This window comes from Erinaceus europaeus, chromosome X (genome assembly GCF_950295315.1).
Source record: "Erinaceus europaeus chromosome X, mEriEur2.1, whole genome shotgun sequence".
NCBI classification, from domain to species: domain Eukaryota; kingdom Metazoa; phylum Chordata; class Mammalia; order Eulipotyphla; family Erinaceidae; genus Erinaceus; species Erinaceus europaeus.
Genome location: NC_080185.1, coordinates 114,744,387 through 114,816,475, shown reverse-complemented (window position 1 = coordinate 114,816,475; position 72,089 = coordinate 114,744,387).

The following is a 72,089-nucleotide window of genomic DNA, read 5'->3' as shown; positions in this document are numbered from 1 at the left end:
TCTATCTTCCCCCTCCCCTCTCAAATTCTCTCTGTCCTATCCAAAAAGAAGGAAAGAAAAGAAAAAAAAAAGAAAAGAAAAAATGGCTACAGAGCCATTTCGTAGTGTCAGCACAGAGCCCCAGTGATAACTCCAGATGCAAAAAAGAAAGTCTATCTGGAACCAGAAAATACCTAGGATTGCCAAAGCAGTCTTGAGCAAAAAGAAGACTGGGATCATCATATTTCTTGACCTCAAATTATATTACAGAGCTACCATAATCAAGACCACCTAGTATTAGAACCAAAGTAGACACGCAGAGAATTGGAATAGATTTGAAAACCCAGCAATAAGCTTCCACACTTACGGACAACTGATTTTTGACAAGGTTGCCCAAAATACTACATGGAGAAAGGAGAGTCTCTTCAACATGTGGCAATGAGAAAACTGGGTTGAAATGTGCAGATGACTACAACTGGACCACCACATATTACTGTGCACAAAAGCTGACTCCAAGTAGATTAAAGACCAGTCAAGTACATAGAAGAAAACACTGGCAGAATACTTTACAACTTACGCTTTGAAAATGTCTTCAAAGACTCAAGTCCAACAGCAAGGACATCAAAAACAAAATCAATGGGACTACACCAAATAGACACAGAGAACTGGAATAGATTTGCAAACCACTGAAAACCCTCTGCAGAGCAGAAAGAAACATAAAGCAAAAGGACACCCTACAGAATTGGAGCTCTTTAGATGGCATAGAACAGATAAAGGACGAATAATCAAATTATATAAAGAACTCTCTAAACTAGAAAAAGGAACAGCATTTTAAAATTGGGGTGAGGGATCTAGGCAGCGGAGCATCTGGTTGCATATACACATCACCTTAATAAAAGTGTCATGCAAGAACCAGTATCTTAACTGATTAAATAAAAGCCATTTGCACACAGGAATAGTATGTAGTTCCTTGATAGCTTAAGTCTTTACCAGTCAGGCAACACCGTCAATGTTTATTAAAAAAGACATACACAGAAATCTTTGTCCTATACTTGGTTGCTATTTTGTATGTCTGGTTATATATTTATATAATATCTCGGTACACAGAGAAGTGAATAATCACCTCTAGGCTCTTGGAAACATGCTGGATCGATCCTTGGCTTAAAGGATAAGACTGCTAGGACACTTGATTTTCATCTAAGAATTTTTCAGGATGTTTTCTTTTTGTCCACTGTGGGGAGTAAGGTAATGGTTTACAGCACAGTTGTTGACACATAGCTACAACTTCTCATCTCTTCATGATAGGTGTAAACTAAAACCCAAAGTACACAGATCCATGCAGCAGGTTTGGCTACGTATTTTGCAGGAGATTACTTGGCATGTTTACAAGGCAGGGTTTGGGGCCGGGCAGTGGCACACCCAGTTGAGTATATACATTGCCATGCATAAGGACCTGGGCCTGAGTCCCTACTCCCCGCCTGCAGTGGGGAAGCTTCATGAGCAGTGAAGCAGGTCTGCAGGTGTCTTTCTCTTTTCATCTCTACCCCCCCCACCACTTAATTTCTTTCTGTCCTATCAAATACTGTATATATGAAGAAGATGGCCACCTGGAGCAGTGGATTAGTAATGTGGGCGAGAATGCTGGTGGCAACACACACACACACACACACACACACACACAGCAGGAGTGAAAAAACTAAACTCAGCTTCTGACAACTAGATTAATGTCCTTGTGTTGATTCCACTACTCAGCTCTTCCAACTGGCCCACTTTAAAAGAAGCACTCTGTAAAGAACAATGCTTAACATCTGGATTGGGTATGTACATGTTTCCTTAGGCTTTAAGCTTCAAACTCCTGTGGAAACACCCGACATGTAGCAGTTGTGCATTTAATAAAGTTACTAATTTAATGAGTAAAAGTTGAACTTTTACCAAAGATATTCAGATCACTTCAGTCTAAATAAATAAGACGTATTTTCTTAAGCATCTCCACTACTTGAGGTAATCTCTGTTGCAGAGTTAGATTTAGACTTTTAAAATCAGAAATTATGATTTGCCAACTCCTACTGTCTAAATTGAGAGGTTTAAGATGGGGAAGTGTGACCTAGTGCATGGCACAGTGGTAAAAGCCTCTGGCTTCTGTGCATGAGGTCCTCCATTCAGCCTCTGCCATCACATATTCCAGAATGGTGTTCTGGTTCTCGTTCTCTCTCTCTCTCTCTCTCTCTCTCTCTCTCTCTCTCCCTCTCTCTCTCTCTCTCTCTCTCTCTCTCTCTCTCTCTCACACACACACACACCATTTAAAAAGGGGTGTTTTGAAATAAAAGAAGTCTGTAATAATTTGTTCTATTTTCATCACCATTAGCTTAGAGTCAAAATAAATTCATTAAAAGAAAATAGTTCTGAACATAGAAAGAAGATGGCAAAGGGGACACTCTCCAGCACTGGCAAAACTTCCATTTACAGAGGTACTTGGGTAGTCCAGGAGGTGGCACAGTGGATAAAGCATTGGACTCTCAAGCATGAGGTCCTGAATTCAGTTCCTGGCAGCACATATACCAGAGTGATGTCTGGTTCTTTCTCATTATAAATAAATAAAATCTTGAAGGAAAAAAAAGAGGTATTGGGTTAGCTCTGTGTAGTCCAAGAGGGCAGAACTAGAGCCAGTTGACAAAAGAAAAGAGGAAGTTGGTTCAACTTGCTGAAAACAATTTAGAGCTTCATCAGAATGCTAGAAATGGGCCCACCCTATGACCTGGCAATTCCTCTGTTGGGAATTTACTCAAGGAAACAAAGAACCCCATCTGAAGACACTTATGCTCACAGAAGCACAGTTTGTAATAGCCCAAACTTGGAAGCAACCCAGATCCCAACTACAGATGAGTGGCTGAAAAAGTAGAGGTATATATGCGCAATAGAATACTACTCAGCTGTTAAAAATGATGAAGTCAGCTTCTTTGCAATATCTTGGACAAAACTTGGAAGTCTTATGTTGCATTAGCTAAGCCAGAAGGAGAAGCAGCAATACTAGATTATCTCATTCATCACAGGCGGAGTATAGGATAAAGGGCAGGAGGGGAAAACATAAGATGAGACTTGAACTGGGTGTGGTGCATTGTACCAAAGCAAAGGACTCTGGGCAAGAAGGGAAAGTAGTGATATGAATGGACATTGGGGTCCTGGTGTATGCTGGGGGAGGGGGACCTCGGATGGGGGAGCAAGTGTCCTCCAGACACCGAGGTGTCTATCATGAGGAGCTGAGGGCTCATACTAGTGTGTCAGCAACTGTACTGTAAAACATTACCCCCCATTAAGTATAAAAGAAAAGGATAGGGGCCGGGTGGTGGCGCACCTGTTTGAGTGCACATGTTACAATGCACAAGGACCCAAGTTCGAGCTCCCAACTACAGATGAATGACTGAGAAAGTAGAGGTATATATGCACAATAGAATACTACTCAGCTGTTAAAAATGAAGTCAGCATCTATTCAATATCTTGGACAAAACTTGCAGGGGGAATGCTTTGCAAGAGGTGAAGCACTGTTGCAGGTGTCTCTCTGTATCTCCACTATCACCCCTTTCCGTCTTGATTTCTGGCTGTCTCTATCCAGTAAATAAAATAGATAATATTTTTAATTAATTAATTTATTCCCTTTTGTTGCCCTTGTTTTATTGTTGTAGTTATTATTGATGCTGCTGTTGTTGAATAGGACAGAGAGAAATGGAGAGAGGAGGGGAGGACAGAGAGGGGGAGAGAAAGATAGACACTTGCATACCTGCTTCACCGTTTGTGAAGTGACTCCCCTGCAGGTGGGGAGCCGGGGGCTTGAACCAGGATCCTTATGCTGGTCCTTGCGCGTTGCGCCATGTGTGCTTAACCCGCTGCGCTACCGCCCGATTCCCAGTATTTATTATTTTTTTAAAGAAAAGGATATTTTGTCTGAGTGAGCATTTTCCCATGGTGGGATAGCTTCTTTTGAAGGGGATACTCAAACAGAAGATGGACACTCACTGGATAAACTACACAAAGACCCAGACACCAAGAAGTTAGGCTGAAACCAATTCCAACTGTTAAGATTCTTCTGAATACTGACATGATGGGAAAGTATATTCATACATCTATCTGTGAAATGCTATCCAGATCTTTACCTCAAACATCAAACCAGCCAACAAAAGGGGTCCATAAAACATCAGGGGGCCCGGCCCCACTTTACCGAAAGGAATCAGTCAGAACACACTGGTGTCTTGCCATTTTTTTTTTTTTCCGTATTTGGGCACACTGTTTCTAATTGAAAGTAAGATAGATGGGATACTGAAATCTAAACAGCGCCAGTAATGGCTTCTAATTATTTTGTTGTAAAAACACAGGCATTCTTTCTTTTTTAATGGTTGTGCTTTCCTGCTGTTTGCAATTGCAACAGCTTCTTTCAGAAACTGTGGAAATATTTTTCTAGGTAATCATTTGACCAGCCCCAAATGGGCAATTTATCCAAATATGCTAAATCATGTTCCTAAAGCCCAGGGATACTATCCAGTCTCAGGGAAAGCAAAGGTGGTACACACTGCAGTTTAACTCTCTGTAGGATTATGAGTATAATCTGACTAATGAGAGACTTGATTTCTCAAGTAGGTTTGCAAGACACAAGAGTGACCAAAGAAGTATCAAGTCCAGTCAATTCAAATGTAACCACAGGCCTGAGAGGTATCTCATTAGGTAGAGTGCCTGCCTTGCCACGTTTGTGGCTCAGGTTTGAGCCCTGGTTCTATATAGAAGGTGCCATAGCACCAGAGGAAGCTCTTGTGCCACTGTTTTTCTATCTCTGAATGAAAAATTGAGTTGGAGTAGTGAAATCTTATGTATAGACAAGGCTCTGGTTTGTGAAAAACAGATAGGAGACATCATGTTAAGTGAGATTAAGTCAGAAACAGAAGGATGAATATGGGATGATCTCACTCATAGACAGAAGTTAAAAAACAAGATTAGAAGGGAAAACACTAAGCAGAACTTGGACTGGAGTTGGTGTATTGCACCAAAGTAGAAGACTCTGGGGTGGGGTTGGGGGGAGGGTTCAGGTCCTGGAACAGGATGGCAAAGGAGGACCTAGTGGGGGCTTTATTGTTATGTGGAACTGTTATGTATCTACAAACTATTGTATTTTAATGTCTACTGTAAATTCTTAATCCCCAGTAAAGAAATAAAACAAAAAAAAATAAAAAGAAAGAAAAACAGACCCACAAAGTGAAACATTGTAGGGAAGCTTTGAAACTTTGTTTTTGAAAAAAAAGAACTGCTTTCAAATGATAGCCATGAGTGGTCAGTAGATGTGTCGAAATATCCAATCACAGGTTCCACTCCGAATGTATGGATTCAGTAACTTCTGGATAAAGCCCATAAATCTGAATTTTTAGCAAGTAATGCAGGGGAGGGTGCCAACATAGCTGCCCAGGATAGTGCTCTACTTTGTCATGCCTGTGCCTTGGGTTCAGGCATTGCACTGAAGGAAAAGTACGGGGCTGTGGTCTCTTTCACTCTCTGCCTCTGTATCTAGAAAATGAAAAGCAAAACACAACACAGGGGTCTAAAGCAAGTGACGCATAGATAGTATTCTTAGAAATGGGGCCGAGCAGTGGTGTACCTGGTTGAGTGCACACATTACCATGCTCAAGGACCAGCGTTCAAGCCCTCAGTCCCCACCTGCAGTGGGGGAACCTTCCCAAGTGGCGAAGCAGTGCTGCAAGGTGTCTTTCTCTCTCCCTCTGTCTCTTAACTCCTACGTCAAATTCTGTCTGTACTAGCAAAAAAAAAAAAAAAAAAAAAAAAAACTTAAAAGAAACATGAGAAATATTTGTTTATTGCACCTTAGTTCTCCCTAGATCATGAGCTAGCTGTATTAGATATATGGATGCAATCTACAATTGTGCTCTTGAGAACATTTAAACATAATTCTATAATCCTGCTGCAGTGAATCATTATATCTACTTTTACAGGAGAAAACTGAGGTGAGAATAATTAATCTCTTTTTTCTATAGCTGCAAAAAGAGCATGGACTTACCTTTGACTATCAAGTCAATCTACCTTTCATACTGTTATGCGGCTGGTAAAGTCCTGCCTGACCAAGAGGACATTCTGTGGTGACAGAAATAGTCTCTTCTGTCCACTAGAGCAACCAGCAGTCAGTTACATGTACTTCTCACTTGGGTGAGCTGTAGCCATCATCATAGACACACTAAAGTTCTTATTTTGGTTACTGACCACTGTGGAGGGCATCACACTACTAGTTAGAACTTCTGGGAGCTGCAGTTTACAAAAGGGACCTCTTAGACCTGCTTTTAAGACAATGGGAAGACTGACATTCTGAGGATCTCAGGATGAACACAGTGCATCTGGGGAAAGTTCCCTTTCTTGCTCGCCTGAGACAGGCCAGCTGCCCAGTACTTTGTTGGGCTAAGCTGCCATATTTGCAACAACCTTATGTAACCAAACAGATGTCTTTAGCTTCTCTCTGACAAAATTTAGACTGTTTTCCTGCGTTCTCTCTATTTTTTATTTTTGTACAGATGCTGGCATTTTTGGCATTGAATTACCTTTAATATATACTTACACTGAAAACCCACATCCCCACAGCTGCAAAAATTAAAATCAAATCCATTCCATAACACTTTTGGCAGCATCTGTCTTAGCAGTAGATGGTGTGAGTTCCATTTTCCAGTAATACTGGTTTTGATCACTTTCTTAAATCTTCAAATGAAATATTCATCGGTAATGAAATGCCTTAGGCAGATTTAAGAGAGAAGTGGGAAAAACAGATGCGGAGCCATCATCCAAGAATACAGTAAAAATGGGGAAAGGGGGGTGGGAATGGTAGTATGAGTTTTTAACTAACCTATAAAAATATTACTGCTTTTTATATACTTTTATCTTGAGAGATATTTTTATTCTCTCCATTTTCATTCCACCTGAAACCATAACATTGAGTGTTCAAGTCTGACTGTTGATAAGCCTGAATGTATATTGGTATCACCTGGGAACATTTTGAAACTACTGACAAGCAGATCTCACAACAGGAAACTCTAATTTGTTTTGGGAAACATCTCAGCACAGCAAGTTTTAATCAATCATTTAGAAACTTCAGGATTTTATTTATTTATTTTTTATTTCTGCCAGAGTACTGCTTAACTCTGGTTTATGGCGGTGCAGGGGATTGAACCTGGGATTTTGGAGCTTCAGGTATGAGTCTCTTTGTATAACCATTATGCTATCTACCCCCACCCAGAAACTTCAGGAACTCTAGGAGAGGTATGAGAAGCATATAAATTGAGTCCTTTTATTTCACTGATGAGGTCCAGAGAAGGGCAACTATGATTCATGAAGTTATCTGTGTTTAAGGCCAGATAGAGCCAAGCAAGGGTCTTAGTCCTCATCTAATGTCCTTTCTTTTTTCAATTTTTTAATTATTTATATTCCCTTTTGTTGCCCTTGTTGTTTTATTGTTGTTGTAGTTATTGTTGTTACTGATGTCGTCATTGTTGGATAGGACAGAGAGAAATGGAGAAAGGAGGGGAAGACAGAGGGGGAGAGAAAGATAGACACCTGCAGACTGCTTCACCACCTGTGAAGCGACGCCCCTACAGGTGGGGAGCTGGGGCTCGAACCGGGATCCTTATGTGGTCCTTGCGCTTTGTGCCACGTGTGCTTAACCCGCCGCGCTACCGCCCGACCCCCTCTAATGCTCTTTCTAAAACAGCAGTCTCTCACTGCCTTCACAGGTCTGTTTCCAAACAATGAGTCCAACCTACCTTTTGAACGTGACATGTTTCTCCTGGGGCCTTCTCTTCCTCAAGACCTTTTGACTTTCTCTGTGCTTTTTCAGTTATTCTCAGGTATATGATGCAGTCGTTCTGATGAGCCAGTTTGGAGGGATCAGTAATAGTTACTGTTGGGCAGCCCATCTCTACTTTGAATATCCCAAGTCACGGCATATTTATTTGATAACAGTGATTGATTCTCCATCCCAGTTGCCTGTTAGACTCCTCTAGGATATTTTTTTAAAACTGCTTATGCCTGGATTCCATCTAGCTTAAGTGAAAACCTCTGTAGACTGACCCTTGTAACTATATATACATATACATATACATATACATATACATATACATATACATATACATATACATATACATATACATATACATATACATATACATATACATATATATATATATATATATTAATTCTTCACCCTGGAGAGTCTCTTGTGTGGCTATCTTTGAGAATCTGGATCAGAGGGAGATGTCAAGGAAGGCCTCAGATTACGAAGAGACACAAACAGGTTATGCTGATTATAGGCCTGGAATTTCCCTTCAGCTGATTAGAATTTGCTTTGCTAGCTTTTTCATGCCTTACAAATTAGTTCCCATGGTTACCACAAATGCAAGGTCATGATTGAAAGACAAAAAACCAACATTCCCTTCACAGCACAATGTGAGCTATTCTGAATTTATGGACTAAGAGACTTATTTTCTGTAGCTTTGAGAGACCTGGTTTCTGTTCAGTTTTGTTCTAGCAGTAATTGTTTAGATTCAGGAGCCGAATCTAGGAGCCTACATTTAATCTCTCTTTTGAAAAATATTCTCTTAATGAAAAAATATGTTGATGAATTTTACATAAAATGAGCTGGGTCAGTATGGAGCACAGGAATCCAGAAGTAGATCTTCAACAGAGGTGGGGAAGTGGAGGGGGGAGAGGAAGAGAGGGAAATAAGTACAGTGAGGAGAAACCAGAAGATACTTTGAACTCTTGCTAAATAAATTTCATTATGCTGAACTTACAAGAGGAGCAAGATAGTTCACCTGCGAAGGTGCCTGCTTTGCCATGCTTGGGGGGGGGGGAGAACTTCAGTGCTGTGGTGTCTTGCCCTCACTCTGCCTCTGTTTCGATGTCTAAATAAGTCAGACCTGAGCCCTGGTGAGGACACACAAAAGTGTCCATTCGAGCTTAAAACAACCTCCTGAGATAGGCTTTACTATACTGGTTATTGTTTACCTGGAAAGATTAATTCGAAGAAAAATTAACATGCTTTGGGCTGAGCAGGGGCACACCTGATTAAGTACACTTAGTACTATATGCAGGGACCTGCTCAAGGCCCCAGGTTCCAGCTCCCTGTTTCCCACCTGCAGCAGGGATGCTTCACAAGCGATGAAGAAGGTCTGAAGGTGTCTGCCTTTCTCTCTCCCTCTCTGTCCCCCTCTGCCGCTCTTACTTTCTGTCTTATCCTATAAAAAAAAAAAAAAGGAAAAAGAAAATGGCTGCCAGGAGTGGTGGATTTGTAGTGCTGGCAGTGAGCTCCAGTGATAACAACCCTGGAGAGGAAAGAAAGAAAGAAAGAAAGAAAGAAAGAAAGAAAGAAAGAAAGAAAGAAAGAAAGAAAGAAAGAAAGGGAAGGAAGAAAGAAAGAAAGAAAAGGAAGGAAGAAAGAAAAAAGGGGGCCAGGTGGTGATGCATCTGATTGAGTGCACATGTTACAATGTGCAAGAACCTGGGTTCAAGCCCCTGGTCCCCACCTGAAGGAAGAAAGCTTTGAAAGTGGTGAAGCAGTGTTGCAGGTGTCTCTCTCCCCCTCTATCACCCCATTCCCTCTCGATTTCTGGCTGTCTCTATCCAATTAATAAAGATAATACAAAATTTTTTAGAATAATAAACATGTTCAAGGTGATCTGATTAATAAAGGGCAAGGCAGACACTCACATCCTGATCTGGTTGCCACCTATCCTTGTGCTTTTTAGTCCTTCCGGTGCCCTCCTTTCTGCTGCATTGTCAGCTCCTAAACTGGGGTAGGAATCATTATTTCAGGGCTTTTTCATGTGTGTTGTAAAATATGTGTAACACTCAGAAAACACAAAAGATAGGTGGTTTATGTCACTAATTGTCCCACTTCCTCACTGTCTCCTTTCTATGTGCATGCCCTTTGACATATGACCTAGCAGCAACTTTCTCTAAAGAACCAAAGATCTTTCCTTACTTCTTGTTCGGATTTGACCACAGGACTTGCTCCAATCCATAGAACCAGGAGGATTGGCAAGTCAGCTGCAATCTGAGACCTTAAAAGGCCTTTTGCACTTCTGCCAATCACACCCTCACTAGCCGCGTGGCCCAAAGAGGAGGATGAGGAACATCTCCCCCGGTCAAGCCATCAACCAGCAGTCTGAAGCAGAGCTCTCTCAGGCTGTTTCATCTTTAGACCAAACTCCAGCTGACCTGTTGACCTTCAGACACCTGAAATCCCAGAGTGGGTTCAGCAGGCCACCCAGTACAGATGTGTGATCTGTAAGTGGGCCCAGCTGGGGTCATTAGAGTTGCAGAGCAAAAGTCAATTAAATATTAATTGCACGCTGAGATGTTGTGACTGTTATGCCCAGCAGCTCATATTACTAGGTAAAGGAAATCAACGGCACTGTGTAGATGTGGACATGCAGAAGAAGCTGAGGAGCAGTCTACATGTATTGGGAGCCCACTAGCCCTAGAGCATGACTACGAGGAGGGAAAAGTAGTCACTCATTTCTCCCAGTCATGCAATTCTGAGTGGCTATCAGTGGTAGGGACATTTCTCCTCTCCATGGTGACTGATATATATTGCAGCACTTGTCAGAACAGACGCTGAACCAGAGAAGCCAGAGGCCCTTCTGGTCAGAAGGTAGAGCTGGGGCTTCAAGGATGTAATTCTGAAAGATTCAATGACCTGAAAGAATGGATGGTAGCCCATGGGCTTTCACTTACTTCTAAAGGTATCACAAATTGCTGAGATTCTATTTCCACTGAATACTCCTACACTTCAGGGAGTGGAGACCTAGAATAGCTGTGCTTTTTAGAGTTGGGTTAGGTAGGAAACAAATGTAAAGTGGAAAGAAAGAGCAGTGGAAAACAAGTTTTCCTACACTAATCCACATGCCTACCACACAGAGATGAGTTACTGGTGGGGAAGTGATATGCATATTTTGGCAAATGTAACCAGCCGACATACCCTAGTATTCCACATATAAGTTACCAGTTGAAAAAGACTTCCCTAAGAGGAGTTTTATACTTTTCTTTTTGGTCTCTGGGTTATTTATATCACTCGTTTGCACTTTCCAAAGGAAAAAAAGAATTCCACTATCAGCATGATCTATACATGAGCAAAACTTTGAAAATTATAGCAACAATGTTATTGGAAATGTATGAGTCACTCACTTATGAACCTGTTAGAAACAAACAGATCTTAAACCTGATTTTAGAGTCCCTGTAAATTTTCAAAGTTTAGGAATCCAGCTGCTGTAAACACAGAAGAATGACTAATTCATATTTGAACTTCAATGTATACTCATCTGAAGGTCTAGTTATTGGAAAATTATACATAAAACACTGTTGATGCAAATATGTATCCCTCCTAACTATAAAGTGAACAAACAACCATTCCCAAGCTAAATTAATAATGATGAAGCTAAATTGACGGCATTTGTAATTAAAATGCAAGGATTACAGTAATTGAAAACGACAATCAAAAAAAAAAAAAAAAAAAGACAACACTGATGATGAACTCCCTGATTATAAATTGCCCTTTCTGGAATTTGGTGGCATTCCAAGTGCAGATGCACTTAGCATCTTGTGTGGCAGTCAGAATTATTAGTAGAGGATGAATGAAAATCTTCAGAAAATGATAATGAAAAAGTAAAGGTAGATTTGGAGTATTTAGTACTAAGAAAGCAAGGATACTTTCAAAAGTTCTAGAGTAGTATTCAAGTGAGCCAACCCACAAGAGGGCTCTCAGTGGTCCAGTTGTGCTATTGGAACATGAAAAGAAAATAAGATGGGTGTGTTTCTGAGCATGAGATCTGTAATTGAATATCATCCTAGACTTTCTGCCTTGGTGCATTGGCCATGTGCTTACAAATATTCAAACGTTAGGTAATATACTGAACACTACTACAACAAATGTGAGTGGCTCATGACAGGTATTTAGTTCACAGCTGCAAGAATAGGTATGGTTGGGCTGCAGCCTGGAGACTGGATATACTACAAGACTCAGCAGAAAAGACATGACTTTAATTGCACTGGATGAGGTCATACTGTGTGAGTCCTTCCAACCAATAACCTAATGACAGTTTCATATTGGTGCTTTAGTCCTAAATCTGATTTTTCTGTGAGAAGTCAACTGCACTCACCAAGAGCTTCTTCTTTGCTGTTTTATGTGTTATGATCCAACCATAATATGAACCAGGCATTCATTTTCCAGTACTTCTCACTAACCCAGAATTTATCTTTTAGATGGCTAACTGTGTATATAAGAATTAAGATCATACTAGTAGCTTTGTGCTTGCCTCCTAAGAGCAGCCAATCCATAGGAAAATCACACTTCCTTAACTCCCTTCCAGTCACCAGGCAAGATATTCTACCCTCTGCTGGACCCATCCTGACACTCTCTAAATGCAATGTCCCATGGCTTCTACTTTATGTCAGCACAGCCTCATGGTGTATTGTCTGCCTGTCTGCCTCCTTACAGTGAACCAACAAGCCTAACTTTGCTCAATTACATATGTGTTCTTGACGGCCTTTGGTAGGAGGCACCAAGAATACAGTAAAGATTTAGACTGCATCAGAACAAAATCAAAGGTTGCAGATTTTAAGTTTAAACTACCAGTACCATCTGCTGAGGAAGATGAAAACAATACCAACTAAAGTAATTAAAATAGTTAAAAAATCTGATAACTATAGCTTACTATGTTGAGCTTCCTGGATTTATTAATATAATTACCATCTCCCAATTCAAAGGTGAAAGATTTTGCCATTCCTGGTTATAGGTAAATGTCAAAAAAGATTAACATAACAGTAGAATAGCTTTTTTCTACTTAGTATTTCATTATTCAAATGGCTTTAGATACTGGGTTTATACCCTTAATTAGGGCTCTAAATGAGATGGTGCATTAATTAAAAATGACACATACATCTCAAATAATGCAAAAGGTATCCTTGGTTTGCTATTCACTGATTCATTGTAAAGTCAAATAATGCAAAAGGTATCCTTGGTTTGCTATTCATTGATTCATTGTAAAGTCAAATTTAAAGCAACAGTGGAGGTCAACACGTGGAAAAGCTCCTTTTGAAGAAGAAAATAAAATGGAAAAGTTTCTGATAAGACAGTCAGCTCAAATTAGATGGAAACAAAACAACCACTTTGAAAGAAAATACAAAACTTCAAGTATTCAGATGGGATCTGCAAATAACAGGGTGATGTTATGAAGGTGAATTTATAAACTGTACTAAGATAGCTTTGAATAGGTAATTAATCAGAATGAAGAACATGTCTCGAGATTAGACTACTCTGTAATGTGTCTTAATTGATCAACTTCTTTGCTGAGCTTCCCTTCTTTTGTCAGGAGAATCTCTCGTTACAGTAATTGCTTTACTCATCTGACCTTCAAACATGTAGAATTATGTGGAGTTCACAGAGAAATCATATTAGTGATTTAGTCACATAAAATCTAGTTAATGTGGGAAATTCTGTTGTATTATTTATATAAGTGCATTTTTTATATTTCACCTGCCTCAATCTGACTTCTAATAATGATAAAAGGTCATTGAGACTTCCTTTGTTTAAAACAGTTCCAACACCTGTAATTTCTCCCATCTGTAGTGGTTTGAAAAATGAAAAAATGATTCTGACAGTGTCCAAATGTAAAGTTAAACTTGAGGTTTTGCTTATTGTTCTGCATTCCTTCGCAAACAAATCAAGGAGCTCTTGACAAGTGCCATATACCCACAGCCAGTGTTGCCGAGAAGGAAGTCCGCCATCCTATCATGCTAGAAATTCAGCATCTAGGTTAGGGAAAGTATTGGCGTTTTACAGACTTGAAGAGCCACAGAGAATTAAAATAGATGTGTTGTAAAAACGAACATAAATTTGACCTTATGAAACCATTACACGTAGGACCTTGTTTAGCTCTTCATGGGAAGTTTCTCTGTAGAGAAGTTGGGTGTGTATGTGAGGGGAAGGGCTAAGGAAAAGGGTGATGCTTACTTGCTTACTTGATTCATTCATTTTTCTTTTTTTTTTCTTTTTTTTTATTTTTTTTTTTATTTAAATTTTTAATTTAAGAAAGGATTAGTGAACAAAGGCATAAGGTAGGAGGGGTACAACTCCACACAATTCCCACCCCCCAATCCCCATAACCCACCCTCTCCCATGATAGCCTTCCCATTCTCTAGCCCTCTGGGAGCATGGACCCAGGGTCGTTGAGGGTTGCAGAAGGTAGAAGGTCTGGCTTCTGTAATTGCTTCCCTGCTGAACATGGGTGTTGACTGGTCGGTCCATACTCCCAGTCTGCCTCTCTCTTTCCCTAGTCAGGTGTGTCTCTGGGGAAGCTGAGCTCCAGGACACATTGGTGGGGTCCTCAATCCAGGGAAGCCTAGCCAGCATCCTGGTGGCATCTGGAACCTGGTGATTGAAAAGAGAGTTAACATACAAAGCCAATCAATTTGTTGAGCAAACATGGATCCCAAGATTGGAATAGTGGAGAGGAAGTGTTGGGGAGGTACTCACTGCAAACTCTAGTGTAATCCTGCTTTCAGGTATATATTTTGCAGTAGTTTATGGATACGTGTGCACATACGCTCTCTCTCACAGAAACTGGTGTATGTCTAGGTTATGGGACTTTGTTAGAAAGTGAACTACCTGAGATGAAATTAGAGTGTACTATAAAAGGAAAGGTCTCACCCGAGTAATGAAGCTGAAGGGTTGTCATTCCACACGTGAAGTCTCTGGATACACTCTGAGGTGAAGCATGTTGAGATGGCAATCGTTGCTTTGGTTAGGTTGTGATCGGCGGATGCAATATTATTTGGTATGGATTGGGAGAAGCATACGGGAAAGTGAGCCCTATCCAAGGGTGCCAGGACTGGGGGAAGTAGGGGCTCTATAGTGAAGATGTGAGGTTCCTGCTGTCTTAGGGTTCAAAAAGACAATCAATAGTTAATATTACCCACACATTATTTGTTAATTGGGTTAACTTTGAAAAGTCCCTTTGTTATGGTTTGCTGTACAGTACCCAGTATCTTGTATATAGCTGTGCTATTGGAAGCTTCTAATCTACTTGGTCTAGGCTTTTGAGAGAGTCCGCATATCAAATACGTAGCCTATCTATTAAAAAGATTCAGTTTGTCTTTTGAGAACCTTTGAGACATACAATTGATTTCCCCCTCTCATATTAATTAACTACTGATTTATATGTCTACATTTTGCTAGGAGTGTACATAAACACCATTCCCATCACCAAAGGACCGTGACCCATCCCTCCCGCCCATTCCCACCCCCCACTGGCCCAGGAAGCTACATGTCTACCCCTCACCACTGGGTTTTTACTTTGGTGCCCTACTTACAATTTGATCAAGTCCTGCTTTTAGTTTCCCTTTCAAATCTTCTAAGTCAGCTTCTGTTGATGAGTGGGATCATCCCATACTCATCTTTAACTTTCTGACTTAGTCCACTTAACATAATTCCTTCTAGCTCTGTCCAAGATGGGTCAGAGAAGGTGAGTTCATTGTTCTTGATAGCTGCATAGTATTCCATTGTGTATATATACCACAGCTTTCTCAGCCATTCATCTGTTGTTGGGCACCTGGGTTGCTTCCAGGTTTTAGCTATTATGAATTGTGCTGCTATGAACATAGGAGTACACACCTCTTTTTGGTTGGGTGTTATGGAGTCCTTGGGGTATAACCCCAGGAGAGGAATTATTGGGTCATATGGAAGGTCCATGTCTAGCCTTCTGAGGGTTTTCCAGACTGCTCTCCACAGAGGCTGTACCAATTTACATTCCCACCAGCAATGTAAAAGGGTTCCTCTGTCCCCACATCCTTTCCAGCATTTGTTGCTGCTGTCCTTTTTGATGTATGCCATTCTTACAGGAGTGAGGTGGTATCTTAGTGTTGTCTTAATTTGCATTTCTCTGACAATCAGTGACCTAGAGCAGTTTTTCATATGTTTGTTAGCCTTTTGGATCTCCTCTGTGGTGAGTGTTTTGTTCATTTCCTCTGCCCATTTTTGGATGGGGTCATTTGCTTTTTTGCGGCTAAGTTTGCTGAGCTCTTTATATATTTTGGTGATTAGTTTCTTGTCTGATGTCTGGCATGTGAAGATCTTCTCCCATTCTGTGAGGGGTCTCTCTGTTTGTTTAATAGTTTCTTTGGATGTGCAGAAGCTTTTCAATTTGATGTAGTCCCATTGGTTTGTTTCTGCTTTGGTCTTCCTTGCAATTGGGTTTGATTCATCAAAGATATCCTTGAGGTGTAGATGGGAAAGTGTTTTACCAATGTTTTCCTCTAAGTATTTGATTGTTTCTGGTCTGACATCTAGGTCTTTGATCCATTTGGAGTTGATTTTTGTTTCTGGTGAGATAAAGTGGTTCAATTTCATTCTTCTGCATGTTTCAACCCAGTTTTCCCAGCACCATTTATTGAAGAGAGCCTCCTTCTTCCATTTAATCCTTTGGGCCCCCTTATCAAAGATTAGATGCCCATAGGTGTTGGGATTTACTTCTGGGCTTTCAATTCTGTTCCACTGGTCTGTGTGCCTATTTTTGTTCCAGTACCATGCTGTTTTGATGATGATGGCTTTATAATATAGTTTAAGGTCTGGGAGTGTGATGCCTCCATTTCTGTTTCTTTTCCTCAAGATGGTTTTGGCAATTCTAGGTGTTTTCAGGTTCCAGATAAATGATTGTAGTGTTTGTTCTATTCTCTTAAAGAAGCTTGGTGGAACTTTGATGGGTATTGCATTAAATTTGTATATGGCTCTGGGGAGAATGTTCATTTTGATGATATTTATTCTTCCAATCCATGAGCATGGGATATCTTTCCATTTCTTGGTATCAGTTTCTATCTCCTTGAGTAGCGACTCATAGTTTTCAGCATACAAGTCTTTCACTTCTTTGGTCAACTTTATTCCTAGGTATTTGATTGATTTTGCTGAAACAGTGAATGGGAGTGATTTCTGGATGTCTTCTTCTTCAGATTTACTGTTTGCATAAAGAAATGCCACTGATTTTTGTACATTGATTTTGTAGCCTGATACCTTGCTATATTGCCTAACAACTTCCAGTAATTTTCTACTGGATTCTTTAGGTCTTTCTATGTATACTATCATATCATCTGCAAATAGTGAGAGCTTGACTTCTTCCCTTCCAATCTGTATCCCTTTGATTTCTTTCTCTTGCCTGATTGCTATGGCAAGAACTTCCAATACTATGTTGAAGAGTAACGGTGACAGTGGGCAGCCCTGTCTAGTCCCTGATCTGAGGGGGAATGCTTTCAGCTTCTCTCCATTGAGTATGATGTTGGCTGTAGGTTTGCTATATATAGACTCCACTATCTTGAGGAATTTCCCATCTATTCCCATTTTTTGTAGAGTTTTGAGCATGAATGGGTGTTGGATTTTGTCAAAGGCTTTCTCTGCATCTATTGAGATAATCATGTGGTTTTTGGCTTTGCTTTTATTGATGTGATGAATGACATTGATTGATTTACGGATGTTGAACCAGCCTTGCATTCCTGGGATGAATCCCACTTGGTCATGATGAACAATCTTTTTGATGTGTTGCTGTATCCGGTTGGCCAAGATCTTGTTTAATATTTTGGCATCTATGTTCATCAGAGATATTCGTCTGTAGTTTTCCTTTTTTGTTCTGTCCCTATCAGCTTTTGGTATCAGGGTGATGTTGGCTTCATAAAAGGTGGAAGGGAGTATTCCTGTTTCTTCAATCTTATGGAATAGCTTAAGAAGTATGGGTATTAACTGTTTCCTGAAAGTTTTGTAGAATTCGTTTGTGAAGCCATCTGGTCCAGGACTTTTGTTGTTGGGGAGATTCTTAATAACGGTTTCAATTTCTTTGTCTGTGATTGGTGCATTTAGATTTTGTAGTTCTTCTTGGTTCAGTTTTGGAAGTGCATAGGTTTCTAGGAATTGTTCCATTTCTTCCAGATTCTCTAGCTTGGTGGCATATAGTTCTTTATAGAAGTTTCGCAGAATTCTCTGGATTTCTGTGGTGTCAGTTGTGATATCTCCTGTATCGTTGACAATTCTATTAATTTGAGTCTTCTCTCTTTTTTGTTTGGTGAGTCTGGCTAGGGGTTTGTCAATTTTGTTTAATCTTTCAAAGAACCAACATTTGGCTTCATTGATCTTTTGTATGGTTCTTTTATTTTCGATGTTGTTTATTTCTGCTCTAACTTTAGTGATTTCTGTCCTTCTGGTTGCTTTAGGGTTCCTTTGTTCCTCTTCCTCTAAGTCCTTGAGGTGTGTAGTAAGTTCGTTCATTTGGGCTTCTTCTTGGTGTTTAATATGTGATTGTATAGCTATAAGTTTCCCTCTCAGTACTGCTTTAGCTGTGTCCCAAATATTTTGATAGGTTGTGTCTTCATTTTCATTAGTTTCCAGGAACATTTGAATTTCCTGTTTGAGTGAGTGTCTGACCCAGTGGTTCTTAAGGAGCATGTTGTTTAGTTTCCAAATTCTATGTCTTTTAATAATTTTCCGTTTGTTGTTAAAAGTTAGTTTTACTCCACTGTGGTCTGAGAAGATGCTTGGGATGATTTCAATGCTCTTGAATTTATTGATGCTGTCTTTGTGGCCTAACATGTGGTCTATCCTTGAGTATGTGTTGTGTGGATTTGAAAAGAAGGTGTATTCCAGTTTTTTGGGGTGGAGGAGTCTGAAAATGTCCAAGAGGTCTAGTCTGTCAATCTCTTCATTCAATTCTCTTATATCTTTATTGGTTCTCTTCTTTGTTGATCTGTCTAAGTGTGAGAGTGGGGTATTGAAGTCTCCCACTATTATTGTATTACTATTGATGTATTTTTGAAATTCTTTCAATAGGTGTTTAATGTATTTAGATGGTCCCTCGTTGGGTGCATAGATGTTAATAATTGTTAAGTCTTCTTGGCTGATTGATCCTCTTATCATTATGTAATGTCCTTGCCTATCTTTTATTACTTTATTTAATTTAAAATCTATCGTGTCTGAGATGAGAATGGCTGTTCCTGCCCTTTTTTGTGGACCGTTAGCCTGTATGATAGTTTTCCATCCTTTCACTTTAAGTCTGTGTTTATCTTGTTGTGACAGATGGGATTCTTGCAAGCAGCATATGGTTGGGTTATGTTTTCTGATCCATCCCCCCACCCTGTGCCTTTTGATGGGTGAGTTTAAGCCATTGACATTTATTGATATTATGGATTTAATGTATTGTAGTGCCATTGTTCTAAAAAACAATTTGTTTGCTCTGATATATTACAAGTATTATAGTGATGTTCTTGTTTATAAGAGGTCTTTTAATACCTCTTTCAGGGCCGGCTTGGTGATAGTTGCCTCCTTTAACTGTTGTTTGTCTAAGAAGGTTTTGATCCCTCCATCTAGCTTGAATGAAAGTCTAGCAGGATATATAATCCTTGGTTGAAACCCTTTTTCATTCAGGGCTCGATAGATATCTTGCCACTCCCTTCTGGCTTTTAGAGTTTGAGTTGAAAAATCTGCAGAAAGTCTTATGGGTTTTCCCCTGTATGTGACTTTTTGTTTCTCTCTTGCAGCCTTTAGGATCCTTTCTTTATCCTTACTTCTTCTCATTGTGACTATGATGTGTCTTGGTGTTTTCAGGTCTGGGTTGATTCTGTTTGGTACTCTCTGGGCCTCTTGCACCTTGATATCCTTTCTGTTATTCAGGTCTGGGAAATTTTCTTGTATTATTTCCTCTAGGATGTTTGCTTCCCCTTCCTCTCTTTCTTCCTCTGGCAGGCCAATTATACGAATGTTACTTCTTTTGAGATCATCCCATATGTCTCTGTTGTTGTTTTCAGTGTCTCTCAATCTCTTTTTAAGCTCTTTCACCTCTTTCTTAGTTTTCTCTAACTCATCCTCTGTCTGACTAATTCTGTTTTCTGCTTCTGTTAGTCTGCTTTCCCTTGCCTCAGCTTTTTCTTAAAAGGACTTATCAGTCCTCTGTACTAAATTCTTTTTTCTCTCATTTTAAGAGGGGGCAGTAATGGTTTAGAGTTCATTTGAAGAGACACTGTGCTAATTTCAAATCTTTATAAAAACAAAATGGAAGTACAAAAGAAAAGAAAACATACAAAAAGAAAAAAAAGAACTGTATTTGCTCCAATTTTCCTAAATTGAATGTAGATTGCTGATTAAACATATTTTAATATCTCTACTTAACTTGAAAACACTATTATCAGTTGATATATCTACCAAATTCTTAGACAAACATACAAGAACCTAAGAGAGCTTTAACACTGATTATCTTTTAAAAAATATTTATTTATTTATTTGAGACAGAGAAACTTAGCGGGGAGGAGAAGATAGGGAGAGAAAGAGACAGAGAGAGACACCTGCAGCCCTTCATCACCATTTGTGAATCTTTCCCCCTGCAGGTGGGGACCAGGGGTTTGAACCTGTGTCCTTGAGCACTGGAATGATTGTGCTTTACCTACAGCACCACTGTCTGGCCCCCTCTGATTAACCTCTTCTTTTTATTATCTGCTATTTTTGTGCCATTAACATCTAAAAGTAGTACCACCTCGGGATGTTTCACTTCGGACCCTGTCCAGAGATGGCAGGCGTGGAATATCAACCCTTCAGCTTCATTACTCTGGTGAGACCTTCCCTAGATCATAGGATTCCTTAGTTCTATTTTGGGTGGTACACTTCTTAACAAGACCTCAAAACCTAGATATAGACCAGGGCTCATGAGATAGGGCTTATGTACACATGCATCCACAAGTTGGGAGGGATACATATCTTAAAGCAAAAGTGCACAGTAGTTTGCAGAGAGTCACTAAATGTAGCAAGCAAGTAGAAATACCCCAAAAGACACCATAAAGTACCTAATGAAATAGTTTCTACTTAGACCTAGATACCCTCCTCACCTACCTCCTATTACACATCCCTCCCTCAATCACTCCAAAGCTAACTACAAAGTAGGGACTACAAAAGCTGAATAAGGGCAAGAGACTGGCATACTTTAATGATGACTCTTTAGACACTACCAGGCCACCCCATCAACTGGGGCCCTAGTCAGGGAGTCCTGGGATTCCCACACAGACATAATGGGCCCAGACCTCTAACAGATCCCTCTCTCCACAGTCACTGGTCATCTCCATCAGGAACAATCCCCTTTGGCGGTCCCTATAAGATTTTGCCCTCAATGTGGACCAACAATGGTAGGGACTATTCCATTCTCCAAAGGGAGGTTGGACAGCATACTCTACCTACTACCAGAAGAAGATGGGTCCTGAAATTAATGCAGCCTGGAATGCTCCCAGCCATGACCACAGAATGTGAGCTCAGACCTACACGGATGTAGAGGTTACATAGACCCCTATACTGAACATGGGCCCCAGATCAAGTTGATAGGGTTTAGATTTAACAATATTTATACACTTTTCCCATATTTGGGAACTACTCTATTCCTGGATCCAGCTTTCTAGTCCTTTTTCCAACTATGACACCATCTTCCCAGACAAAAACCTGGGTCCACCTGCATATTAGACGTCAGTCTCAGGCAAAAACTAGTAAAGTCATGGGCCAGTTGGGATATATCTAAAATATACCTACTAGGTCTTTCCAAAATGGAGGCCCCCAAATCTTCATCAGCAATATTCTTGCCTTTAGGTTCATGACTAGTCAGCAATTTGTTCTGCTTTATATCTTAACTCTTTCTCAGCCACCAGGTTCCAGAAGCTACCAAGATTCTACACTGACTTCCCTGGGCAGATGACCCCACCACTGTGTCTTGGAGCCCTGCCTCCCCAGACCCCTAGGAAAAAGGAAAAGAGTAAAGAGAGAAACAGACTGGGAGTATGTTCAGTGGGGAAGCAATTACAGGAACCAGACCTTCCACCTTCTGCACCCTATAATGACCCTGGGTCCATACTCCCAGAGGGTTAAAGAATAGGGAAGCTATCAGGAGAGGGGATGGGATACAGAGTTCTGGTGGTGCGAATTCTGTGAAGTTGTACCCCTCTTATCCTATGGTCTTGTTAATGTTTCCATTTTATAAATAAAAATTATATAAATAAAAAAGTGAAAAAAGTATAGGCTATATACTGGGGGAAATCGCAGATGACTAGTGGAGGGCTCAAAGAATTTTTACTCAGTAAACTACCAAAGTAAAAACCCAAAAACTGTATACAGAATAACACCCCACTACCACCACCACCATTCTTGAATCATTCTAATCAAAAGCCTCATTTCCACAATGCTAAACACTCATCCCAGTTGAATATTACAGATTAACTTGCCTACTCCTCTATTTAACATGAATGGAATCTAACAGGACATAGTCATCGGGTCTGCTTTCTTTATTTCAACATTAAGTGTGTGAGCGTCATATGACCGAGTGTAGCCACACATCTTTCATTTTCTCTTGCAGAAATGTATACCAACTCATTTGACCAGGTTAGTACTATTATCTGTGAACACTGCTGTGCATGTCTTGTGGGGTACACATGGAACTATTGTTTGAATTCCTGATTAGGCAACAGGGTGCGCAAATATCCAGCTTTGGCAAATACAACTGACTAGGTTTTCCAGAGAATGTCAATTTGCAGTCTGGACAACAGTGTATGAGACTTCCAGGTGCTCCACATCCTCACCAACACTTGGAATTCTCAAATGCTTTCATTTTATTTGCTTTGGTGTTTAGTCTTAAATCACTTTGGTTTAAATTATTATCACCAAGAGGTTTGATTATATTAAGCACCTTTTTCATAGGTTCATTGGCTAACTTTTTTTTTTTTTTTTTTGGTCGACTGAGACAGAGTACATGTTCAAGATCTTTGCTCCTTTCTTTTCTTGGGTAGTTTGCCTTCTTCCTATTGATCTAAATTTTAAAAAAATCTTTGTTTATTGGATAGATGCAGCCAGAAATTGAGAGGGAAGGGGGTGATAGAGAAGGAGATAGAGACATCTGCAACACTGCTGTATCACTCACAAAGCTTTCTCCCTACAGGTGAGGACCCGGGTCGTTGTGCATTGTAACATGTGCACTCAACCAGGTTTGCCATCAGCTCACCCCTTGTTCCTACTGATTTATAGAAGTCTTTTATAAAGTCTATACATAAACCCTTTGATGCTCATGAGCATCTCTGAGGGAATTTTAGATTGATGTTTCCTCCTTAAATCTTTGAGTAGCTCACCTGGTCTCTACAATGCACTTTGTAGGAAGGTTCTTTAATGAAATTTTTATCACATATTCAACTAGATTTCTATTTATTGACATAAAACTGTTCAAAACTATCTGATCTTTTTTTCTTTTCTCTCTCTTTTCTTTTTTGCTGTTAGGGTTTGTCTGGGGCTTCATTATCAGAACAATCCCACTGCTTCCTGAGGGTGTCTTTTTGTTTGTTTCTTTCAGATTATCAAATGCAAGAGAGAGGAAGTGACAGAGGAGGAGAGCCAATAGAACAGCTTCGTTGCTGGCACAGTTTCCCATGTCCATCTTTCTCGCATGTGTTGGCTAGGAGCTTCCACCTGGGTTATCATGCATACTGAAGTGTGAGCGTTACTGGCTAAGCTGTCTTCTAGCACCGTCTCACATTTTTGTAATCATGTCTCTTTAAATATTTGTTATATTTTATTTGAAATTTTACACTTCTTTGGACATTTTGCTGTGGGCTTACTACTTGTTTGCCTCCTCATAGGACACTAACTTTGTTCTACTCCTTAGTGAATATTTTTTATTTAAATTAACTTGTGCTTTTTATTCCTTTATTTTGGAAGGGGTTTAATCTACTATTAATTTTTTATAATATTTCGAGAAAGATGAAACTTTTGGAAGCCTGTTTTTTTTCCTACCACATTCCTTCATGTATATAATTTTTTTTATGGGCAATACTTTTATTATTCACTTTTAACCATTTCTAACATCCAATGTAATCCCATAACTATGTTATTTGGAAGTATGGGATTGTCATAAAGGTATTTTTTTTCTGTTTTTCTATGCAAAAGTGCAGTATGGCTTTTCTGACGATTTAATGCAAGTGCTTTATTTCCAGTCATGTGAAAACTATTTTGATTATATTTCCATTATCATTTCTACACTAATTTGGGATTGGCAAACACACCCTGTGGCATTTCAACACTTTGAAACTTTCCAAAGGACTTATTTTATATCCCAGTATGTGGCTCGTGCCACACCTAAGAAGAGTTTATATCCTCCAACTGTTGGGTTCTGGACTCTGTAGATGCCAACTAAGTCAATGTATTAACTGTTTTCCAATTGTCCACATTTCTTGATTTTCTTTTTATTTGTTCATAAGTTACTAAAAGGTGTTTTTTTTTTCATTTTAATTTACAAAATGGAAACAATGACAAGACCACAGGACAAAAGGGGCACACCTCCACACAATGCTCACCCCCAGAGCTCCACATAAGTTACTAAAAGTTGTTTTAAAATTGCCTGCCATGACTGCATATTTGCTTGTTATTCATTGTATTTATGCCATCTCTTACTTATTCATTTATAAAAAAAAAAAAACAACACAAAACCATAGGATAAGAGACGCACAACTCCACATAATTCCCACTACCAGAACTCTGTATCCCATCCCCTCCCCTGATAGCTTTCCTATTCTTTATCCCTCTGGGAGTATGGACCGAAGGTCATTGTAGGATGCAGCAAGTGGAAGGTCTAGCTTCTGTAATTGCTTCCCTGCTGAACCTGGGCGTTGACAGCCTAATCCATACTCCCAGGCTACCTCTCTCTTTCCCTAGTGAGGCAGGGTTCTGGGGAATCGGAGCTCCAGGACACATTGGTGGGGTTGTCTGTCCAGGGATTTTTAACATAGCTGATTAGATACATACAAGTAATGGATGGTTTTATCCCACTGATAATAAGTATTTTATCATTATGAGTTGTGTGTGTGTGTGTGCGCGCGGGAATGAAGTCTAGTACTTGCATGATTTCACCTTTTCCATTCTTTTTCTTTCAAAGACACAATAAATGAGACAGAACAGTGCCAAGGCTTGAACCTGGGATGCATGCATGCATGGCAAGGCAAGTGCCCCAACAAGTGAGCGATTTTCTCTCCCTTATCTGTTTTTATTTCTAGTTAAATAAGTCTGCATGTCCCACCTTCCCTCTTATGGGTATTTGTATGTTTCCTTATAATTTCCTATTTGACTCTCCTACAATTTAAGTGATGTGTTCTGGCTTAGTGTATTGTTTTTCCTTTTAAGTGGAGCATTTTGTGCACATATTCTCATGCAATTACTGACATATTGACTACTAAGCCTATAGATTTTTTTTCTATTTGTTATCACTGTATGTCTTTTTTTCTTTCATGCATTCCTCTGAATTCGGAACATTTCGCTGTTACACTACAAGTTTATTAGTATGTTTTCTTTTGGTATTGCTGTAACTCTACCCTAAGGATTACAACAGAATCTATAATTTTGCAAACTCCAATGTAAATGAGTTATTTCATAAATTCCTGGATAATTTAAAACTCAGAAGTTCCTTTTATTCCTCTAATACATTTTTCCTGTGATTTATATTTAAAATATTCCAAGTCAGTATTAATATATCAATATTATGTAGGCAGTATTTATTTACATTTACTCATAAACTTACCCTTTCATCCCTTACTGAATCTCTATCCTTTGGGGATGACTTATTTTTTAATGATTTTTTTAACTTATTCTATTTGTGTGTGTGTGTGTGTGTGTGTGTGTGTGTGTGTGTGTATGATTTCACTATGAGGGACATATTAATTGGATATTTGAGGCTGGAAATTCTTTTTGCTTTAGTTCATTGGAGAGATATTTATTTTGCTCTTTGTCTTATTTTATTCCTTGGAAGGTCATGCATCCAATTTCCTTTCATGGTTGCTTCAGATTTAAGATTTTTATATTTTAATCTCCAGTAGCTTTATGATGACAAGGTGGCTTTATTAATAACAGATGTAGTTATCTTTTCTATAATTTTCTAGGAGATTGTCATGATTGTTTTTTTATTATTTTTAATTATTTTTCCACTTTATCAGGGATTTAATGATTTACTGTGTACAAACTATTCAATAGATATAAATAATCTTATCAATAGTGAAAAGGCAAGCTCAGGAATAAGACAAGTATGTTCAGTCCTTCCTTTCTTTATTAAATAAAGTATCAAAAGTCCTAGCCAGATAAATCAGGCTAGAAAAAGAAACAAAAAGCATCCAAATGGTAAAATAAGTGATAAACCACAGCGGGGCCAGGTGGTGACTCAACTGGTTGAGTAGACATGTTACAAAGTGCCAGAACCCAGGTTTGAGCCCCCCAGTCGCCATCTGCAGAGGAAAAGCTTTGTGAGTGGTGAAGCAGGGCTGCAGGTGTCTCTCTGTCTCTCTCCTTCTCTATAATCCCAATTTCCTCTCAATTTCTGGCTGTCTCTAGACAATAAACAAAGATTAAAAGATTGTCATTAAAAAAGAAATAAACCATAATTATTGGTATATATTTTAAAGGCTCTGTCAAAACACTATTAGGAAAATAAAATATCTATAACAATAAAAGAAAATGAAAAAAATGTAGACCAAAACAAAATATATTGATAAAAGAAACTGAATAAGAAATAGAAACATTCTATGTCAATGAATTGGAGGAATTAATGTTACATGCCCTGTTACACAAAGCAATATACAGATTCAATGCAATTCCTATCAAAATCCCAATGGTATATTTTCACTAAAAGCAGAACAAACAATAAAACCTGTATTGAATTAAAGAAGGCTCCCAGATACTCAAAGCTATCTTGAGAAAGAAGAACAAAAGTGAAAGCATCATGTCTTCAGAAATTAACACAAATCTATGGTACTCTAAACAGTATGGCATTGACAGAAAAACAAAGACACATATCATATCAGTGAGAGACAATAGACAGCCCAGAGATTACACTCAGCATATCAAGTCAATTAATTTATAATAAAGGAGATAAGAAATATCCAAGGAAAACAAAAACAAAGATAAACCAATGAGATTGCATCAAACTGAAAAGCTTCTGTACAGCAAAGGAAACCACTACCAAGACAGAGAGACTTCCTATGGAATGGGCAAAGATCCTTACATGCCACACATCAAAGGGCTAACAACCAAAAGTTAGAAATTTATGAACTTAGACAAAAAAGCAAATAACCCCATCCAAAAGCGGGGAAAGGATATGGACAGAATTGTCACCAAAGAGATCTAAAGGCCCAACAGATATATGAAAAAATGCTCAAAAGTCACTGATTCTAAGAGAAATGCATATAAAGACAGAAATGGGATACTACTGTGAGAATGTCATACATTAGAAACAACAGTAGCAGCAAATGTTGGAGAGATTGTAGGGATAAAGAACTCTTTTACACTGCTGGTAGGAATGTAAATTGGTTCAACCTTTGAGGAAAACAGTTTTGAAAATCCTCAAGACATTAGAAATGGACCTATCTTATGACCAGGGAATGTCTATCCTGGAGATTTATCCAAAGGAGACACACACACACATGCATGCATGCACACACATGCGATATATGTATACTTACGTTCCTTGCAGCACGATTTATAATAGCCCAAACTTGGAAACAATCCAGATTCCAATAATAGATGAGTGGCTAAGAAAGTAGTCGTATATATACACAATGGGATACTACTTGGCTCTTAAAAACAATGAAATAATCCCCTTTGCCTCATCTTAGATAGAACTTGAAGGGATAGAGCTTGAAGGAATTTTGTTAAGTGAGATAAACCAAAAAAATAAGGCTAAACACTAGATGATCTTACTCATGGGCAGTACTTAAGAAACAAGGACAGAAAGGGAAACAACTAAAACTTGGGACTAGGGGTGGTTTATCGCACCAAAGCAAAGGACTCTGGGGAAGGAGGGAAGGGAGTGCTGGAGGTGGGGGGTATTTGGTGTCCTGATACATGATGGTGAAAACGAACCTAAGTTGGGAGTGAGAATGTTTTGTAGACACCTATCATGGAGAGATGAGGAATGTGACCCATATATCAACAACTGTACTGTAATTCATTTATGCCCTAATAAAATGATGAAAATGTCATTGTCTTTACATATGTGTATTTCTATGTCCATTTACTTAGAATGGAGAGAAGAGAATATGCAGTGGGTTAAAGACAGTCACTTAAACGATGCTTGGCAAAACTAGATAGTCATGCAAAAGAATGAAACAGAATCTGTATTATACTACTTATGGAAAGTAACTCAAACTACATTAAGGAATGTAGATCTGAAACCATAAGACACTTAGAAGAAAATATGGTTATCAATTTCCTTGCCACTGATATATACATTCATTCCAAATGCAAGGGAAACCAAAACAAAAATAAATTGTGCTATATCAAAAAGTTTCTGCATAGAAAGGGAATCCCTAGACAAAGAAAAACCATCCTAATGAATGGGAGAAGACATACACAATAAGGGATTACTATCCAAAATATGTAAAAAGAAAAAAAACCAGTATCACCTCACACAAGTTAACAAAAAATAACCCAATTAAAAATGGGAGATGATTTGAATAGACACTAAAAAAAAAGGTACTCAGATGGTCATCAAGCACGTGTGCATATTATCCACATTATTCATCAGAGAAATGCAAAATCAAAATCACAGTGAGATTATCGCCTCACTCCTTTCAGTGTGACTATCATAAAGTTAAAAAAAACATTCCACAAGACAAGAAATCACAAGAGTTGACGATTCGGAGAAAAGGGAACCCCTGTGTACTATAGTAGGAAAATAAACTGATACAACAACTATGGAAAACAGTATGAAGTTTCCTAAAAAATTGTAACTACAACAGCCAAATTATTCACCAACTTCACTTCTGCATATTTATCTAGAGAATATGAAATCACACATTCAAAATAAATCACATGCACGATATGTTCACTGTGGTACTATCTGTAATAACCAAGATATGGGAGCAACCTAAGCATTCATCTGTCAGAGCACACACATTACCATGAGTGTGCTGTTTCAAGTCCTCAATCCCTACCTCTGGGTGAGGGGCAAGGGGTGGGGGGGGTCTTCATGAGCAGTGGAGCAGTACTGCAGATGTTTCTCTTTCTCCCTTTTTATCCAACTCTGTTTCTATCATAAAAAGGAGGGAGGGAGGGAGAGGGAGAAGGAGAGGAGGAGAGAGAGAGGGGGAGAGAGAGAGAGAATATACCACCAGGAACAGTAAATTCATGGTGCAGGCACCAAGCCCCAGTGATAACTCTATACTCTGGTGGCAAAAAGAAAAAGATGGTATAATACATATATAAGCTGATGAAGAACAGTGTGACATTGCATGTCCAGTATGATATACAGTATGAATACTTACAACAGGGGTACTCTAAGAAATGCTTTCTTAGGTGCTTTCATCATGGGGTTGCCATAGGGAATATACCTAAAGTAGATATACTTTTTCCAAATGGAGACCCCAAATCTCATCTGCTATATTCTTGCCTTTAGGTTCCAGACTATTAAACAATTTGTTCTGCTTTATATCTTAATGCTTTTTCAGACACCACATTGCGGATGCTACCATGACACTAACCTGAATTCCCTGGGCAGACGACCATACCAGTGTGTCCTGGGATGCCACCTTTCCAGAGCCTTGCCCCACTAGGGAAAGACAGAAACAGGCTGGGAGTATGGATCGACCTGCCAATGCCCATGTTCAGCAGGGAAGCAATTACAGAAGCCAGACCTTCCACCTTCTGCACCCCATAATGACCCTGGGTCCATACTCCCAGAGGGATAAAAAGTAAGAAAGCTTCCAGTGGCGACGATGGGATAATGGAACTCTGGTGGTGGGAAATGTGTGGAATTTTACCCCTCTTATCATATGGTTTTGTTGACATTTTCTATTTTTATTATAAATAAATTAAAAATATTTAAATAAAAAACATTATACCTATGCAAACCTAGAGGGAACACCCTCCTACATACCTAAGTTATTTGACAAAAAGCTTGTTGAGCTCTGTGCAGTCTGTCATCAGGAAGAATCTTGATCACATACGTATCTACATACATACACACACAACGGAAAATGACACACTTAGAAAAAGAAGGAAATCTTGTGATTTGTAGCATCATAGAGAGACCCTGGAAGTGTCATGAGTGAAGTAAGTCAGGTGGAGAAACATTGTATCATTTCACTTATGTATGATCAGTAAAAACCCAACACAAAGACAACTTGGTGATCACTGGAGGGGAAGGCACACAGAAGTGGTATAATAAGCTAAGGGAATCAAGAGAGACACATTCTCTAGTTATGAATGAGTTTTAGGCAATGTTGTATTACAAATGTAAACTTGAGTATAGATGGGAGATACTCTGATGATAATTCCATGATATACTTCAATATTGAACTATGTCATGTACCCCCAAATTAAAATGATATATATCAATTATACGTCAAGAAAAAAAGCATTTTTTGTATATGGCACCCGTATACAAAAAAAATCCTCTAGCACAGACACAAATAGATGAGTGACAGGGTATGCAGATGCAATGCAGTGAACTATCTTTAAATATATTTGTATAAATGTAAGTTTCTACAACACATAAACAAGAAGTCCTGCTGAGGATATATAGTGTTTTCTATCCACCTATTAGTTACTGATAAAAAAAAAAAAAACATTAAAATAAGGGTCGGGTGGTGCTGCACCTGGTTGAGCACACATGTTACAATGAGCAAGGACCCAGTTTCGAGCCGAGCCCCTGGTCCCCACCTGCAGGGGGAAAGCTTTGAAAGTGGTGAAGCAGTGCTGCAGGTGTCTCTCTCCCTTTGTCACCCCTTTCCCTCTCAATTTCTGGTTGTCTCTATCCAGTAAATAATGTGCCACCCAGGTTATGCTGCATCTGTGACAGTATGGTGAATAGATGCAAAGAACATGCCTTTCAGGGCCAGGTGATGGCACACCTGGGTGAATGCCTAAGTTACAATGTCCAGAGACCATGGTTCGATGCTTCTGCTCCCTACAGACATAGGTTTAAAACTTTGCTGAGTGGTGAAGCAGTGCTGCAGGTGTCTCTCTGTGTCTCCCTCTCTATCACTCTATTCCCTCTTGATTTATGGCTGTCTCTATTCAATAAATAAAGACAATTTAATTTTATAAATCATTAAAATAACCTGCTATGAGATTGGATTATCATTTTTTCCTCAAGCTTCAGTCTTTTTTTTGTTTGTTTGTTTTGAGACTTTGCTATTAAGTAGGTACAAATTTTGCATTGGCATATCTTCTAGTCAATTTTGTCATTACTAAAGGATGTATATGTATACGTATATTTCTGGGTGGGGTAGATAGCATAATGGTTATGCAATGAGACTTCCATACCTGAGGCTCCAAAGTCCCAGGTTCAATCTCCCACACCACCATAAGCCAGAGCTGAGCAGTGCTCTGGTAAACAAACAAACAAAAACTATATATTTCCACAATCTCTCATCTCCCCTTACGTGTCTGCAAGTCATTATTTTCCCCAACCTAGGTCCCTAACCAACATGCACTAGGACCCTAATGCCCTTCTGTTCCATCTAAAAGATATTTTGCCCCCACCTTTTGCGAATACAGTGAAGCCAACTCAATATCCACATAATGCTTCCATGGCATGTCTTTTCTCTCACCTTTTCATATGTGTACGATCTGGGTATAATTTGTGTCAATAGTACAGTGGACGGTTTTACTCAGTATTTCAGTCCATGTGGTAGTTCCTGCTTCATTGAGTACACATCAGTTTTTATGTGTAATTATTGATACTTTTACACTTATATAAAGTGCTTTACATTTGTTCTGGTTTTTTTCTGTTTCTTTTATATTTCATAGGTTCTTGTACCTTTTATCTCATTTCATGTTCATATATTGCAGAGAACATGTATTAAATATTTACACGTGTACACTAAAATTTTAACATTTGTTGTTAACAAAATAGAGATAATCAGTGCTTTACATAATTTCAAACAATACACTCTGTTCCTGAAATTACTTCAATGTGATTGCCCCTTTTAAGGTATATATTTTTTTCAAGTGTTTTATTTTCATCTATTTTTCCACAAAACACAGGCTGGATACTTTATTTTAAACCTTTAAACCTTGAATCTGGGAACATCTCCATCTGTCTGAATTAAAAAAAAAAACTTCATATTTCCTTCTAGAGAGGGTCATTTTTAGGTGCACTCTCTCTGTTTTGTTTGAAAACATTTTCCGTCAGTTTTTGTTACTGAAATACAAGTGTGGTGGTATTGTTTTTAAATCTAGCATACTGACAATTTTATCCCACTGCTAAAATTGAGGAGAAAAGCAAACCATCAAGATAGAGAATCAACATGGAGCCAGCAGATTTGAACACTTAACTAAATGAACCTAACAGGAATTTCAGTATATTTTATCTGAAATTGGCAGAATAATTTTCTTCCAAAATACACATGCAGAATTTTTTTAGACTAGATCATAGGTGAAACCACACAATATGCCTTTGGAAATTAAAGAAGATTAAAATCATACTACATATCTTCTCCTATACCAATAGTTTGGGGTATATGAAACTAGACTAGTAGCCAGAGGAAAACCGGATAGTTCATGAATATATGGAAACTAAACACATTCCTGGAGGAAAAAAACAACAACAATAGATAAAAGAAAAAGAGCATATTAAAACAAATGTAAATACAAATACAACATATCAAAACATATGGGATAAGAAACAATTCTAAGGTGGAAATTCATAAAAATTAGTGCCTATATCATGAAGAAAAATTGCATATAACCTAACTGTTCCTTAAGGAACTCACAAAAGAAAATTAAGCCCAAGTTAACAGGAGAAAGGAAGTATTAAGGGTTAAAGTAGGAATATATCAGATTAAGAACAGGAAAATACTAAAAAAATATTAACAGACTAAAAGTAGGTTCTTTGTGAATTTAAAAAAATAACATATCTTTGGTTAGGTGATCCAAGAGAAAAATTATAGAAATTAACAAATCCCCCCCAAAGGAGGCATTACAGTTCACAAAACAAATATGCAAAGGATCCTAAGACATTATAATGGACACCAAATAGGCCAACAAAATAGAAATGTAGAAGAAATGAAAATGTTCTCAGAAATGTACAGCTAGCAAGACTAAATCTAGCAAGTCCTAGAAAAATTGTAAAGTTCTTAGAAACATATCTAGAGAAACCAATCACTAGTAAGGAAACTGAAGCAAAAATCTCCTAATATAGAAAACCCAGGTCCATACTGCTTAATCAGTGAATTTTACCAAACCATTTAAGAATTCCAATCATTTTAAGATTCTTTCAAAAAAAAAATTAAAGAGAATGTTCTCAAATATATTTTCTAAGGTCAATATTTATATCAATATCAAAGCCAGTAAACAATACGACCAGAAAATGACAGGTCAATATCCCTAGTAAACAGAGATGCAAAAATTCTCAAAAAAATACAAGCAAATTGAATTCAGCAACACATTAAAAAGGTCACTTACTGTGGTCTAGGAGAGGTGGTGCAGTAGGCAGAATGCTGGACTTGTAAGTGCGAAGTCCCTGGTTTCCAGCCCTGGTGCCACAGAGATACTCTGGTATCGTGCACAAAACACAGAAGCTAAAAACTTTAAAAGTCACTTACTCTGATTAAGTAGGATTTATCCTTGGGATGGCAGGAAACAGCATGATACCTCATATTAGAACACTGAAAGAAAAAAAAGTCATGGCACCAGATGAAGGAAAAGCATTTGACAAAATTCAGTAGTAGCTTGTGATAAAAACTCCTAAAAATAAGGCTTAGACGGAATTTTCCTCAACATAGGAGAGATCATATATGACAAGATCACAGCTCATAGTATTCAGCGGTGTAAGGTTGAATTGTTTCCTTCAAAAGCAAGAACAAGAGGAGTTTGCATTCTCAAGGCTCCCACTCAGCATGACATTGGAAGTCCTTGCCAGAGCAACTAGATAATAAAGAAAATTACAAACCATCAAAACTGGAAAGGCAAAGGTAATTATGATCTTATTGACAAATGACATGATTTTACATTCAGAAAGTCCTAAAGAATTGACCAAAAAGATTGTATGTCTAACTAGCATATTCAGTAAAATTAAAGGATATAAAATTAGGGGAGTCGGGTGATAGCACAGTGGGTTAAGCGCACATGGTACTAAGCGCACATGGTACAAAGCGCAAGGACTGGCACAAGGATCCCAGTTCGAGCCCCTGGCTCCCCACCTGCAGGGGAGTTGCTTCACAAGTGGTAAGGCAGGTCTGCAGGTGTCTTTCTCTCCCCTTCTCTGTCTTCCCCTCCTCTCTCCATTTCTCTCTGTCCTATCTAACAACAACCACATCAATAACAAGAACAATAATAACTACAACAACAATGAAAAACAAGGGTGACAAAAGGGGAAATAAATAAATAGAAATTTTTTTAAAAAAATTTAAAAAAGAATATAAAGTTAACATACTAAACAGTCATATTTCTTTTTTTAATTGTTTTTATTTATTTACTAGGTAGAGACAGCCAGAAATCTAGAGGGAAGGGGGTGATAGAGAGGGAGAGAGACAGAAAGACACCTGCAGTCCTGCTTCACCACTCGCAAGGCTTTCCCTCTACAGGTGGGGGTCGGGGGCTTGAACCTGGGTCCTTGTGCACTGTAACCTGTGCGCTCACCCAGGTGTGCCACAACCCGGGCCCAACAGTCATGTTTCTATACACTAGTAATAAATTATCTGAAAAAAGGAAAAATGGAACTGATCGTATGCACAATATCACATATAAAATATTTAGAAAAAATATTAACCAAGTTGGCTAAATATATGTATTCTGGAAGCTAGTAGATATTAATAAAAGACATCAAGAATGTTACAATAAATGGGATGGTATCATGTTCACAGCAGAGAAGAGTACCCTTTAAAAGTCGATATAATTGGGAGTCAGGAGGTAGCGCAGCTGGTTAAGCGCAGGTGACGCAAAGTGAAAGGACCAACTTAAGGATCCCGGTTCAAGCCCCCAGCTCCCCACCTGTAGGGGAGTCGCTTCACAGGCGGTAAAGCAGGTCTGCAGGTGTCTATCTTTCTCTCCCCCTCTGTCTCCCCTCCTCTCTTGATTTCTCTCTGTCCTATCCAACGACAGCAACAACAACAACAATAATAATGACCACAACAATGATAAAACAACAAGGGCAACAAAAGAGGAAAAATGGTCTCCAGGAGCAGTGGATTCGTGGTGTAGGCACCAAGCCCCAGCAATAACCCTGGAGGCAAAAAATAAAAAATAAAAAAGTCAATATAATTATATAGTTATATGGTAGTATTGTTCCCACTTTAGGCTTTTTAAAAAATATGTATTTATAAAAAGGAAACATTGAGTAAACCAAATGATAAGAGGGGTACAACTCCACACAATTTCCACCATCAGAACTCCGTATCCCATCCCCTCCCCTGATAGCTTTCCTATTCTTTATCCCTCTGGGAGTATGGACCGAAGGTCATTGTGGGATGCAGAAAGCTGAAGGTCCGGCTTCTGTAATTGCTTTCCCTCTGAACATGGGCGTTGACAGGTCAATCCATATTCCCAGCCTGCCTTTCTCTTTCCCTAATGAGGAAGGGCTCTGGGGAATCAGAGCTCCAGGAAACATTGGTGGGGTTGTCTATCCAGGGAAGTCTGGTCAGCATCATGCTAGCATCTGGAATCTGTTGGTTGAAAAGAGAGTTAACATACAAAGTCAAACAAATTGTTGACCAATCATGGACCTAAAGGCTGGAATAGTGCAGATGAAGAATTGGGGGGGGGGTCCTCCATTTTGTAGATAGCTAGTAGGCATATTTTAGTTATATTCCAAAGGGCCTGTGACTATACTAGATTTTTCCTTTTTCTTTTTTCCCCTGAGCCTGAAATCTGATATGCAGGTGGATCTAAGTTATTGTCTGGGGAGATGCTGTCATGGCTGGGAAAAGGACCAGAAACCTGGATCAGGGAAGAGAGTAGCTCCCAAATATAGGAAAGCTATATAAATATTGTTGACTGTAAACTCCATCAATTTGATCTGATCTGGGACTCATATTCAGCTTAGGAGCCTATGCTCTGCATTCCTGTAGATCTGAGCTCACAGTCTGTGGTTATCAGTAGGAACATTCCAAGCTGCCCTGATTTCAGGACCCATCTTCCTCAGGTGTAGCATAGAGTATGTTGTCTATCCTCCCTTTGGAAGATGGAACATTCTCTACCATTGTTGCTCCAAGTTGAGGCCAAGGTCCTCTGGGGGTCCACAAAGGGGTCTTTCTGAAAATCACTGCCAAGATCAACCTTGTCAATACTCTATAAATTCAGTGCAATGCCTATGAAGATTCAAAGGGCATTTTATTTTTATAAAAGTAAGAAACAGTTCTCAAAGTTAAATGGAACCACAAAAGATGTAGACTAGTCAAAGCAATCGGGGGTGGGGTGGGGTGGGGGGAGGGTACACAGCAAGAGGCATTTGATTTCCTGATTTCAAGCTATTATATAAAACTGTAGCTGCCAAAACAGTACAGCACTGGAATAAGAACATAAAAACAGGCCAAGGAAATAGAAATGAGTTCTCAAATTCAGTTATATATGTCAGCTAATATTTAACAAAGCACAAATAATTTCAGTGGAGAAAAGTCAATCTCTTCAATAAATAGTCCTGACTAACTTGGACATTCATATGTTAAAGAATGAAACTAAACCTTATGTTACACCAACCATAAATATTAAGTCAAATTAACTAAAGATGTAAATGTACAGCCTAAAACAATGAAACTCCTAGAAAAAAAAAAAAACAGAGGACGAATCTCTTTGACATGGCTGATCTTGGCAAAGATTTTCAGATATAAAACCTAAAGTGGAAACAACAAAATGAAAAATAAACAAGTGGAATTGTACCAAGCTGAAAAGCTTTTGAACAGTAAAAAACAAAAATAACAAAAAAGTAGAAACCAAATATCTCAGCTGGATAAAGAGCCTGCTTTGCTGTGTTATGTGCTCCATGTACCTACCACAATGGAGGAAACTTTGGTATCTTTCTGTCTGTGAAACCTTGACAGTGACAAAAAGAGAAAAAGCAAAGTGACAATAAAATATGCAGAATGGGAAAAATATTTATAAGTATATATGTGTGTGTGTGTTTGTGTGTGTGTGTGTGTGTGTGTGTGTATAACATACAACTCAATAGCAAAAAGTCCAAATTTAAAACGGATTCAAAAATCTGAACATTGTTTCAAAAAATTGTGCAAATGCCAACTGACAAATGAAAAGGTGCTCTATTTCACTAGTTATATCAAAAATTCAGACTAACGCCACAATAAGCTATCACCTCATATGTGCTAGAATGACTGTCATCAAAAAACAAGAAAAACCGTGCTGGCAAGGATACAGAGGAAAAGGCAATGAAAACAGCATGAAGATTTCTCAAAAACTGTAAAATAAAACTACGTATGATCTGGAAATTCCAATTCTGGGAATATATTCAAATACAACAAAACTCAAGAGAAAATATGCTAAACCCAAATTTTTATAAATTTAAAAATGTGAACACATGAAAATAACCGAAATTTCCAGCAATAGATGAATGGATAAAGAAGTTGCAGTGTGTGTACACATATACACACAGCGGGATATTATTCAGTTATAAAAAACAAGGAAAATTCTGTTTATGGCAACATTAATGGATCTTTAAGCATTACACTAAGTGAAATACATCAGATAAAGAAAAATTTTGTATGTTCTCAATTGTGTTTGGAGTCTAATTAAAAACCAAACTCATACAAAAAAGATCAGATTTGTAGTTACTAGAGGTAGAGGTCTGGAGGGAGGGGGGCTGGGGGAATCTGGTCAAAAGGTGAGCTTCTAGTAATTATGTAAGTAAATCTAAAGGATGAGACAACATGATTATAGGTAATGCTGATATACAGAAAGTTATTAAGAACATAAATCCTGAGTCCTCACCACAAAGAAAACATTATTTGTCATCATTAAAGTATGCCAGTCTCTTGCCCTTATCCAACTTTTATAGTCCTTATTTTGTCTGAGAAGGTTAGCTTTGGAGTGATTGAGGAAAGTGAAACAGGGAGTAGGTGAGGAAGGTGTCTAGGTCTAAGTAGAAACTATTTGATTAGGTACTTTATGGTGTCTTTTTTTTTTAAGGTCTTTCTACTCGATTGCTGCACATAGAGACTCACTTCAAACTATTGTGTGCTATTGCTTTAAGGTGTATACTTTCCCCTAACTGATGGATACATGTGTACAAAAGCCTTATCTCATGGGCCCTGCCAGGACCCATCACCTGGGGCCCTAGTCAGGGAGTCCTGGGATTCCCACACAGACATGATGGGCCTAGACCTCTAACAGATCCCTCTCACCACTGTCACTGGTCATCTCCATCAGAAACAACATAATGGATCCCATCTGTGGGCCCCTACAGGACCTTGCCCTCAATATGGATCAACAATGGTAGGGACTATTCTATTCTCTAAAGGGAGTTGGGTAATATACTCTACCACTTGAGAAAGATGAGTGCTGAAATTAGTGCAGCCTGGAATGTTCCTAGCTATGACCACAGAATGTGAGCTCAGACCTACATGGATGCAGAGGTTACATAGACCCCTATACTGAATATGGGCCCCAGATCAAACCGATGGGGTTTAGAGTTAACAATTTCATACATTTCCCTCATATTTGGGAGCTACTCTCTCTCTACCCTGATCCAGCTTTCTAGTCCTTTTTCCAACTATGACACCGTCTCCCCAGACAATACCTTGGGTCCACTTGCATGTTAGCTGTCAGATTCAGGCAAAACTAGTAAAGTTATGAACCCATTGGGATATACCTAAAATAATCCTACTAGCTCTTTCCGAAATGGAGACCCCAAATCTTCATTGGCAGTATTCTTGCATTTAGGTTTGTGATTAGTCAACAATTTGTTCTGCCTTATATCTTAATTCTTTTTCAGCCACCAGGTTCCAGATGCTACCATGATACCAACTTGACTCCACTGGGAAGACCACCTCACCAATGTGTCCTGCAACCCCGCCTCCCCAGATCCCTGCCCCACTAGGAAAAGAGAGAGACAGGCTAGGAGCATGGATTGAGCAGCCAATGCCCATGTTCAGTGGGGAAGCAATTACAGAAGCCAGACCTTCCACCTTCTGTACCTCATAATGACCCTGGGTCCAAACTCCCAGAATGATGAAGAATGGGAAAACTTTCAAGGGGGGTGGAGTGGGATAGGGAGTTCCGGTGGTAGAAATTATGTGGAATTATGCCACTCTTATCCTTAACCCGCTGTGTTACCACCCGACTCCCAATACCCCTCTTATCCTATGGTCTTGTCAATATCTCCATTTTATAAATAAAAATTTTAATATTATTTGTATCTATATGAGGTAATAAGTGCTAACTAAACTGTCTGCAGTAATCATTTCATATTGTACATAAGTCAAAACACTATGCCTCAGAAATATATCCTGGAACCCCACTTCTCCAGAGCCCTGACCCAACAGGGAAAGACAGAAACAGGCTAGGAGTATGGATTGGCCTGTCAGTGCTCATGTCCAATGGAGAAACAATTACAGAAGGAGAATTTCCACCTTCTGCACCCCATAATGATCTTTGGTCCATGTTCCCAGAGGGATAAATAATAGGAAAGCTTCCAATGGAGGGGATGGGATGTGGAACTCTGGTGGTGGGAATTGTGTGGAATTTTACTCCTCTTATCCAAGGGACTTGTTGATGATAATTAAATCAATAAAAAGTATGTCATTATACAGTCATTCCAACTCCTTATTAATATAATCTAGAAAATATGTACAGAGGCAATAATAAAAAAAAAACTAGAGAATAATGAGCAGATGCAAACCTATGGACTTGCCTAACTACTGTTTCACTTCCCTTCAACAAATGTCATTATGGAGGAATTCCATTATCATTGTGTGTAAATACTGCATAATTTTATTCTGATTTGTATTACATGAGATACAACTTAAGATTGCATATTTCAGTTTGCAGATATGTGACTTCTTTTGTGACTCCCTTTCTTTTAGTGAAACTAAGGCTTTATACATGATTTCCTTTCTTTGGGTCACTATTCATTCAGATAGAGAGAGAGATGGCACAGGAAACCACAGTAGCTATCACCTGGATTTGTAGATCCCCCCTCAGTCAGCTATTTGCCTGGACTTGGTGACTACTTGTGAATTGTTTCCTTAAACTTAAGTAACATGATCAGAGAATTTCTATTTCATAAAAATTGAGTGAGGGATTTTATAAGACTTACTTTTAAATATCCAATATGTTTTTGAAAGAATGTAAAACTTGATCAAAATATAGGTTTAGAATCCATTAAGGGTTTTGGTATATTTCAGATCAACTTTTAAACATTTTGTTAAGACTCCTGTACCACCATAAGCTAAAGCTAAACAGTGCTCTGGTAAAATAGGACAATTGTTTTTTGCTCATACATTTTATGTGCTTATTCATTTTGTATCTTCTGATAATCAGACCCTGATAGTTATGTTAAAGATCCTAATGTAATGTATTTTACTTCTGGTGCCAGGTGATGGCACACCTGGACAAGTGCAAGGACCCAGGTTCAAGCCCCTGGTTTCCGCCTGCAGGGGGAAAGCTTCACTAGTGGTGAAATAGAGCTCCAGGTGTCTCTCTGCCTCTCTCCCTCTTTGTTTCTACCCCCGCAATTAAAAAAAATAAAATGATTTATTGTACTTCATATTCTGTTCAAAATGCATGTGTGCTTCTGGTCATCAGTGTAGGGATACAGGCTTAAAACTGAACTTGAACTAGATCATTCATCTATTTTCAGGAGATAATGAAAACTGCATCAATGCATAGAGATTGTGAATTCTATTAACTGAAGAGAGAGAAGTTAGCATTTGACCCCAAACCCTGATGCCTGGAGTTGGAAAGATGATTAAATTTCTAATTCTATGCTAATTGTCCAGTATAGAATTAGTGCTTCTTTATGTGAACAACAGATTCAAACCATGGCTAGTTGACATATTTTAGGTAGATATGTTGAGACAAATAAATATTTTCCATAAGAACTACAAAATTATTATTTTTATTTAAATGAAAACTTAAAGTTCAAAAAGGTAATTTTAGACCACATTAGTTGAAAGAAAGCAGGATGGAGAACAGGACAAGCTTGCTTCTGAGACTTATGATGGGAGAAAGGGCGAGAGTGTGTGGCTAATATTGCTAGGGGCAAAGCAAATAGGTTTTCACTGAAACCAGCCATTTCATATGTACCTCTGCTGTATTACAGCATGCCAGGTGACCTTGCAAGTAACCCTAGTCAAAGTCCTAAATGATGTATGATTCAATTATAGTTCCTATGCTTAACTAAGGTAAGGAAAGAAAATACTTCATTCTGAAAGACAGTTCAACAACAAGAATTAGAGTAAAAGGAGATTAGATTTACATTTTAATTAGTATGAAAATTAAATTAGTTAAACCTTCCATTCTTGAGGTACTTTGGTTAATCGATATTTTATTGCAATAAAGAAAATTCAGACTGCATTTCTACTGGTAACAGATTATTCCTTGCCCTCAAATACCAAGCTTATTAAATCCTATTTACTTTCATTTTAAGTTTTTCAGTAATAGCCAAAAGACTGCTACACTTCAGCTGTGTGTGTGTGTGTGTGTGTGTAGTGATGTTATGTAAAAAATTATGTATTTGGTGGTCTGCTAGGATATAATTTCATGTACAAACAAATACATAATTGTTCTTTCTTAATATAGTGAATTTTCCCCCTCCCATAGTGAATTTTCTTATACGAATCCAAGTTAAAATCTAAGAGATTCAATGAGCTTTAGTATATGTACATTTTTTCCCTTTTGTTGCCCTTGTTGTTTTATCTTTGTTGTGGTTATTACTGCTATTGTTATTGATGTCATTGTTGGATAGGGCAGAGAGAAATGGAGAGAGGAGGGGAAGACAGGGTGAGAGAAAGACAGACACCTGCAGACCTGCCTCACCGCTTGTGAAGTGACCCCCCTGCAGGTGGGGAGCTGGAGGCTCGAACTGGGATCCTTGTGCAGGTCCTTGCGCTTTGCGCCATGTGTGCCATGTGTACTTAACCTGCTGCGCTACCGCCCAACCCCCTAATATTTGTACATTTTTAAATCAATATATATATTTGTTGTTGCCAAGGCATCACTGCTCCACATTGACCTTTTCAGAGGGAGAAGGGGAGGGTGGGGGAGAGAGGGAGAAAGGGAGAAAGAGAGACACCTAGGGAAAGAGAGAAAGACACCACAGCACTGAAATTCTGAAGTGTGAAGGAAGCCAGACTTGGAAAACACCTTTTCAAAAGAAATTTTTGCCTCTGAAAGGAGTAATTCGAACAAAGACACAGAAGCAAAATATTTCAGAGTGGGTTGAAAAATTAAAATGCATTCTTGTTTTTCATTCTTTTGCCTTCAGAATGTTTTTCAAGTGTTTTTTTTCTGAGCTACAGATGGTCTTTGCCATTTAGCATCCTCCACCCTGTTAGAAGGAGCCAATTAATATCATATTCCTATCTTCTAATCAAGGCTGTCCTATTAGTGCTCTGGTGAATGAACTGTTGCTGATTAACTGAAAATTAGTCAGTGAAGCTAACAGTTTTCGCTCCAGACCCCGTGGGCCCATACAATGTTCATCGGAATTAAGGACAGTTAATTACGGTGGATGATTTGCCAGTGGAATGAACTTACCGAGTCAATGTGAGGAGCCCAGGCTGGGGGTTGTTGATGTGATGCAGGCGGGCAGATCTTTCTCTCAAGGATTTTTGTTTCTTCTTAGCTCATGTCTCTTCCAGGCATTTCCAGGAGATGGTGTCTGGCAGCTTTCACTCAGCTTGCAAGAACATCTCCCCAGTGTATCACGCAGGGAAGAGGAAAGTAAAGAGTCTTTCATTGCTGGTATTATATTCTTCGTTAAGCAGCAGAATTTCTGGGGGTAGATAAAGGTCATTATCATTTTAATATGTTTTAAAGCTGCTGAAATACATTGCAATCAACATGGAGATGGTGCATGTGAGTATGTGCTACCCAGGTTATGCTGCATCTGTGACAGTATGGTGAACAGATGCCAAGAACATGCTTTTTGGGGCCAAGTGGTAGCGCACGTGGTTGAATGCATAAGTTACAATGTGTAAGGACCCAGGTTTGAACACCTGGTTCTCATCTGCAGGGGAAAACTTTGCGAGTGGTGAAGCAGTGCTGCAGGTGTCCCCCTCTCCCTCTCCCTCTCCCTCTCCCTCTCCCTCTCCCTCTCCCTCTCCCCCTCTCCGTCTCTCCCTCTCCCTCTCCCTCTCCCTCTCCCTCTCCCTCTCCCTCTCCCTCTCTCCCTCTCCCTCTCCCTCTCCCTCCCTATCACCTCCTTCCCTCTCGATTTCTGGCTGTCTCTATCCAATAAATAAATGATAATAAAAATTTTAAAAACAAAGAATATGCCTTTCTAGGTGGTTGGTTCTTCATTTCCCCAAAAAAAGAATATGTTGGGGCAATATTTTTGATAAAGAATAGTAATAAAACTCTCAATTTAGTAAGTAAATCAACGGACATCAGTATAATGTCCAAGAGACAACAAATGCACTACTTCTGAGATATTAGAAATCAGAATACCTCCTCAGATCACAAACTCTAGACTGAAATATGTATGGAATTGTTTTTGTAGTCAAGCCACTTTGGTACTCTAGCTATTAAATCAATTGAATAGAATTCCAGGTGGATTTGCTTTCTGATTGAAAGCGTTAAGGATAGTATATATACCAAGTATCTATTTTAAGTCTATTCTGCGTATCACAAGGACTGGTAGCAGTTTTCACTTATGCTACTCACATGTATGATAAAGCAAAAGGAAAATGTCATTCAAGTCTAAGAATAATCTTTTGCTAAAGTCACCTCGGTGGTCTTCCATTACTGTTTACAGAGCCTGGCTTTTCTAGATGTAGCTAAGTTTTCTAGAAGACTTTCTCCCATCAGTTTATATTTTAAATCAGAATCCTGTACAAAAGAAACTGTCTACTTGTTGCTGTAAGGATATAACTTGAGAACCTGTTTTGAGCTGAAGAGTTAGTATTTAATGAAATTTTCTCATTTGAAAATCACTAGCCAGAGAAAAATTCAAACACATGTGAAGCTCTTTTTTTCTTTTCTTTTAAAAGATGACTTCAAGTGAGGAACATAGCTCAGTCAAAATTGGTTGCAGGTGTGAGTGAACCGGGTAGTAGATGACACAAACAAAGAAGAAAATTCAAGAGACCCTTAAATGTAATGTCTCTAATGATTTGCCAAGATAATCACTGAGATCATGTAATGAACAAGAGGCATTTATGTTTTAAAAAGAAATCACAGAGAAAATCCGTTGAAATACTTCCGACAGACTTTACCAGGATATGTGTGATGAGGCATGAATTAATGGTTGGGTTAAGCAGAATTTCAATCAACCTAGCTTGGCTCAAGCCCTGGTTGCACCAGCAGTGATCTCTGTGTTGTGACTGAATGCCGGATCTTCTCTATGTCAGATTAAAGAACTGCCTAAAACCTGCTGAATCTGGCCTGGCCCATGGCGCTTCCTAATGATCTGAGTGGCAAAACCTTCAGATGTCCAGTTTATCAGATCCCTGCAGTATTCCATGGAACAATCACATATAGCATCCTTGCTATTAATCAGCTAATCCAATCATAAACACCAACTGATCGCATAGGTATCATTCATGTAACTTACTTTTTATCAACTTAAATGTGTACGTGTGTATGGGGGGGCTGTGCCAGGAATTAATATTCCTATAGAAAAAATTATTTGGGGAGACAGCAAAGTAGCCTGGTTGGATAGTGTGCTATTATGTTCTGTGCAAGGGCTAGGTTCTACTCACTGCCACCCCACCCTCGGGCACTGTAGGGAGCTATAGTGCTGAGATTCCTCTGCCTTCTCCCTCCATATAAAATATTTGGGGGATAATATGTTTGCCGTGTAATGTTTAAATTAAGAGCTAAAGAGAAAAACAAACAACAACAACAAAAAGGATATCCACTGTTGTGTCTTTATCTCCTTCATGAATCAGTTGTCGTAGTAGCTTTTAGGTGACTTCAACTCTCTTTCACAGGAATGACCAGACACTGACTTTGGCTCCATCTTTAAAAAATATGTAACTCATAATTTTCAGTATACAAGTCTTTCACTTCTTTGGTTAGGTTTATTCCTAGATATTTTATTGTTTTGTTGTTTTTGTATACTGAAAATTATGAGTCACTACTCAAAGAAATTGAAAAAGACACAAAGAAGTGGAAAGATATTCCATGTTCATGGGTTGGAAGAATTAACATCATCAACATGAATATATTACCCAGAGCCATCTACAAATTTAATGCTATCCCCATCAAGATCCCAAGCACATTTTTTAGGAGAATAGAACAAATGCTACAAATGTTTATCTGGAACCAGAAAAGACCTAGAATTGCCAAAACAATCTTGAGAAAAAAGAACAGAACCGGAGGCATCACACTGCCAGATCTCAAACTGTATTATAGGGCCATTGTCATCAAAACTGCTTGGTACTGGAACATGAACAGACACACTGACCAGTGGAATAGAATTGAGAGCCCAGAAATGAGGCCCCACACGTATGGACATCTAATCTTTGACAAAGGGGCCCAGACTATTATATGGGGGAAGCAGAGTCTCTTCAACAAATGGTGTTGGAAACAATGGGTTGAAACATGCAGAAGAATGAAATTGAATCACTGTATTTCACCAAATACAAAAGTAAATTCCAAGTGGATCAAGGACTTGGATGTTAGACCAGAAACTATCAGATACTTAGAGGAAAATATTGGCAGAACTTTTTTCCGCATAAATTTTGAAATAATGAAACGAATCCAATTACAAGGAAGACTAAGGCAAGTATAAACCTATGGGACTACATCAAATTAAAAAGCTTCTTCACAGCAAAAGAAACCACTACCCAAATCAAGAGACCCCTCACAGAATGGGAGAAGATCTTTACATGCCATACATCAGATAAGAGTTTAATAACCAACATATATAAAGAGCTTGCCAGACTCAACAACAAGACAACAAATAACCCCATCCAAAAATGGGGGGAGGACTTGGACAGAATATTCACCACAGAAGAGATCCAAAAGGCCGAGAAACACATGAAAAAATGCTCCAAGTCTCTGATTGTCAGAGAAATGCAAATCAAGACAACAATGAGATATCACTTCACTCCTGTGAGAATGTCACACATCAGAAAAGGTAACAGCAGCAAATGCTGGAGAGGGTGTGGGGTCAAAGGAACCCTCCTGCACTGCTGGTGGGAATGTCAATTGGTCCAACCTCTGTGGAGAACAGTCTGGAGAACTCTCAGAAGGCTAGAAATGGACCTACCCTATGACCCTGCAATTCCCCTCCTGGGGATATATCCTAAGGAACCCAACACATCCATCCAAAAAGATCTGTGTACACATATGTTCTTGGCAGCACAATTTGTAATAGCCAAAACCTAGAAGCAACCCAGGTGTCCAACAACAGATGAGTGGCTGAGCAAGTTGTGGTATATATACACAATGGAATACTACTCAGCTGTAAAAAATGGTGACTTCACCGTTATCAGCTGATCTTGGATGGACCTTGAAAAAATCATGGTGAGTGAAATAAGTCAGAAACAGAAGGATGAATACAGGATGATCTCACTCTCAGGCCGAAGTTGAAAAACAAGATTAGAAAAGAAAACACAAGTCGAACCTGAAATGGAATTGGAGTATTACACCAAAGTAAAAGACTCTGGGGTGGGTGGGTGGGTGGGGAGAATACAGATCCATGAAAAATGATGAATGAAACAGTGGGGGTTGTATTGTTAAATGGGAATCTGGGGAATGTTATGCATGTAAAAAAAAAAAGAAGTAGAAACGCAAAGCAGAAATTGACTGAGTTTGGAGTATGGCACCAAAGTAAGAAAGCAGAAGTACACTAGAGTTTGCAGTGAGTACCTCCCTAAATAAAAAAAATATATATATGTAACTCTAGGACTAAGAGATAGCTAGCTACACGGGAGCACCATCAACAGAAGGAGCTTCACAGATGGAGGAATGGTGCTGTGGACTCCCTCTTTCTCTGTATCCCTTTTACTTCCTGCTTATATCTGAGACTTAAAGAAAAGATAGTCTGTGGGAGTGGTGGAATTGCACAGGTGTGAAGCACCATCAAACCCCTGTGACAAAAGACAAAACTTGTAGTTGCTTAAATGGTCTTGCTATTTTAAATGACCAGTCTGTTGTTCATTATATTTTCATTATGGTCATTGTTCCTAGAGGAGGATGTAGAAAAGTTGTAAAAGGGGGCTGGGTGGTTGAGCACACACATTACAGTGCAAAAGGATCCAGGTTCAAGCCCCCTTTGAGTGGGGAGAAATTTTACAAGTGGTGAATCAGTGCTGCTGGTGTCTCTCTGTCTCTCTCCCTCTCTATCTCCCCCTTCCCCCTGATATCTGGCTTTCTCTATCCAATAAATAAATATAATTAAAAATAGTTAAAAAAGGAAAGTTGTAAAATTTCAGGCAACCCCATCATCTGGGGCCCAAGTCAGGCAATCCTGGGATTCCCACATAGACATGATGGGCCTAGACCTCTGGAAGATCCCTCTCTCCACTGTCACTAGTCATCTCCATCAGGAACAGCATCGTCATCCCACTTGTGGGCCTTCCCAGGACTTTGCCCTTGACGTGTAACAATAATGGTAGGGACTGTTCCATTATCTGAAGGGAGACTGGGTCAACATACTCTGCCACTGGAAAAAGACTCGTCCTGAAATGAGTGCAGCCTGGAATGTTCCTAGATATGACCACGGAATGTGAACTCAGACTCACAGGGATGTTGAGGTCACACAGCTCTTGTGTTTAATATGGGTCCCAGGTCAGAATGATGGGGGTTACAGTTAATGGTATTTATATATTTTCATATTTGGGAACTATTCTTTTCCCTGATCCAGCTTTCTAGTCATATTTCCAACTCTGACACCATCTCCCCAAACAATACTGTTAGCCCACCTGCATGTTAGCTGTTGGGATCAGGCAAAAATTAGGAAAGTCATGGGCCCCTTGGAATATACTTAACATAAATTTCCCAGATCCTTTCATCATGAAGACCCCAATTCTCATCTGTCGTATTCTTATAGTCTTCCTATCTTTTTTCCCAAATGGAGACCCCCAAATCTCACCTGCTCTATTTTTACCTTTAGGTTCCTCATTGTTAAACAATTTGTTCCACTTTGTATATTAATAATTTTCAGCCACCAATTTTCAGATGCTACCATGATGCCAACATGAAATCCCTGGGCAGATGACCTCAGCAATGTGTCCTGCAGCCCTGCCTCTCTAGAGCCCTACCCAACTAGGGAAAGACAGAAACAGGCTGGAAGTATGGATTGACCTGACAATGTCCATGTCCAACAATTACAGAGGCCAGACCATCTTCTGCAACCCATAACAATCCTGGGTCCATACTCCCAGGAGGATAAAGAATAGTAAAGCTTTCAGGAGAGGGGATGGGATGTGGAACTCTGGTGGTGGGAACTGTGTGGAATTGTACCCCTCTCATCCAATGGACTTGTTGATCATAATTAACTCAATAAAAATTAAAAAAAAAAGAAATGAGATCAGACTGTGGGTGCATATTACAGGAAAATATATAACTTGTTCAAATTCTTATTTAAATTTAATTTTTATTACTCATTTAATAATGATTGACAAGATTATGGGATAAGAGGGGTATAATTTCATACAATTCTCATCAGCATAGTTCCACATCCCATTCCCTCCACTGGGAGCTTCCCTATTCTTTATTCCTCTGGGAGTATGGAGCAAAGATCTTTATGGGGTGTAGAGGGTGGGAGGTCTGGTTTCTGCAATTGCTTTTCCACTGAGACTTGTTCAAATTCTGATGACCAATGGTAAAATAGCTTCGCCTTAGAATCTAATACTTGCCCCACTCTTCCATTGGACACATTCCACACTTCCCCATACAGCCATGGCAGGGGAGGGTCAGAGTCATTTTCCTCACCTTGCCCTGCCTCTAAACATATTTTCTGTTGACCTGCAACTAGCGGAACATAATCTAAGCTCCTTTTTATTCCTCATCACTGCAAATGCTGCAGACATATCTACTACCAGTACAGTATATTTATCTTACTTAATTTTGATGCTGAGATTCCCCAGATAAAAAAGGGATATGTTTGTGTACTTTGTTCAACCAAATTAAACAAATCAAATAATGCTTTTATTTCTTGGCCTAAGAGGAAGTCAGAACAGATTTAAGGGCTTTATCAGATATCAGAAAGCTATGACCCAGAGGCCAAATATTCTTCCTGCCTGTTTCTGTAAATAAAATTTTATTGGAACATAGCGAGACTTAGGTTTGTGTATATATATATATATATATATATATATACATATATATATATATATATTGCTATGCCAACTTTTTTTTTTTTTACTACAAATAAACGAGACTATAAGAGCTACAGAGTCAGAAATGTTTATTGTCTGGGCTTCTCTTTAAAAAGTTAGGCAACTTTAGAGAATTTTAGAAAAATCCAGTGGAGTTTCACAGCAAACTTGAAAAGGAGAAAGAAAATTAGAAGAGAGATTCATTCTTCAACAATCAATCAAGGGAGCAAGAATGGGATCGAACGTGTGTGATCTGAAGTGGAACATGGAGAAGTGTTTGTGCCAAGCTGATTGGTAGCCACTGTAACTCACAGTGCCTTTATGAATGTCCTTCAAATCAAAACTCCTTTAACTTTCAAAATCACTCAAGTTTATTTGAGTCTATTTTTCCTTGCTTTTAGCAATAAAAAACCCCAAAATTTGTGTGTCACATGGATACATTTTGAATCCTGGGACATGGATTCAGCTTATGGAGAAGTTTTATGAGCAGGATTAGCACAAATTATTTTGCATTGGTTACTGTAAAAAAGAACTTTTAATACCTCACATTTTGAGATTTATGGAGGTGACTTTCCTTTTCTTTGGAGATGATGAATGTGTGCCGACTGGCGCCGCTGTTTAATTATGGCTGGCTAGCTGTGAGGGGGTGTGAAAGTGATCTCAGCCATTAAACCTCAAGGCAATTTCCTAATGTGACCTAAGAGGTGTGTGTCTTCTTTATGTAGTGATTTTACCTACTCACCCAGATTTCCACTGCACTTAGAAAGTCCCGAGTGAAGCATCTACAGTTATTTTGCAGAGCACTTGACATGATATCCCCCCTTCCTTTTCATTTTTGCTCCCAGGAAGTTTCTGCTTAAAGGTCCATTTGGGAACTAGTGCGTGGGAAGTATGGTGGTGCAGGGGAAAGAGAACAAAGCTTTGGCTCAGGCACACCTGGCAAGTCACTATGTGTTCAGAGAACTGCAAAAGGCTCCCTCTCACTGCATGAGAGAGTGCAGGTCAAGTATGGTAATGACAAGTCTGCAAAGGCCACCCAGAGCAAGATGAAGGATGGTGTGACCATGCTAAAGAGAGTAGGGGCAGTTCTGAAGGGAACACAGAGACCACAAAGGCTTCTATGAGATCACACAGCAATCTAAGTCATCATGCTGATAAATACTGTAGCAGCAGGGAAGAGAGTGGAATGAAATGGGGAAAATCAAGATGGAGATTTGAAGGGCTTATAGATTTGAGATTTTCAAGGAATGATGAGGTCTAAAGCTGGGAGTGTGTATGAGGATAGGGAATGAAATTGTTTAGGAGATTTTGTGTGGTTTAATTCATAACATTTATCTATCAATCAATCAATCTATCTATCTATCTATCTATCTACCTACCTATCTAAATATCTGTCTGTCTGTCTGTCTGTCTATCTATCCATCTATCTATCTATCTATCCATCTATCTCCAAGATTGTCCTTGGGGCTCAGTGACAGTACTATGAATTCACTGCTCCTAGTGGCCATTTTATTGGATAGGGCATAGGGAAACTGAAAGAGGAGGGGGAAAATAGAGAGGGAGAAATAAAGAGAGACATCTGCAGACCTGCTTCACCACTCGTGAAGCATCCCCCCTGCGAGTGGGAGCCAGGGGCTCAAACCCAGATCCTTGTGTGGTTCTTTGCACTTAGTAATATGTGCTCTTAACAGCATCCATCACTGTCTGACTACCTGAATGCTAATAATTTCAACACAGACAAGGGTGGGAGAATGGAAAATTTAAGGACTAAGTTGATTCTAACAGGAAAATGAAGGAATAAAGCAAAAATCAATGTTTATCCTACTTGCATGCCTAGAATCTAGGCCCACCAAGAAGCATGCTCCTGTGATTGGAGGAGACAACAGGATATTTTAAAAGAATGCAGAGGTGAACTGGGGTGATGACAGACTAAGACAAAAGAGAAGACATGTCTATGAAAATAATGCATACAGTCACAAAGACAGTTGGAAAATACCAGCAAGAAAACTGACATAGCACTGTTTCCATGGGCAGTGATCTGAAACTAGAACATTTTGCCTGCAGAGAACATCCTGTGTTAAAAGATTATGTCTGAGTCCCTCAGAACTTAAAGCCTCAAATGAAGATCAAGGGATACTTTTAGGTGGTGGTGGCCAGCAGGGAGTGGAGAGAGAAGACAATATGGCGTATACTGATGAGTGGTTAATGTCATGGGCAAATGGAGAGCGGGTTCAGTTCTACAAAGGGCCTCAGGGTGACACAACAGGAAAAATCTCAGCACTGCCCCACCTGAGGGGCAAAGAGGGTATTAAAGAGCCAAATATAGTATGTGACTGCTTAAAGAGTCAGACAATGACAACTTCCTGGCTTCTCCATATAGCATTGTGAACAACTTCTCTGAACACAGAAATCCCTGAGAGAGTTGACTCTTATTTTTAATGCCACCTAACATTCACAAGGATTGACATAGAGAAAATAAAATGTTGCCATTCCAAAATCTAAACTAAGGCCAGTGTTGGAAGGTAAAGTTGTGCCACAAGGAAGGTTGAGTCATTAGAGCTGTCAAATAACTCAACGGGTTGCCTTTAAGTCATGCTTTCAGAGAGACAGGAGGTACAAGAGCCTAGATGCTTGCTTGTTACTGATGCTGGAGAGGGGGTTGTTTATCTGAGGGAAGCCAGAAGAAATGACCTTTTCATATTTTTTCTAATTTTCTTTTTTAGATTTTATTTATTAATGAGAAAGATAGGAAGAGAGAGGGAAAGAACCAGAGGTCACTCTGGTACATATGCTGCTGGGGATTGAACTCAAGACCTCATGCATGAGAGTCTAGTGCCTTAGCCACTGTGCCACCTCCCGGACCACAAGATTTTTCCAATTTTCAAAGTAAATGATTACACGCTTGGTCTCTAAATTCTCTCCAATCTTTTACTTGTTTCCTCATGCAAATTCTTTGCTCTAGCTACAGAGCACACTCAATAAGTCGTATGTTCTCTCACCATTTGTTACCTACAATTCTCTCTAAACTGGATGCCATCTGTCTTTACAGAACAGGGAAGACTTTTATTTACTTTATTGGGGGGGGGGTAATGCTTTACAGTACAGTTGGCGACATATAAGTATAATCTCTCCTCTCCCCATGAGAGGTATCTTCAAGATACTTTCTCTCCCCAACCTAAGTCCTTTCCCATCATCATGCACCAGGACCCCAAGGCCCCTCAACTCAACCTCATCCCTCCCTCTCCTTCCCCAGAGTCCATTCCATTAGTGCAACATACCCTACCCAGTCCAAGCTTTAGCTTATGTCTCAGGCAAACATTTTAAAAGTTAAAGAACATGTGCAATATTAAAGTTCAATTTCTATGTATCATAAAATCATGACTTGCTTTGTCCACAGCTATCTTGTGCTTGATCCTGAAATACTGAAATGCAAACAGATGAAGGTCGAAGAGTAGTCACTTCCCTGCCCACACTCCTGTAAAAAGGAAGGAGGTACTCTCTTCAAGCCAACACATTTGAAATTGTAAAAATACCCCTCAACTTTTAGATTTTAGTTTACATTCCAACCACCTCTAAAATATCCATACTGCAACATTAAAATTAAATGAGTATCTTTATAGGACATTATTAAAAAGTACCTGGAGGTGAGGGTGTTTTGCAGAAAATTGAGCAATTTTACATATACATCAACATATACATCAACAACTGGATTTACTGCAAACTATGAATCCCCCCAATACTATATAGGTCTATATAGCACTTCCTTTCCAGGAGAGCTACTTTTTACATAATTTTCAAATATTTATTTATTTTGTTTCCCTTGTTGTTTTATTGTTATAGTTATTATTGTTGTTATTGATGTCGTCTTTGTTGGATAGGCCAGAGAGAAATGGAGAGAGGAGGGAAAGACAGAGAAGGGGAGAGAAAGACACCTGCAGTCCTGCTTCACTGCCTGTGAAGCGACCCCCCTGCAGGTGGGGAGCTGGGGGCTCGAACCTGGATCCTTATGTGCACTTAACCCACTGCACTATTGCCCGACTCCCTTCAGGAGAGCTACTTGAAGGAAAGAAAGCAAGGGAGTGAGTTTCTAGCTTGAAGCTGGCCTAACAGTGTTTACATATTTACAATTTCTTTAAAACAAAGCCAACTAGGAAGCACAGTATGAAAACCTGGAAAGGTTGTCACTGAGGAGGTGGTGGAAGGAGAGTTTGCTTGCCCAGAAGACCAAGGAGGTAATTAATGGGAGCGCTGTTTGAACCTGTGCTTAAGAAGGGGACAAACAATACTTTCTTGCTATGAGAATGTGGACCCAGAGAGCATGAGCTTACTCCTGCAGTCATTCACAAAGTCACAGGAGTGTGAGTGCTCATATGTACTATCTTATATCTGGAACGGGCCCCAGGGATTACAACACCTTTCCTGACATAAACTTGAGAGTCAACCCTGGCTTCTCAGTGTAGATTTCAAAACCCCAAAATCAAACCCTATCATCTTGTTTTCCAGTGTCTTGTATTTTATACTTTTTTTTTTTCTTTTGTTTTACCAGAGCACCATTCATCTCTGGCTAATGGTGTTGTTGGGGATTGAACCTGGCAACTTTGGTGCCTAAGGCATGAAAGCTTTTGTATAACCCAGCCCCCTCCTTTTTCTAGCTTATTCACAGAGACTTAGGTCTAGAGGAAACATACTAATGCTAAAATATGTGTTTTCCTGTTCGAAGTAATAAAAACATACCACAGATTTTTTTTTCCATTTCTGTCAAACTCTAAGGGGAAATCATTTGGACAATCTAGACTATAACTGGATACTTCTGCTGAGTACACATTATTTGAATTTTAAAAAGTATCTAGACAGGAATACATGATTTTGAGAACACTGTTAGGTAATGAGTTTTTGTTGTTATTCAGAGTTTAAAAGGTACACTTGTCTCTTGCTTTGCTCAAAGTGAATTTCATTTAGCCACGTAAATATTGGTAATTTTTTCATGACTCATGAACTAGCACACTCAGAAATAATTGCGCATGCCTGGTTTTCATGAGTGCCCATCTCTGACAGATATTTATAAATTCACTTCTCAGAATTTTTCATGATGCAAGTGTTTGCCAATATATATGTGTTGAAATGCTCCTTACATATCTCTCTTCTCATACAGCTGATCCAAAAAAAAAAGCTACCATATTATCAAAATGGTTAATACTGTATTCTTTTCTTAAACATTTCAAAATATTCAGCTGAAGGGTGGGAAAGAGAGCATGATGGTTATCCAAACAGACTCTGAGGTTCCAGGATAAATCCCCAGCACCACCATAAGTCAGAGCTGAGCAGTGCTCTGGTTAGAAAAAAAAATGTCAGGCTCAGGCAAAAATTAGTAAAGTCATGGGTCCCTTGGAATATACAGAAAATAGACCTAATAGCTTTTTCCAAAGTGGAGACCCCAAATTTTCATCTGCAATATCCTTGCGTTTAGGTTCATGACTAATCAACAATTTGTTCTGCTTTATATCTTAACTTTTTTTTTCAGCCACCAGGTTGCAGATGATACCATGATGCCAACCTGAATTTGCTGGGCAGATGACCATACCAATGTGTCCTGGAGTCCCGCCTCCCCAGAGTCCTGCCCCACTAAGGAAAGAGAGAGGCAGGCTGGGAGTATGGATCGACCTGCCAAGGGCCATGTGCAGCAGGGAAGCAATTACAGAAGCCAGACCTTCCACCTTCTGCACCCTACAATGATCTTGAGTCCATATTCCCAGAGGGATAAAGAGGGAAGCTATCAAATGAGAGGATTGGATATGGAGTTCTGGTGGTGGGAATTGTGTGGATTTGTGGGATGCAGAAGGTGGAAGGTCTGGCTTCTGTAATTGCTTCCCCGCTGAACATGGGCATTGACAGGTTGATCAATACTCCTAACCTGCCTCTCTCTTTCCTTAGTAGGGTGGGTCTCTGAGAAAGTGGAGTTCTAGGACACATTGGTGGGGTTTTCTGTCCAGGGAAGTCTGACCAGCATTATGCTAGCATCTGGAACCTGGTGGCTAAACAGAGAGTTAACATACAAAGCCAAACAAACTGTTGGCCAATCATGGACCTAAAGGCTGGAATAGTGCAGAAGAGTTGGGGGTCCTCCACTTTGTAGATAGATAGTAGGTATATTTTAGTTATATTCCAAAGGGCCTGTGGCTATACTAGTTTTTTTTCCCCGGAGCCTGAAATCTGATATGCAGGTGGATCCAAGTTATTATCTGGGGAGATGATATCATGGCTGGAAAAAGGACCAGAAAGCTGGATCAGGGAAGAGAGTAGCTCCCTAATATGGGAAAGGTGTACAAATATTGTTGACTGTAAACCCCAATTATTTGATTTGGTCTGGGGCCCATATTCAGCTTAGGAGCCTATGTGAACTCTGCATCCCTGTAGATCTGAGGTCACATTCTGTGGTCATGAGTAGGAACCCATTTTACTTCTATAGAAAATACACAATGAGGGGCCAGGTGGTGGTACACCTGGTTGAGCCCACGTTACAATCTGCAAGAACCCAGGTTTGCACCCGGTCCCAACCTGCAGGGGGAAAACTTTGTGAGTGGTGAATTAGTGTTGCAGGTTTCTCTCTGTCTCTCCCGCTCTATCACCACCTTCCTCTCAATTTCTGTCTTTATCCAATAAATAAATAAAAGATAATTTAAAAAGAAAATATGGAATGGCAAAGGATTAGAGTCACAATGAAAATCTATTTATACCCCTCCCCACAGCACAGTGTGTTTTAATGTTATTATCAAACAAACAAAAGAAATTGAATTTTTCTAGTTTCAAGAAAGCTTTCAAAATACATCTAAATCCTATGTGGTAACGACTGCTTTCAATGGGTGTGTTTTGGTGGTATAGTTTTAAAATACATAGTTTGTAATACACCCTCTTAAATAGGTAAAATTGCATATGGTTAACAGTATTTTGTCTTAATTTTAATAAATCTGTAACTTCTACTCAATATATATGTCTATGTAATTGTGAATTATAACAAAATACAAAGTCTGGGACAAAATTGCTTCTTAGTTCATATCTCTAATTATGACAATTTGAAACATGCAGACAATTTTAATAAGGTCCTTCCTTTGGAAAACAGGCATTCAGAGTGTATACGAAAGGAGAAAGGGGTTAGGCATGGAAGAAAAGAAAAAGCATTCCTGTGAAATGATACAGTTCATAAGCATATCCTGAAGCCCATTATCCTAGCACTGTTGCCACCATCCCCTCAGTTTCCTTCCTGCCTGTTAATTCTGAATACTAATTTAATATCCTCCACCTCTGGGGCAGGGAATGAACAGACACACACCAGATCACTGTGATTGGTTGGGGATTCTCCCAGAAAGAGTTCAGGGAGCTCCTCGTACTAGCTAACAAATCCTCCATAAGTGTATCTCACTTAGCAAGCAGGCATGCTGCAGTACTTAAACACGCTACACCTTTCTCAGCCTGACAGAGGCTCCTTTTGGTTAGATCACATCTACCACATGACAAAGACCTGGGGAGGGGTTGATGACTTATTTAAAATCTTTCCTATTCATAACAGTCAAATAGCTTTTGGCTATTTGAAGGAGAAGCAAGGATAGTTTTGAAAAACTCAATTTGGTCAAATCAACAAAACATAGAAAATAAGTCTTAATAGAATAGTTAATATTTTAAAGACTTAACCAATTTTGATGTTCTATAGATACTAGCATTGATTAGTCAGATCAAAAGCCACAAGAGATCTTTAACTTCTTTTTTAAAATGTCTTTGAAAATTTGCCCATGGAGGGCAATGGAAATGAAAGCAAAAACAAACAAATTGAATTACAACACTCTAAAACACTTCTGCACAGCAAAATTTAAAAAAGAACTATTACAAAATGAAAACAACTTACTGATTGGAGAACATATCTGATCCTCATATATCTGACAATGGATTAAGAACCAATTATAAAGAATTTATATGATTCAATAGCAACCAAAATGAAAAGAACAACAACAACAACAATAAAAAAAACCAGTAAGAAAGCAGGCAGAGGGTGTGAATAGATACTTCTCTGAAGAAGACGGCCAACCAACACATGAAAAAATATTTGTCACCACTTAGTAGGGAAATGCAAATAAAAACCACTATTGCAATTTTCTCTCATACCTGTAATAAAGGCTATAATAAAAAGTACAAAAACCAACTGGTCTTGACAAAGGTATGAAGAAAGTTAAACTTTTGTGTACCATTGGTGGGAATGTAAATTGGTGCACTGCAGAAAACAGTGTGAAAATTTGTCGGGCTGGCTTTGTGAGCAGAGACAGATGACCAGGGACTCATGGTTGAGCTGTACGCAGTATCTATTTATGCAGGACGCAGCACAATCTACGCCAAGCTAAGCTAAACTAAAACTAAACTGAAATCTCACAAAACTGTCCTTATATATACTGCCAAGTAGGGTGTAAACAGGATGTGACATAGAGAGGGTGGAGCAAAAAGTGACTGGTGCAAATCAGGGTGTACTATGAGAGGGGGCGGAGCAAAAAGACATCATGAACCAGTGGGGATTAAACCAATGCCCTGCAGTGGTTATGTAAATAGAATACAGTGGTTATGTAAATAGAATACAGTGTTAAGCAGGGGATATTAAACCAGTGAAACAGAAGGTGTCTTAGAAGCATACCAACATGTTAAAAAAAAATCATAAAGTAGAACTACCATATGACTTGGCACTTATTGGTGCTTATCCAAAGAGCAGAAAACACCACCTCAAAAGGATGCATGCACCCTATCACCAATGCAACACGATTCACAACAGTAAAGATGTGGAAAATACTTAAGTGTTGATCAGCCAATGAATAAAGAGGTGTATATGCACAGTGGAATATTATTCAGCAGTGAAAAGGGGGTATATTGCTATTTGTGAGAACATGGATGGAGCCTGAGGAAATTACCCTATTGAAGTAGGGAAGATGAAGACAAATGCTTTATGATATTAGACATATGTGGAAGAGGAAACAAAAAAAAGACAAAGCAAGCAAAAACTAACTGTCAGATCTAGAAAACAGAATAGGGTATTAAAAGCAAGGAGAGGGCAGAGGCTAGGATGAACAGGCAGAGGGGTAGATGGTAACATAAGCTTTGTGGCAAGTGGTGCATTGCATAAGCTATGAAGCGGTATTCCTGAAAGTTGCTCCCTGTAGTTTATTACTGTGACATCAACTTAAGGCTGTCTTTTCTGTAGCAAACAAAACAGCAGGAAAAATGCTAGAATACTTTTGCCACTGAGTTCGTATTCACCTACAAATAAGACCAGTGTCAGAGCATTCCCCACATCTGCTGCTATGTAAATTTCACTCCTGGATCTTTGTTGACTGAGGACCAGGAAAGTTGGCATAGTTTTATAACTTAATAATGGAAATATTTTTTATATTTATTTATATTTATTTTCCCCTTTTTGTTGCCCTTGTTTTTATTTTTATTGTTGTTGTAGTTATTATTGTTGATGTCGTCATTAGACAGGACAGAGAGAAATGAAGAGGGGAAGACAGAGGGGGAGAGAAAGAGAGACACTTGCAGACCTATGAAGCGACTCCCCTGCAGGTGGGGAGCCGGGGCTTGAACCGGGATCCTTATGCCGGTTCTTGTGTTTTGCGCCCCATGTGCTTAACCCACTGCGCTACTGCCCAACTCCCTAATAATGGAAATATTTTAAAATATCAAAGTCAATGTCCGCTTACCTATTTCACCTGCCTAATGACTTCCTCTCTTTACATCCAATCCCAAACAACTAACTATTCATGTTGCTGGGAAGACAACCCCCCCACTCCTGCGATATTTACACAAATGGAGCAACATATGCTCTTCTCATTAACTACTGTGAACCAAAGATTTAAAAGATTTCACAGAAATATTGCCTTCAATTAACATTCACAGTTTCTGAATTAATTGCCACTAACCTAAGCACGCAGGGGACCTTAAAGACAGAAACCAACTAACTGCCAGCGTTTTGTGTCTTTCTTTGGTTATGGATTTTTCCCCTATTACTGAACAGAGACCTAAAATTTGGAGCACAGCTTCACCACATATCAGAATAAAAACCCTACATATGAGGGCCAGGTGGTGGCTCATCTGGTAAAGCTCGCTCAATACCATGCCAGTGGACTGGAGTTCGTAGCCCAAACCCCACCTCTGGGGGAGGCACTTCAAGAGTTGGGGAGCAGTGCTACATGTGTCTCCCCCTCGACTTGTCTCTCATGCTTTATCAGAAAGCAGAAGGAAAATGGCCTCCATATGAACTTCAATATGAGCCCTGCATCCTTCCAATATCAAAATAGTGTCTTCCAATCAGTGTACAATTTGCAAAGTCAGTACCCTTCTGCATGGCACTAAATCTGGATTATAACTGCAATAAAGCAGCAGAATGCTAAATCTCAGAATCTTTTTTATGATTTTCTTTTCAAAGTGGACTCACTATAATTATCCAAGGAACACGGATGCAGGAGGTTTATGCTGAAAATCCAAGAAAGGAGTTTGCAGTGGGTATATGTTCCCACGGACTTCAAGGATTCAGTAGAACTAAAACTTTATTAAGAAATCACAACTCGGAGACTGGAGTTAGAATCTAGGAGAATCTTACAAATTAAGAAGAAAAATCTTTTTGAACAGATAAGAAGGAACACTAGGGACTGTGTGGTGGTACACCTGTTACCACGCACAAGGACCTTGGTTCAAGCTCATACTCTCCACCTGCAGGTATGTGTGTGTGTGTGTGGAGGGTTTTCACAAGTGGTGAAGCATTGCTGCAGGTCTCTCTCTCTCTCTATCTCTCTTTCTACCCCATCCTCTCTCGATTTCTCTCTGTCTATGCAATAAATAAAATGTTTAAAAAAGGAACATTGTTTATAATATGAACATCCATGACTTAAAGCATAGCCTGTGAACTGTCAGATTGTGAGGTGAGTAACTGCCCAAGATGCTGAGGTTAAAGCTATGACAGAAAAGCCCAGACCACTGTGGCCCTAGCTGATTGGCTGGCAGGGTGGACTAAGCCATTCACCTTGGAAGGTGGACTAAGCCATTCACTTCCTATGGAAGTGACTCTGCTGCCTGAACTCACACTGGGCACTGTGATTCTGTCCTGAATGGTCGCATCCTTACTATATTCTTTTGTTCTTCCTAGCTCATCCTGGATTCTGTGCTCCCCATGATTATTGTATGCTAATATCATCCTAAAAATTTACACTCACTGCTTGAGCTTGAAAAAACCAGTACTACAGTCATGAAGTCCACTTTGTTCATTCGTTTATGGGGGAACTGGGGTGAGGGGACACTATGCCCCAAAGAATGTCTTTCCCAAGGTCACACAGCTAGTTAGGATTTCTTAACTCTCTCTCTCTCTCTCTCTCTCCCTCTCCCACCAGGGTTATTGCCAGGGCTTCTTGTCTGTATAACACCACAATCCATTTTCTTTGTTTTTGATAGAGGGTAAGAGACAGAGACAGAGACAGAGACAGAGGAGAAAAGGTGAAGAAGGAAGAGGTGGAAGGACACCAGAGCACAGCTACATGACTTGTGAATCCCCCCCACCCTTGCAGGCATTTCCACATGGTGTCCGGTGACTTGAACCTGCCAGGTGCACCACTTCCTAGACCTTAGATCGTATCTTCTCTGCAATTAATTTTAACTGTCACCCAGGAAGTGTAATCCTATTATGACAATTTAAAGGGGGAAATGAGCTTTTCTCCACATCTTTCATCATCCCTCCTCTTTTTATTTTCTAGAGCACTGTTCAGCTCTGGCTTATAGTGGTGCTGGGGAATGAACTAGGGAGCTCAGAGCCTCAGGCATGAGGCTCTGGTGAAAGGCTTTTGTATAGCCACTATATTATCTCCCTTGCTCTTCAGCCTTCTCAACAGAGGATCACTCTAAACTATAGGCTGGGGACTTATAAAGCACACACTCCCGAGAGAGCTCCATGGACACAAGCCAAATATGTGGCAATAAATATTGTTCCACAGACACTATCACCTGGATCTTTAAGATTGTACCAGGTGAGAACCCATTTCCCAGAGGAGCAAGAGAGGACAGAGGGAAGGTGAGCAGGGCATACATTTTAGTCTTGGGGAAATAAACTTCAAAGGCTAGTTGCAATAATTAGCAACCTTTACTGAAACAGGCATCTATGAGTAGCTTAAAATAGCAGCCAAAAACCTCCATTAAAACACTATTGAAGGGGCCCAGTGGTGGCTCACCTGTTGGAGCACACATTGCCATGTGGAAGGACAAGGGTTCAAGCCCCCAGTCTCTACCTGCAGTGAGGGAAGCTCCATGAGTGGCAAAGCAGTGCTGCAGGTGCTTACGTCCCCCTTCCTCTCACTGTCTGCCTTTATTTTAAAAAAAGGAAGGAAGGAAGGAAGGAAGGAAAGAAGGAAGGAAGGAAGGAAGGAAGGAAGGAAGGAAGGAAGGAAGGAAGGAAGGAATCACTTCTGCAAAAATGCCCAGTGGCTGAAGACATAGCTCGCTGGTTAAGGGCAGGACTTGCATGCTCCAGGTTCCTATTTATCTCCTGCTGCTACATGTACTGGAGTGCTGCTTCACTCCATCTGTCACAGACAGGATGTAAAGAATCAAATTCTTTTGAAATACCTACACACTATTTTTTATAGAAAAGTGGTATTTATCCTCTAAGATGTTCTGGTTACAGAACTTACTGCACCCCCCCCCCCATTGATGCTTAGAAACTGTAATTTGCCTGCTGACTGAACAAACCATGCACAAACGTGGAGACAGTTTTCTAGAAAGGCCCTGAGTCACAGACTGTAAACATAACTGCCAAGAATACACTCACAGTTCCTATATTTCTCAAAGCTGCTCTAGCCCACCTACTATGAAGACTCTTCTAGTGCTCCATGTGACTTCTGCACTGGGAATCAATATAGTCTTGGTAGAGTGGGGTGTGTTTTCAGTGACAGTTTGCTCCTTCCCAGACTCCCTTGTAGCAGGAGCACACATGCCCCCAGGCCCTTTGAGGCTGGACTGGCCACATGGTTTCCTCTAGTCAATCCTACAGGCACATCTGACTATGTGCTACTTCAGGACTATACCTCAAGCAGCATTGATGGATCTCTTCTTTTCTCTGGGAGCTTTTTAAAGCTATTTTATTGGGAGGGGTGATGGTTTGTACTATAGACTTAAATACATAGGCACAACCCTTCATCTCCCCATGATCGGTGTGTAGGTGTCTAGGTGTCTGGGAGACACTTGCTCCCCCAACCTAGGGCCTCTGGGAGCTTTTTTTAAAATTTATAAACTTATTAACACTGTCAACTTAAGAAGGACATGCCCATCCAGCGAAATTTTGACTATACATTCTCCAAAGAAGGCACACAAGTGTCTAACGGGTACATGAAAAGATACCTATCTCACTAACTACTAGGGAAATGAAAATCAAAAACAATTCACATATTTGAGAGTGGCTATTATCAAAAAGACAACATGAACAAGTGTTGGCATAAAGAAATTTGAGAAGAGAGAATCCTCATAATAATGATTTTAAAAAAAGTGAACCCAGAAGAAGCTAGACACTGTTTTTCATACCTGAGACATAAGAGAAGAAAATGAAGGACTCTCAGAGGCAGTAATAGATGTAGGAGTGACCTAGAAAAGAAGAAAGGGCAGAGCCATAGGGGAGGAAAGGGGCAAAATATATATAGATAGATATAGTGAGAAGATACAAAGTCAACCCATATCTGTGACCTTGGGTGAACTACTGCAGTTTCCAGTGGAGGGAATAGGACACAGAACAGCACATTTCGCTCATATGTAGAATGGAAAGGCAGTGTACAAAAATCTGCATTAAAAATAACTTTCTGATACAGATTACAGAATGATGGTTATGAGCGGGGGTGGGTAAAGGTCGTGTAGAACAGGTAGAGAGAGGTCAATTGTATGGTCAGTGAATGCAGACAAGGACTGTGGTGCTGAGGAAACCTCTCTCTGCCTGGAGGCTTCGAGACCATAAACTCCATGTGCGCCCTGCCCTGACAGATGTGCGGGACATGGGAGAAGTCGTGGAAAGCTTCCATCTTGTGCATCATTTGTATTTTTGCAGCCATCCTGTTGAAATGCACTATATTTGGATTGTAGACTTTTAGAAAAATGTCGTTATAGCAATAATTTGAACATTCAATAATACTACAAAAATGCAAGCTAAAACAGACGATTAGTTATCTTGATGTTATTCCAAGTAATGATGCTGTAAGTATGAAGCTTTCATACAATGTTACCTCAGCAAAGCTTCTGAAAAAAATAAAGAGTGGCCGGGTAGTCTTCTGGTATAAGCATGACAGACAAGTGAGCCAGGCCTGAGCCAAACCCATGGCCAAGCCAAGCCCAGCTCATCTTCTCCAGTCAAACAAACTTCAACTGAATGATAGACAAAACAACTTCTACTGCAGCCCACTGAGACTTTGCAGCTGTAAATAGCACTAGCTCACTGGTCCAAAGAGTTATTACATATAGCAATATATTTGTTATTTCGTAAATCTTTGCTGGTTTTCCATTTGTATGTGTTTTGCCTTCCCAACCAAACAGGAAGACAGCAGAGCAGCAGCATGCATGTTTCACTTCTGATACCCCCCTTGTACAGCTCTGCAGCTTTGCAATGTGTCTTTGTTTCAGAACCTAATGGTTCCCTAGGACTGCCCATTGGAGTGTTCCAGTGACGTTGCTAGCTCTCAGCAACAAATGCTACCTTTTAGTAGCAATCTCAAAGTGTGTCCTAGGAGTGCAGAGGCTAAGAAGCTCAGCAGGATATTAAGCAGAACTGAGCCGGTAGAGAATCATGCATATGGGGCCACTGCTGGCACTTAAAGACACTTTTCCATTCATGGTAGAGCCACTTTGCACATAATTGTAAAGACCACTTTTCTCAAGGCAAAATAGCTGATTTTAGTAGCCCAAGACTTAAGAAAAGAAAATATATCCTTTATACGCTAGAGCAGTTTTCTTATTGGACTCCTCTCTGAACCTGGTATTTAGTGCTACCTCAAGGCTCAAGGATGATGTATTTACTATTATTGTTCACAAAATCACAGGCAGCACGGTGGCCTTTACCTGTGCAGTGAGACCTGCACTCCTGGAATGTAGTCTGCCTTCCCTGAGGTAGACAATGCAAGGATCTGTGACAGTGTAGCAGGACACCGAGGGTGTGATGAGAGACAGGGGAGCAAGGGAGACACCATGACATTTGCTCACATGAGGGTCTGGAGCACACAGCAGGCCGGGGAGCCAAGTGGAGCACTAGAGGCACTGAGTTTCATATGCAGTGAGTCCCCTGCCTGAAGTAGCATTCCTCCTCTGTACCACTAAGCCCTAACCCCCACTACCACCACCAGTGCTGAACCCGTTTCTATTTCCAGATAAATTTTAATGCCTGGGAAACAAGCTGGAATTACTTACACTGACAAACAAGGCCACCTTTGCCATTTCTAGTTTATGTTCCCCGGCCCCAATGCAAGGCAATAACATAGAACAATGTCGACATATCATCTATATCATGCGCAGGGCTAGAAAATACTATGCAGATAGTTTATCTGTCTGAGAAAAGATTGAACATTACCAAGCAACACCAATTCTACTATGGCTTGATAGGCCTCTAAAGCATTACATATATTTTTAAAAAATGCATTAAGGGAGAGGGTAGACATCACAGCAACTCCCAAATTGTATCTATCAGTGACAACAGATGAGTGCTTAGCCAGTCTATTGAAAAGATTTAATTACATGTCTTCCTTACCTTGAATGTCTGAATCAATTTGACAGACTGCTTAAAGCAATGGTTGTCTAAAGAACAAACTCCTCCCGCAGCTGCTTCAGTGAGTCCCCCGAACAGTGAGACTTATTAATAGCAAATTAATGATTGTCAAATCTAGGACTCAAGTTCTGTTCAAGCTTTCCATACACTCTTGGTGTGGCATTTTTAGCATCCAGTGTTTACCTGTTCTGTTTCCTCAAATCTTGATGTGTAAAATGTGGGAATGTCATCATGGGAACATTGTCTGTGACCTGCTTAATGAGAGGAGACTGAGAAAATAAATACTCCTTTGTTTGTTTGTGATCTGATTCCTAATTTGTCTAATGTAAGTGAGATGCTTTTTCCTTTGCAAAACAGCTAAATAAACTAGCACAGATTCTCCAGGGCCAGAAACAAAATTAGAATAAATCCTAAGGAAGTTGGGTTACAGAAAGGTAAAGTTTCAATTATAAAAGAAAAAGAAAAACGAAATGAAGACTCTGCTATTTGACAATAGGCTAGTGCTTGGCTTTTCGTGATCATTTGTCATGGCTGCCTTGAGACACCTTTAAGGGTAGAAGTGTTTTAGGATAATTTGTAGCTGTGGAAAATATCTGCCTGCTAAACAGACTGTTGCCAAGTCTGCACAAGATTTGGAGCATTCACTCCTTTTCTAGAATTTCATAATTCTAGAAATGTGAACTCTTTTCCTTTGCATTGCCCCCAGGGGCACCGGGGAAAAGTGTGTTGGAGAGAAAGCAGCGGAAGTTTTATTCCATTCAAGATTGTGTCAGTTTGGCAGTGACAGGAAGTGTGGTGAGTTTTTGTGGTGAGGCTGGGGGGTCAATGGAAAACCTGTTATGGCTTCCCAGCAAATCAAGTCGCACAGATTTGCTCTGTGTTTGGGAGTCCATCTATACTCTCTCCAAATGCACCCAAAGTCAGCTTAAACAGCTGAAGTGGCGACTTCTCGGGAACCCCCGAGAGGGAGCACACTGCTATCTCAGACCTCACAAGTGAGTGGGAGCTATCACCTGAAGGTCTGTGTTTTAAAACACAGGACGATTTCTCTGTTTCTTCCATTAGCAACTTCCATATAGGTTTACAGATAGGATTCTGAGAGAGAGAGAGAAAGAGACAGAGAGAGAAAGAGAGAGAGAGAGAGAGAGAGAGAACTTTGTCATGCACATGGCCTTAATTCAAGCCCCAGCAGCACTTGGGAAATGTTACGGCATTAGACCAAGCTTCAGTGTTGTGATGTCTTTCTGTCTGAATGAAACATCAATCCTGACATAAAGGATTGCTCTGTTTCTTTCCATTATTTTAAGTTCTTTCCATTGCTGTGGAGTATGATACGGTTCTATCCAAAAATAAAGAAGGGAAAGATCACAAAGTAGACGAGTACGTGTTTAATGAGATGCGCTGCCACCATTCAGCAGTGGAGAAAAGGCTGCCTATATTCTGAAATCCCCTTACCCACTGGCACGACATTAACATGGGGGGACACTGAATTATGGGGGGGTGGGTTGAGGGTGACAATGGAGAGGCCCCAACAACTTGTCAGCAAGCAGGAAAATGATCCATATCTCCAAGTTTTTTTTTTAATCCCAAGTCAAATATAATGCATGCAAAAATATACTTAATGGTTAACTTAGAAATGGTAAACCATCCATGGCTTAGTATAATCTACTTAAAGAGCACCCCTACCTGAAATAAAGAAATGGAGCTTTCTGTGACCACGAGAATGCATTCAAGGAACAATTGTCATCATAGTAATAGCTGTGAAACATGATCATGGAGAAAGTAATGGGTCACAACTCAGAAAAAACAATTATAATGGGACCAGGCGGTGATGCTCACATTACAGTGTGCAAGGACCTGGCTTTAAGCCCCTGGTCTCCACCTGCAGGGTGAAAACTTCACAAGTGGTGAAGCAGTGCTACAGATTTCTCCCTCTTTCCTTCTCTATCTCCCCTCCTCTCTCAAGTTCTTTCTCTATCCAATAATAAAGTATTAAAAAAAAGAAAGAAAACAACTTTAAAAATTGTTTTAAAAAATCACATTATAGTGCTTGAAAGAAATGGCACTTTAGGGAGCCAGGCGGTGGTGCAGAGCAAAACTCAAGGACCGGCTAAGGTTCCTGGTTTGAGTCCCCGGCTCCCCACCTGCAGTCCATTTCACCCACTTTCTCAAATGATGAGGTGTCTAGGAGTATATTTCAATGACAATCCTCTTTAGTTCAACAAACACGAGTCTTGTCATCCCTAGAAAGGGTTCCATTTTCAACACTTCTAAACCTCTGAATCCTTTATGCTCATTGTGACCCCCTTCTATGCCTTTTCCCAGTCCCCCCCATCTCCACCCTGGCTTCACTTGTCGACCTGTAATGCACCATCAGTATTGGGGGGAATGCCGAGAGAAACTAGTACTCAGCATACCTCACAGTCTCAGCTAAAACATTCCCTGAAATTCTTTTCTTTCTGTCTTGTCAATTACATGCCTCCTGCCCTGCCCCCCTTTTAAAACAAAACTGTATTTTTTTTTCTCTGTTTCTTCAGAATCTCCTCATCCCTGACTTCCCTTTCCCTATTTTCCTTCTTACCAAATAGTTTGAAGTTCTGTGGGTGGGGTGTGGGGGGGGAGAACACAGGGACTGGAGTGCTCAGCTTGACCAAATCACATGAGGAAAGGAGAACTCCAAGTACTAGGTCTGTCTGTCACTAACTGGATCGCTTAAGGTTTCTCACGACCGTACAGGTGCCTGACTCATTGGCCAATGTTGTGGGCCTTCCTCTTACAATCATGCAGCATTCTGTCAACAGTCATGTCCTTCTTCCCACTCCCTCTCCCTTGACACTCACAATGTTACAATCTTCAGCCACCCTATCCACTTAAACTTTTCTTGACCTTTTGTTTTGAATGTGGTGCCAGAGGATCACACCCAGGGACCCAGGCAGGGACACTATCCCTGAGCCAAAACCCCAGCCCAGACCAACTTACATGTAGACATATGGTTTTTAGACTGAGAAATAGTGATACAGAGATGTAAGGAGACAACACACAGCACCACTCCACCACATGTGAAGCTCTTTTTACTGCTCCAGTGTGGTTCCAGGAATCAGACCCAGAGCCTCACATATCTGAAATGGGCATTCTATTGCTGAACCACCTACCTGGCACTGAGCTTATGAAAGACATGGTGGAAATGACCACTTTCATTGAAATTATGTTATGGCTCTAACTTCCAGATTCACTGTGTGGGACTCAAACTTTTTCTCAGTAAGATGGTGAACTCATAAGATATAAGCATAGCAGCTGGGGAAATGCTTCAGTAGGTTCAACTCAGAATTTGCACATGAGGACTACCGCATATGCCAGAGTGGTATGCTGACCACTTATGAATTCATTTTTTTTAAATGGAAACACATCTTGGCTCTCTGAAAGGACACTCTGGAGAACCATGAACTTGCATGAGACTTTGCATGAGTGACAAATCTGTAGTGTTAAAAACATGGAAATATGCAGAAGAGTGAACCTGAACCACCACATTTCACCATGTACAAAATTAAGCTTCAGGGGCCTGGTGGTGGCCCACGTTACACTGCGCAAGGAAGCAGGTTCAAGCCCCCAGTCCCCACCTGTAGGAGAAAAGCTTTGCAAGTGGTGAAACAGTACTGTAGGTGTCTTTCTTTCTCTCTCCTGCTCTCTCTCTCTGCTTTCTCTTTCGATTTCCGGATCTCTCTATCCAATAAATATAATAATTAAAATAAAATTTAAAAAAACAAACAAAATTAAGCTTCAGATGGATCAAAGATTTGGATGTTAGGCCATAAACTATCAAAATACTTCCGGGAAAACATTGTCATAACTCTTTTCAAAGTAAGCTTTAAAAATGCCTTCAAAACCTTAAGTCCAGTTGAAAGACAAACGAAACCATCCACCACATCAATAAAAATAAAGATAAACACACATGATTATGTCAGCTGATGCAGAAAAAGCATTTGACAAGATCCAACATCCATTTATAATAAAGGCCCTCCAGAATCTGGGAACAAAAGGACAATATCTCAGCATAATAATAAAGACTGCATATAATAAACCAACAGCTAACATCATCCTCAATGGGGAAAGACTGAAAGCTTCCCCTCTAAAATCTAGAAGCAGACAAAGATGTCCACTATCATCATTATTATTCAACATAGTCCTGGAGGTCTTCACCACTGCAATCAGGCAAGAAAGAGATATCAAAACTATCCAGATTGGAAAGGAAGAACTTAAGTTATCATTATTCACAGATGACATGATAGCATACCTAGAGATTCTTTAAGACTATAGTAAAAAAAACAACTGGAAACAAATTCAGTAAAGTAGCAGGATACAAACTTAACACCCACAAATCAGTGAATTTTCTATATACAAATGATGAATTAGAGAAAAGGGAATTGAAAAGCTTACTCTTTTACAATTGAACCCCCCCAATTCCTCAGAGTGAAACCCACAAAGAAGATAAAAGACCTTTCAAGTAAAATTATAAGACATTGATAAAAGAAGTAGAGAAGAACACACAGAAATGGAAAAACATTCTTTGTTCCTAGATTGGAAGAAGAGACATTATTAAAATGGCCATTTTACCAAAAATCAATCTACAGTTTCAATGCTATTCCTATTAAGATCCCAATGGCATTTTTCAAGGAAACGGAACAACCTATCTAAGAATTTGTGTGGAACCCAGCCCCCCCCCCAAAAAAAAAAAACATGACTAGCCAAAGTCCTTTTGACAAAAAAGAACAAAAATGGAGGCATCACGCTTAACAGCATAGTACTGGGATCAATGGAACATAACTGAGAGCCCACACATATATAATCACCTGGTATATAACAAAGGGCTAAAGCATTCAATGGGGGAAAAGAAAGCGTCTTCAACAAATGGGACTGGAACATTTGGACAGCCATATTTAGAAAAGTAAAATTAGATCATCATCTAACACCATGCACAAAAATCAGATCAAAATGGATAAAACATCTAGATATTTGACCACAAACTGTATAAATTATAGAACAAAATATTGGTGAAATATTGCAGGCTCTTAACACCAAAGACAAATTTGGAGACTCCAGATGATGGGTATGTGAAACAAAAACAAAAGTGAATAAATGGGACTATATTAAATTAAAAAGCTTTCATATAAGCAAAAGTGCACAATAGTCTGCAGTGAGTCAATATATGCAGCAAACAAGTAGAAAGACCTAAAAAGACATCATAGACTTCCTAATGAAATAGTTTCTACTTAGACATAGATACCCTCCTCACCTACTTCCTATTACACTTTCCCCAGTCACTCCAAAGCTAACCTTATCAAAGTAAGGACTACAAAAGCTGAATAAGGGCAAGAGACTGGCATACTTTAACAGTGACTCTTTAGTCACTATCAGGCTACCCCATCAGCTGGGGCCCTAGTCGGGGAGTCCTGAGATTTCCACACAAACATGATGGGCCTAGACCTCAAATAGATCCCTCTCTCCATCGTCACTGGTCATCTCCATCAGGAACAACACAATAGACCCCTTCACTGAACACAGTCAAACTACAAGAAAGTTAACCTATAAGAATGGAAAAGGCTTCATTGTGCTACCGTGTAATGATGCTGTGAATTCATACTTAAAAGTTTCTTCCATTGGCCACTCTTGAAACTCAGTACTCAATTTACTTGTTAAAACTTTTAACTTTTGTTTTACTTTTGTTTCCATGGAAATTCTTCACATTTACTTGATTGCTCATGCCATACAGTAGCCTAGTTAGGCTTCCTTCCAATACTGACTACTGAAATAAACCATCCTTAGGCTAACCCTATGCCTAAGTAATCATGAGTATATGTGATTACTAGTGCACTGTGCTGTGTCTATGTATGTAACTTAAAATCTCAAGAGTGCTGGAGAGAGAGCTCAGTGTGTAAAGTGCATGTCTTGCATGGTCCAGTTTGAGGCCAGGCACTGCACTGGGAGGCACTAAAGCACTGAAGGAAGGTATGGTTCCATACTGTCATTTTTTTCTATGTGTGTACCTCTATTTGAATGAAAAAAAATGCCCAGAATACCTTTGTTTATAGATTCATTATTCACAGTAGTCACAGAGTAGAAGTAACCTAGATGCCCATTAATGGAACACTGGATAAGGAAACTGGGTTACACATTAAATGGAATACCACATTGTAATTCAAAAGATGAGAGTGTGTCCTTCAGGACAAAACTAGACACAACTGATTATTCTCTGTGAACTAAGTATTGAGGTAAAAAACAACCACTAGATAGTTTCACTCATTTGTGTAATACAGAGAAAAAGAATGCATGAATTGGCACCGCAAAAAAGTAGCCAAACTATCTCCAACACTTTGTGAGAACTATGGGGATTATCTCAGAGAGGGGTTGGGAAAGAGCACACAACTTTGGTGGTAGGTGTGGTGTGGAATTGGATTCTCCTAATCTTAGAATCTGTAAACCAATAATAAATCACTAATCATTTTGCAAAGCTTCCTAGACAGGTGAAATCACACATATACCAAATCTAGGCACCACAAAACCCCGCCCCCCAAAATAAAAACCCAATTATACATTTTAAAGATAATTGTCGACTGATTTAGTAAGACAAAACCTGAGCCTCATTACAATTCATTTGATGTCCTTAATTAGTTAATTACTGACTGCTGGTATTGCTGCCGGGGGGGGGATTTTTCAGTCCTTGGCTATTATTCTTACAGTTACCATATTAACTTCCCTAATGTGCTATATATTCTCCAGAGTTTTAAAAGCCTGTCAGCAGCCACTCACATGC